Below are 72089 nucleotides of genomic sequence, written 5' to 3' on the forward strand. Positions count from 1 at the left end.
GAAGGCAAAAATCAAAGCTGAGAACGAGCTCGCAGTAGAAGCCGCCTTTGACGCCCTTGCGGAACTCTTTACAGAAGTCCCAATGGCACATCAAGCCCTTCCTCCTCCTGTTGGAGGTCCACTCCCAAGCTAGATCCGTCCTGGAAATATTGATGACAGGCCAACGAATGTAGTCTCGTTGCCAGTTTTTAAGGGAGAGTACAATGAAGACCCTGATCTTCATGTAGCAGAGTTTATGGTAGCATGTGTGGCTAACAATGCCAAAACCCCTGAGCATTGGTTAGCAATATTCCCCGCCACTTTCAAGGGCGTGGCGTTTCAGTGGTATGAGAGACAAGCAGCAGGAACTTTTGGCACATGGGACGACCTGAAGTTGGCCTTCCTCACTAAATTCATGCGTGAAGGTTTTGAAGAGCGGATGCGAGAGGAATTTATGAATTTAAGTCAGTCCTCTGGAGAAAGAGTAGAAGCTTATGTCTCACGAATGGAATCCATCCTAAAGAGATGGACTAACCATAATCTAGATGATGGCATTCAGAAGGGGGTGTTTCTCAAAGGATTACAACCAGAAGTCCGTAAGTTTGTAGAGCTGCAAAGACCAGCCACACTGCAAGCTGCAACAAAAGGTGCAAGACTGTACGATGAAGTGGAAGCTAGATTGGCGATGAATCCAGGAAGAGGAGTCCTACCTCCTTTGATGCCAGGAATGATGTACCCACCAAATGCAATCCCAGGGACAGTTCCCTACCCCTACCAATAGATGCCTCGAGTATCACAGTACAGTGCACCAAATCCATGGTGGGGCCACAATCAATGCCTCAAATGATGGTTCAACCACAACAAAAATGGTCCCAAACAATTCCGCTAATGCCAAATCAGCAGCAACAGTGGAACCCTACCAACTGGAGCCAACATCCAACAGTTCAAACATGAGCTCTGAATCAGAATCAGAACAGAGACCCCTCTGCACCAGCCCAACCTGTTTATGTAGTGATTACATAGACTACTTTGATGGATGTGATTACAGAGTAGCTACAGACACTGAAAGTGAATACCGCTGGCATATCCAACGTTGCAGGAGCAGGAAGAGATGTGATGCGGTCAAATACTTGGTGTGTAAGTGTCATCAAGCAGGCCATTTAGCCACTGAATGTACACGAAAACCAACCATTCTTGGAGCTTTCTATTCCTACTATTTGCGGAAGAACCATACAGAGGATATTTGCTCTCTGAAGGAGATGCATGATAGGAGAAGGAAGGAAGAAGACGCAAGATTCAACTTGCTGGAATCCAAAATGACAACATAGGATATTGGACCAAAGCCTAGAGAGTTTGGTCCTAATTTCGGTCCAAGAAGATTTCCCTCTCAAAGTTACAGAGAATGGTCAAAGATCAGAAGTGGAGTGTTATAGATGCGGAGAAAAGGGACACATTTCACCAAATTGTCCAAATCCCAGAAGGTCAGTGGATTACAAGCCCTTATGCAGTCAATGCAAAGGAGAAGGCCACACTGCAAAAGACTGTCCAAGCCCAGCCCAAGTAAAAAACAGTGCTACTGATAATCCGGCCAAGGCCCAAGAGCCTACCTCCAATTTAGTGGAATTGGAAGTTGCTGCTATCACGCGTGCAAAGAAGAAGGAACCACCTATCTAGAAAGAAAATAATCCTCCTGCCAAAACAGTGAAGTTCAATCTTCCACCAGAAGAATAGAATATAACAGAGCCTGACAGTGCCGTGCAGAGCACCATAGTGCCACAGAGAGTCACAGAGACAATTCTAGAGACAGGACCAGAGGTCCAGGAGATAGAAGAGGAGGAAGTGCCACAAGTGGCAGAAGAAGGCCCCATGATGCCCCTGTTGGAAGAACAAAGGAAAATGAAAATGGGTGTTGCCCCATTCCCTAACCGGTTAGAGAAGCCAGTGGATCCTATTAAGGAATACGATCTGGTCAGAGATCTAGATACCTTTAAACCAAACCTCACATTCCGACAATTATTGATGTTGTCTCCCAGTTGCCGAAAAAGGTTCAAAAGTATACTGACAAGAAGACGTGGCTTAAGGATTGCTCCCCAATCAGCAACAAAGTCCAACAAAGCTCCAGAGCCTGTAAAATAAGTGGACGTGGCTAACGCCTTCCTAGATCCGGGTAACCTAGAGACTGGCGTATGGATAGAAGGCTGCTTTATTGCAAATGCACTGATTGATGGTGGTTCATCAGTGAACATTATGACGGATGTGACAATGAAGGATCTAGGTCTACAAGGTGTGCAACCAACCCAATGGCTCATCAGATTGGCGGATCAGAGCATAATCAAGCCTTTGGGCATTCTCCCGTATGTGAAGACTACAGTGGCTGGAAAAGATTATTGGCTAACCTATCTGGTGGTGAGGCCAAACTCTTATGGTACATCCTACCCCCTATTACTGGGCAAACCATGGCTTTTTGAAGCCAGAGTAAGGATGGATTGGTTCAAAGGGACCTTGACCTTGGGAAGAGGACCCAATAAAGTAGTGCTGAAGCTATATGGTGCTCAAAAAGGATATGGATCCACCTCCTTGGAATTATCTTCTGACTCCCCTAATGAGGCTATAGATGGAACATCAGCAGATGAAGATGCTGTCAAACAGATCCTTCCCAAGAAAACAGTGGCACATTCCTTAACAGTGGATACTGTAAGCCAACTCCCAAAAGATGTAAAGTCCCTGTCAATGGGTGAATACTTCCTATCTGAACTAGGAACGATTTCCGAACTCACTTCTGACAGTGAGATAGAAGCATGGATGTACTGCTCTCCCTGTTACATGGCCATAGCAGAGCCAGAGACAGAGGTAGAAGATGAAACAGAGAACCCGTTCTTCTCTTACAGAGCTCCTACAGAGATAGAGACAGAGACAGAGACCGAAGAGGATGGAGATGATATTGAAGAAGAAGGTTATGAAAGTGAGACGGAAGAGTCTATCCAACCCGAAGAAGATACATATGAAGAAGAAGTTCCAGAAGCATCGGAAGCAGACGAGCTCATGCTGTGGGACAGAATGGCGATGGTACCATTTGGTCTGGTAAATGGATTTTCTCATATGCAAAATCTTTATAAGAAATGGTTAAAGAAGATCAAGCCGTCTTTCAGCAGTGGCTCTTGCCTCCCTCACCCACCTTTGGCAAGAAAAGATGATGCCAACAAACACTAGCCTTACGTTTCCAATAGGCATTAGAGGGTCTCTGTTATGTGATGTTCCTGGACGCATCATCAGAAGATGAGTCTTCAAGCCAAGAGGTAACTAATCATGAAACCAAACCTAAAACGGCTCTAATCCCATTTCAACATCTCAAGGAGCAACCTAAGTCTCCATCAAAAGAAGAAGCTGGTTCTAGTGGGACATCAGAAGAGGACACCACCCCCTTGAAGGAGTCGGATTTGTACCCAGAAGCCGTCCGTGGGATCTTCATCCGTGAAGTAGAAGGTGAAAGGCAGTTAACTTTTGTGGATGTAGATGGCACTGAATGCCATTTGAAGGTGGGTAGCAGCCTGCCAGAAGAGGAGTTGTAAACTTTGTACAACTTGTTGAAAGAGAATTTGGACGTGTTTGCATGGTCCTACAAATACCTAAAGGGGATTGATCCCACAATATGTTAGCATCATATTGACTTGGAGCCTGATGCCAAGCCAGTACGGCAACGACAGAGGCGAATGAACCTGAATTATTCCACATTGATGAAAGCAGAGCTGCTGAAGCTTCTGGAAGCCGAGTTCATCTATCGTGGTCTCACCCACCGTGGTTGTATCCAAGAAGAATGGCAAGCTTCGTATATGTGTGGATTTCCGCAAGTTGAATTCCAAGACGAAGAAGGATCACTTTCCTATCCCTTTCACAGACCAACTGTTGGACACAGTGGGGCAGGACATGAGCTTTATTCCCTTCTGGATGGATTCAACGGATATAACCAAGTGCAGATAGCAGAAGAAGACCAATCCAAAACAACCTTCACCACAGAATGGGGGACCTACGCTTATCGAGTGATGCCATTTGGGCTCTACAATGCCCCTGATACTTTCCAACAAGTCATGATGGCCGCATTCCAAAATCATCTACACGACTTTATTGAGGTATATTTGGATGATTTCTATGTCTATAGTTTGATCTGTGAACACTGGGGACATTTGGAACAATGCTTTGACCGATGCCGAGAGTATGGGATTTCCCTCAACCCCGACAAATGCATCTTTGGGGTCTCTTGTGGAGTTCTGTTGGGCCACATTGTCTCTGCACAAGGGATGTCAACAGACCCTGCAAAGATAAAAAAGATTACAGCTTTGATAGCACCCACTAACCTCAAATAGTTGAGGGGATTCCTAGGCCATGTGGGTTACTAGAAGGTTCATAGCTCATTTTGCAACAAAGGAAATCTCCTTGCACAAGCTTCTGAGGAAAGATGCAAAGTTTCTTTGGATGGAAGAATGTGACAAAGCCTTCAACACTCTGAAGTAGTGTCTGATTGAGGCACCCATTCTGCAACCTCCTGATTGGACGAAGGAGTTTCATGTACACACTGATGCATCAGTTGAAGGGCTCGGTGCTGTCCTATGTCAAAAGGGCCCCTCGAAATTAGATCAACCCATCTATTACGCAAGCCGAAAAGTCACTGATAGGGAGCGGAACTACATAGTGATAGAGTTGGAGTGCTTGGCAATGGTGTTTGCCCTAGAGAAGTTTCGCCACTACCTACTGTCTACCCACTTTAAATTTTATGTGGATCATGAGGCCCTGTCCTTCCTGATGAACAAAGCAGACGTGAAAGGACACATGATGAGATGGCTCCTTCTATTCTAGGAGCTTGACTTTGAGGTAATTACCAAACCTGGTCGTTTCCATGTTCTGGCTGATCATCTATCACGTATCCCATAGATTGCAAACGAGGAGCAGGATGATCCAGACCTCCCTGATGCTTCCCTATTCCTTGTAGAAACTATAACCCCCTGGCATGCAGACATCGCCAATTTGCTGGCAACCCAACAGTACCCTCCTAGCATTTCTACTCGAGAAAGGAAGAAGCTTACGTTAGAATCAACCCCCTACACCCTGTTAGGTGGTGCACTGTACAAGAAAGGCAAAGATGAAGTGCTCAGAAGATGTATTGCAGGAGATGAGATTGGGATTGTTCTAAAGGCTTGCTATGACGAGCCATGTGGAGGCCACTTTGCAGGAGAAGCCACAGCCAGGAAGGCTCTGCTAGCAGGATACTGGTGGCCGACCATTCATAAGGATGCCTATGATTACTGTAAAATATGTGATGCTTGTCAGCGAATGGGGAAACCCACCAAAACAAGTGCCATGACATTGCAACCTATCCTTCCTTTGAAGCCTTTCGAGAAGTGGGGCATCGACTTCATAGGCCCAATCGATCCTCCTACTAGAAGGAAGCAGAACAGATACATCCTCGTATGTATGGATTATGTCACAAAGTGGTGTGAAGTTAAAGCCCTAAAGCGGGACGATGGTAACAGCGTGGCCCTGTTCATGTATGAGAATATCATCACCTGTTTTGATAGTCCCCTAGAGCTGGTAAGTGACAGAGGCACTCATTTCATTAATAAAGTCATGGAAGAGTTGACAGAGCTGTATAAGATCCGCCATTGCAAGTCCACTCCTTATTACCCCAGAGCCAACGGCCAAGTCGAAGTCACCAATTGCATCCTCTGCTCGATTCTGACAAGAATAATTGCCGCACATCGTCGTGATTGGGACGATCGACTTATAGAGGCCCTCTGGGCGTACAGAACCTCCCATAAAGCAGCAACAGGACAGACAGCCTTCTAGTTGGTGTATGGTACAGAAGCTATTTTCCTTGTTGAACTGGAATTGCCCTCTTTGCGAGTGGCTATCAAAGAGCGTTTGGGGGACGATGATTCACTGCAATGCTGTCTCCTACACTTGGAATGTTTGGATGAGATCCGAAGGATGGCTCTATAGTGCATGAAGCCACACAAGCTCGATGTAAGGCTTACCATGACAGCTTCATTAAACACAAGGAGTTCAAAGAAGGTGATTTGGTCCTCTCCTATGATTCATGATTTGGCAAGTTTCCTGGCAAGCTCCAACAGCGGTGGATGGGCCCATATAAGGTACTTGCTGTCAACCCTAATGGCTCTGTCCAAGTGCAGACCGTTGATGCCTCTGATGATCCCTTCCTGATCAATCGATATTGCCTGAAAAAGTACTTCCCTCCTTGGGGATCTTGACAATCACGGTCACCAGATCCTTTCCCCCATTGGCGTGGCACTATAAATTTTATGATGCTACTTCTGATAGCTGTTCTTGAGCCACTCTTGATGAGGTGGACGTAACCCTCTGTCCCCTCAGCCCCACCTTCCAGCCCTTATCTCTTATCCTCTATTTTCCACCAGCGATGGTGGCGAGGTTGGTTCTGACATATGGTCTTTCTACCATTCCTTTCCTAATGAAAAAAAAAAAAGAAAAAACAAAAGAAAAAAAACTATCGGTCATGGGAGAAAAGGACTTAGGTCCCTGTCATGCCGCCCTATTCTTCGAGAAAAGGTGGAAACACCCTCGGGATTAGGAGAAAAAGAAAAGAGAAAAATAAAAGAAAAAAAACTGTTATGGGAGAAAAGGAAGCAATTCCCTGTCATAACAGGCCTTGTTCCAAGAATAGGTGTTTAACACCCTTGGGCAGGAAGCTGGCTGTGGAAAAGGTGGTAACACCCCGCAGTTCAGGATAACTGACTCACCAGCAGCACATTGTCCAGAAGAAATTTGAAGCCACCTCCCTTGGTGCGCTGTCTCTGCAACTTCATCAGTCTGTTTGCCCCCTTTCGCAGACGATATTTTCTACAACCAATTGAAGTACCAGATTTGATGGCTACCTCCCTGGGTGTGCCTCTTCAACAATAGACACAACGATCTTCATCGACAAACAATCGAGTGATGTGAGCTTTCATCCTAACCGGATGGGGAAGTGAGTATGGTTGCCCTCTGTAACTATCAACAGAGAGTGAGACAGAGGGTGAGGCGAGAGACCAGTCTTTTCCTTTTAAATCAAATGAGAGGTGAGCAGTGTGAATGGAGTTTTGCACGCATGGGATGGGCCTCTCAATGCACAAAGCATGATTTGTTTTTGTTCATTGCACCATAAGGCTCCCTGGCCTTCCTTCTCGCACCGTATGCCAACATAAGGCGGGATGCACAGTTGCACCATCAAATGCGCACAAGGCATACAACCTTTGCACAAGTGATCGTGAGGATTACATCAATGGGTTTTAGGACATGGTTGCCTCTATATCTATCAACAGAGCGTGAGATAGAGGGTGGGTTGAGTGTGATTGGAGTTTCTTCAATCAATTACCGAGAGGTGAGATTGAGGGACGTTATGACTCTTGGAGTCAGGTACGTTCCCATTTTCCTATACACCCACGGGGTGGGTCTCTGCCATCAACACATGACACGTCACCCTGTTCTGTACACTGCACTGTAAGGCTCCCTTGCCTTCCTGCTGGTACCTATGCCAGATGGGTTGGACGCACTAATGTACCATCAACTGTGCACCCTCGCTTACTCCCTCTACACCATCCCCCTTGTTGATTTCTAAACCGGGTATGAGATATGGGTTTCAATCATTATTCATCGAGTCATATTAGTCATGGGCCGAGTGATTGCTCTTTCATTCCATATGAGTGATTGTGAGTTGAGTGCAATATTCCTCATCATCGCCAAATTTCATGCGATTTCTTCAACCAGCTACCTCCCTGGGTGCTGCTGCATGGTCCCTGCCATGAAGGACGTGTGCTGGAGCGAACCTTGGTACCTCCTGCAGCAGCCGACAACGACACAAGACGTGCCATCGACAATCAATCTTGATTCTCGACAATATGGGCCAAGTTTTTCTAACCCTACACCCTGTTTCTTAGTGACGGTCATGTTTTAAGTGTGGGGACGTTCGTGGTTGGTCTGTTGTGTGGTCCTAGGTCCCTGTTGCTCAGTCAACCCTATCCGTTAAGGTTTTAAGTGTGGGGACGCATCCCTGCGCATCTACATTGCATACCCCTTTGCATATGCCTCAACCTGCTAATGCCTCTATCCCATGACTTGCTTTTATCCTGATGGGGTCTCTTCCCCACCCACCCGTTCATTTTTCACCCACCCTCGGGACTGTTCCCTTGCAGTTTTCCTTCATTCCCTGATTTTGCTGTCCTGCCATGTGCACGTACCCTACGTTCTGCAAAATGCACATCCAACCATATAGCCCTGTTCATACCTTTGCGTTGACCATTTTTCCTTTTTACCAACCTCTGTTCTGGTGCACGGTTCTCGAGTTATTAATTTTTGACGCATTTTACGCACATCCGCCGGTTTTCCACGTGAACGCGCTTTGCTTGCTTCAAAACCGTGATCTGACATCATAGCCTTGCCAATCACATTCTCCCTGACATTTTTCCTTTTTACTCCTTGTCCTTCCGATGTCCGGTTGATCCGTTTGCATCGGACTTCCACTTTGACTTGACAGTCCTATCCCACGTGCCTTCCCCCACCTTTTTCCTTTTTCCTCCACCCTCTTTCGACTTCTGGATTTTAAATTATTAATTTTTAAATGTGTTTTCGAGTGTCTTTTTGGTGTTTTTCACATGTGAACCCCTCCTACTTCCGCCGGAACTGCGTTCTACCATGACAACCCTGTGCCACCCTTCCTACAGATATTTTTTCTTTTTACTGCATGCCATTCCGGCAAGTGGTTCGTCCAATATTAATTTCAGATTTCATTTTCGGGTCTGTTTTTTGGGTTTTTCCCATGTGAACGCGTCTCATCTCAGTTGGAACCATGCTTTGACGTGATAGGATTGTCGGGCACATCTTTCTGCACATTTTTTCTTTTTTTCGCACTTTGTTCCGATGCACGGATCTTTCGATATTAATTTTCGTTTGCGTTTTTGCACTCGTTTTTTTGCATTTTTTGCATGAGAACGCCCTTTACCCCCCGGAACCCCCGTTGCACATTTCCCCTGTCTTCCCCCTGCCGTTTGGTATATTTTTTGTTTTTACGCCATTTCATTTTGACGATCGGATTGTGAGATATTAATTTTTCTTTATTTTCACGTGTTTCGTGCGACTCGTCTCGCGCGTGAACACTCGCATTTGTGGTTTTACGCGTCTTACCACGCCCGGTCGCGTAAGCGCACCCCGTCACGACATCCCGATGCCATTCCAATCCCGCCACGGCAAATTTTTTTACCTCGCCCCACACGGGACAGGGGCACGCCTTTCTTTTATTTTAATTTAATTAATTTAATTATTCATTTTTTTCATTATTTAATTCACTTTTCTCCCCCCATCCCCCATGGGCACCCTCCCCTATCCCCCCCACCTCCCTTTCTCTCTCCCCGACCCCCAACCACCTCCCTCCCTATCTCCCCCCATGCGTGCCCTTCTCCCTCCCTCTCCCTTCCTTCTCTCTCCATCTCCCTGCTTCCTCCTCCTCATCTCCTTTCTCCCCTTCCTCCTCATTTCTCCTTCCTCCCTCCTCTCCCCTCGCCTGGGCCTGCCGCTCCCTGCCACCCTTCCTTCACGCCATTCCGCCGCCCCCGCCCGCCCCTGGTTGCAGACGCCCTTGCCTTGGACGCCTACGCCACTCTTGGCCGCTGACGAGCGCCTTCTCCCCCTGCTGCCGGACGTTGTCGAAGCCGCCCGCTGCCACCTGTCGTTGTCCCCCTTGGTGCGGCCGCCTGCAGCGTTGCTGCCGCCGCGCTCGCCACCACCTCCCTTGGCGTTGCCCGCTGCCTCCGTTGCTGCCGCCGTGCCCGCCTGTGGCTTATGTCCTCGCCGCCTCCTGCCTTCGTCACCCGCCCGCTGCTCCTGGCCGTCGCTGACGCACCTGTCGCCTCCCGCTCCTCCTGCCTGGGCCTCCTTCCTGCCCGTTTCCCCCACCAGTCCCACCCTTTCCCCCCTCCAAGCCCCCAATCCCACCCCACACCCCAACCCCCCCACAGGCCCCCGTTTCCCCTAAATACCACCCCCACACCCAACCCCCTTCCAGGCCCCCGTTCCCCCCAGTCCCTCTTCCGTCCCATTCCCCCCCGTCGCGACCTCCAAACCGAACACACGAAGAAACATGCAGAACCCCGCCGAAACCCGCAACAACCTGCAGCAACCCTTCTCAGCCCCCTATCCCCCGAAACGGTGTGTGTGTGTGTGCGTGGTTGTGCACGTGGTTGTTCGTGTGCGGGTGCGGGAGTCCGTTAGTGGCTGTTCACGAGCGGGGACACACGTTAGCTTGTCCGTGCGGTGGTGTGCATCAGCCAGCTGTTCACACGCAGCTGACACGCAGTCCATTCTTTGGTATATTCCCGGATTTTTAATTTCCAAAATCGGAACACCTTAAACATACATTTAACAATTAATTTTTAATTAAAAATCAATTAAATTCAAAAAAATTACCAAAAAATCTTAAAAAAATTCTTAATATTTATGCAGTAAATTGAAATATTTTTCCAAACGGAAAATCTTAGAATTTTTTTTTCAAGAATTTTTAAAAGCAAAAATTCTTTCAAAAATACACACAAAATGAAACAAATTCATTAAAATGGGTAAAAATACTAATTTAATTGCAGACAAATTCTTGAAAATTTCATTAATTTTTTTGCTTATTTTTGAAATATTTTCTAACTTGAAAATGCTATGCTAATTTATTCTATTATTAGTTTATGGTAAAAATGCTTCATTAAATGCCTAAATTCATTAAAAATCCTCTTTAATTCCAAACACAAGCTGAAAAATCTAGAAAAATCCAGATACCTTGGTTCTTTTTGGATTGCTGACCTACATTTTGGGGATTGAGAAGTGCATATTCATTGCATACACATACACCCACTTCCATGTATTTTTTCTTTTATATTTTTTATTTTTTCCGCTACCCCAAAATTCATGCTTAATTTTTAACATGAATCCTAAAACACCACCATGGTACGCGTGCTTGCGCCAAACACACATTTTTTTAATTAAAATCAACCCGCCGTTCACTTAGCACGCGCTATGTGCACTTAAGAGGCACCTTAATATTTTTAATAAAAATGAACCAGTCGTCACAAAAGCACACGCTGGCAAAAAAGCGCTCCACATTACCTTAATTTTTAATAAATGAATTTGTATTTAGAGACCCAGTTTGGTATCGAAGTCCGGGATTCGGATTAATGCACCGCTCCAACTTAATAATTTTTAATTAAAATTTTAAGAAGGAACTGCCGTTTTCTTGTTAAGGTTTATCACTTAATTAAAAATTCACCCATTTCTTAATAAGTCATAAAATGAACCTTTCATTAAATTAATTCCCTCTCACTGCACTTATTTCCCATTTTTAATGAACTCGTTTCGTGGGATGGGTAAGTGAAGTCTTCGGAGTTGTCTCCATGGTCAAACCTGATTATCAAAGTTGTGGTCATGATATGTGTGGATTGTTGTTATGTTTTGGTTTAGTTTCTTTGATACGGTTAAGGGTACGGTGTGTAGTTTTTTCTCTTGATTGCCTGATATGGGGATTTGGGTGTTTGCATGTTGCATAGCATGAAGCTTTCGGTCGCATATGTGTAGAGGTCATGTCGAATTTTTTCTAGGCTGTGGTTTGCTTGGGGATAGTTGGTCGAGTCACGTTTTACCACCTTGGTTGATATCTTATCCTTGGTTTTTGTCTGTTGCTTTGTAGGCATTCTCTTTGTTTGTCTGTGTTTGTGGTGTGTGTGTGTAACCATCTGAATGGCACCCTCTCGTACTCCTCCCCCGATCCAGTATGTTCCTTTGGCTTTACATGATTATTCTTTGCTGCTGGATTTAGATGTTGTCGCTAAAGCGGGCTTGTCCAAGTTCGTGAGCCTTTCTTTCCCACTGGTTCCAGATGATCCTACCATTTGTGACGAGTTTTTAACCTCTTACAGTAAGAGGTCTGGTCCAGTCCGTGGCACTACTATTCTTCTAACACCGAAGAGTCTAGGCAAGGCTCTTGGTCTACCATATCGTGGGGAGTCTGTCCCTGCTGCCAGACAGTTGTTCACCAATGACGATATTTTGAAGCTGTTGCAGAAGCAGACTCAAGATGTTCTTGATCCGAAGAAGGTCATTACCATGTCAGGAGTCAGTGTTTCCATGATTTCCAATCCCCTATGGAAACAGCTATACCAATTTCTTCAGGACAGGTTCATGCCTGCAAAATCCCCATCTCATTATCTTTCCAAGGAGTTGTTTACAGCTTCACGAATGATTTTGAAAGGCATAACTATTGATTGGAGTACCTACCTCCTCTCCAAGATGGATCACCACTTTATCCGAGCTACTCGAGGAAATGCGACTAATGTTACATTTGGGTCATTCCTCTATGTCTTCTTGCTACATGCTGCCCCTGCAAAGGAAGTTCCTTTAATCCAATTAATCCTCCAGAAGTTCCTCCTCCGCCTCGTAATGAAGATGATGATGTGATAATTGAGGATGATGATTCTCCTCCTCCCCTTGTCATTTAGAGAAAATGCCTCAAGAGGGTGGCTGAGTCAGTGCCTATTTCTCCTCCAGTTCTAGTGACCATTCCTACCCAGTTTTGCAGCACCTTGCTTGCATTCCTTTAGACGCCAAATCTTTTTAGAAACCATAGAGACGGGATGCTAGAACTTACTATTCCTTCTGTTCACCACCTGGTAACAGGAGATGCTATTCCGTTCCTGTGCAAGGATATCCAGAGTTCTATTGAACTTTCGATGAGTGGTTGTATCCAGCAATTATATTCTTCATTTTATGATGAAGTTCAGCAGTCTAAGGAGGAACTGAATAAGACCAATACTGAGTTAGCCTTTGCTCAGGAGAAATTCTCTGACCTTTGTACGCAAATGGAGCAGCAGACTAAGCTCATGGATACTCAGAAAGCTGAAATCTCTAAGTTGAAAGCTGAGTTGGCAGAAGCTAGGTCTCAAGTGGTTGCTGTAACAGAGGAGAGGGATAAGTTACAAAAGGAGAGTCAAGAGATGAAGGAGGTGATGGCTGCCCAAGCAGAGAAGTTTAAATCCACCACAGCTATCTTAGACCAGAACAATGCTCAAATCCACCAACTCAAAGATCAGTTGGCTCACTCTCGGTCTAATACCCAGAGTCTTGTGCAACCAGTTTCTCTTTTATCCCCTGCAGACTTGGCAGCTCTTCAGAGACATGCTACATTATGCCCCTTATTTCAGGCCAAGGTGGAAAGATTGCAATCTTGCATGGATTTGTTATGGTCTTCTTTTGAGCAGTATCAAGAATATGTTCCACCAGATCATTCCTTTTTTGTCCATTATCAACAACAGAAGTTGGCCTTCTATATAAAACTTTCCACGATGGATTTACCTATTCCAGAGGATGGATGGAGTGGGGCCTGGTCATCTGATTTGCTGATAGAAGTAGTGAGAATGGTTTTTGAAGACTCTGTCACTCCAGATACGATGCTTCTGTCCTATATGTATTTGAGGGGTGATTTACTGATTCTAGATGATGAAGGTCTGGCTTGGTATGTTGGAGATGTGGTATTGCAAGCTTTTTTGTATGTCCGACATTTGGAATTGAGGATTGATGAGATGTTCCAGGGATATTCTTCAAAGGTGGCTGAGTGTCCTAAGTTTTCATGGCACACTATGGTTGATGGTATCATTTTGAATCACCGTTAGGTCAAAGCTTCAGCTCATGCTCAGAACATTAACCAACTGAGGGTGGATCTTTTAGCCTATCTCTCCAACCAACCCCCATTTGATACTTCTTTCTTTGAAGCCTATCATCCTAGATTAGGTCCGGTCCTTACCATGCCTAACTCATTATCAACAAATGGCTCATAGGTATGATGCTTATATTTCCCTTTTTCAATCTAACCCAAAGGTTAATTTACCCCTTCTTTTCCAACCTCAAGGATCTCCTCAAATTCCTATCTTTACTCATTGTTCTTTTATTGAAGATCGAGTTTTTCTACCTCCTAATCTTTGTCCTTCCCCATCCCCTGACATTCTATCAACTTTTCATGCTTATCTTTTAACGCCTTTCTTAACCGAATCTCCTCCATTTTCAGCAAATCCATCTTTAATCCATTCTTCATTTTATGATTTTGCCTATCCATTGCTTCATCCTCTTTCATTAGTCCCTCTTCCGTCTCTTAACACTTCTATTCCTAATCCTCCTCAATTGGTTAGTGGGTATCAAGGTTTTGATCAGAAGATTCTTCGAAGAAGAGGCTGGAGTTCAAATGATTCCGTTATTGAATCTCAAATCAATTGGCCATTGATCCCAGGAGAATGGATAAGTGCTAGTCAGGCTTATCAAAATTATCTGCATTTTGCTCAGCAATATTCTCAGTCTGTAGATCCTTCTGTGCGCTTAACTACTCATTTTACTTGGTACCTGGCGTATATGCATAGGCATTCTCATAATGATTCAAAACCTATTCCAAAGTTGTGCATGAATGTCAATGTAAGCATTGATTCCCAACAACTGGATGTCTTGTACTTTCATGCCCTCTGTTTGCCTAGCAGATACCTTGTCTTGTTGGAAAGGATGTGCTGCCTTTAAATTTTTCAGAATCCTCCCAAGAAATTTGCAGATGAATCCTTGTCCATGGATCATTTTCGAAATCACCAAGCTTTCAAAAGGGATCATCTTCATTGATACCTTTGCAATGTATGGTGGATGATTTTTAATGATAAATCTCTCTTTTTGGAGGAGTCATTCAGATGGTTGTGTTGTGTGTAGTGTTTGTGTTGTGGGTTAATTTATGTGATAAGATCGTGGTGGTTGCCTATTCGATTTGCTTTCGTGCGAGCTACATTTTGGAGAATTGCGGTGATGGTGTTGCTGGTTGGATAGTTGAAGATGCTGATGCAGAAGAAGAAACGTCTTATATCCTTTACAAGGTGTTGTGATTTCCAGTTTGATAAGAAGTGTTAATGTATAAAGGGTTTTCCTTTCGTTGTATTCTTTATATCAGATACAGGTTATAAGTCGGGGTCATGGTTGGATGGACTGTTTTTGAAGATTTATTGAAGATCAAAGTTGAGCTTTTGAATGACCTTGTATTCCCTTTTTCCTGGGTCACGAGGACGCTTCCTCATTAAGTGTGGGGATATGTTGAGTATTGAAATGACCTATTTTTTGGCCGATTTTTGTTGTTTTTGAGAGCTGAATGGTTGATTTTATGAGATGATTGATTGGTTTGGAAGTGGTTTGAGAGTGTTTTGGATAGGTTGGAATGGTTTTACTAAGCTCATGATGTTTATTAGTGGATATGTGAAGTTTTGTTGATGTTTTGATATGTTCTGTTTGGTCCTGATAGCTTCTGTTGAGCTTCTGTTTTGTTCTGTTTTCTCTTTGTATGGAAGGATGGAGTATTGATTGATAGGGTTTGAGATTGTTTGAAAGCTTATTGAATGATTTTTGATGGTTTGGAATGGTTTTGGTATGAGTTATGTGGTTCTGATGCTTTCTGTTGACCTTCTGTAACTCTCTGTTGAGCTTCTGTAGACCTTCTGTATGCTTCTGTATGTGTTCTGTTGGATGAGAGTGTAGCTTGGGAAAGTTTTCTAGCCTTGGAAAGAGGTGAATACAAGTGCAAAAGAGCTAAAATAAGTCAAAGAAGTAGTTGCTAAAGACTCAAGTAAAGACTGGAGTGAAGTGAAGTGGTGAGCTATGAAGAGTCACTATAGTGGCTCTGGTGCCTCTTCATATCAGGATTATTGAGGGTTATTATGAGAGTATTGTAGTGAGGATATGATGTACTATTGATGGAGAGAGAGAGAGAGTTAGAGATAGTCAATTCTATCAAAATAGTGTAATTGTATGTGAGAGATTGAGAGAGAGAACTATGAAGACATTGAAGATGGATAATATGTGATTGATTTCCATTCAAAGATGGTGTATTCCTTTGCTTTCTTTGTTCTATTGATGAATTTTGTGAAGATATTGAAGAATATGGTTGATTCTATCAAATCCGTGGGAGATCTACATGATGCTGCATAAAGATTTGTTGTGCATGGTGTTCTTTTCTTCATTGTGATCATATAAACCCTAATTTAAAAGCTTGTTGATGTTACAAGATAGATTTTCTTGCAAGAGAATTCCCTTTTCCTTGGTGTTCCTCTTGGGGCTCCATGATCACCCAGTCGTTTGGCAAGACCTACAAGGTGATTGCATTGCACCCCACAAGCACTTAGTGGGCCAAGCAGGAGAAAGTTTGCCACTAGGTGACCGGATGGATTGCAAACATGCAAGACAACCATAGTGTCCTCTTTGTGCTTCAATCTAGAGGTTAAACCCAAAAATTGGGTGGGCAGCTTGAAGCAGTAGCCAATCAATGGGCATATCCCGCCCCCTCTCAGGGAATGCAACACTGTGGGAGGACATAGCCCACCTAACAGGAAGCTAAGACACTTCCAACTTGAGCACAAATCTAGATCTTGCAAAGTTTAAACCATTTGTCTTATAAAACATCAAACCCACCCCAAGAGAAAAACAAACAAGTGGCAAGAGAAGACCCACAACCTAGTGGAGTAAAAAACTCAAGCACTTGTTTTGACAATCAAAGAGGGAATGTACGAGAAGATCATCCTAGAAAATAGAGAAGTTAGATTCCAGAAGATAGACTAAAAAAGGTTGAAAGCACAATCTAGAGGATCATCCCTGACAAAGATAGAGAACCACCTTGGATGATAACCCCGGTGGCAATGGTAGTTAGAAGACCAAGGGGAATCTCACAATAGTGGAAGGGAACATGCCAAGCACTTTGGCTATTCTAGACTCACTTGAAGTATCAGTCAAATGGGGTCTTGTCCAATATTACTATCCCACTACGTGACTTACTCAACTTAGTTCCGTCTTTCAAAAATCATCTTCTAAGGATGATTCAACCTGAACGCCGAGTACTATCGAAACCGAAAGTAGTAGTGATGATGGCCCAAGCCCTAAAGGACACAATGAAAAAAATTTAGCACTAGCTAGTGCTAGCAAGCCCCCTATCCAACCTGACCATCCCAATTGTTCTCATTCAGTGGAGAGATCAGATCATCTGAAACGTCTTGCTTGACAACAGATTAGGGATAAATATAATCACAATGGCCACTTTTCCAGGATTGATGACTTGGGAACCCGCCCCCTTTCTTGGTACAGATGGCCAATCAAAGAGAGTATGCCCTCTCGACATCATTAGGTCCATACTTCTAAAAATTGCCACCATACAGTTTCTGGTACCTTTAGTAGTGTTGTTGAACATGGAGCATGTGGGTGAAGATTACCGCTTGCCATGGAAGATCTTGGCTACACCAAACAAGAGTAGTCAAAATTATAATAAGGATAAACCAACTATCTAAAGAAACAAGTACAAGGTAACGGTTTGCTTGACTAATGTTACCCCACTTGCCTTGCATCACCAACCAACTATTGTTGTTAAAACAGTTAATATGGTCAAAGGATTAAGTGTGATGATGACGAAGAAGAGGACTTCCTGAAGGCTAACATTGACTTGCAATCCCAGTGTCTCATTAATGTTCTCCATATTAGTGAACAATACATGCAATCCCATAGCTTGTAGTTTGAAGCCTGGGAAGAGCGGGACCAGGATAGTAGTCCAGACAGTTCTGGAATGTAGAATTTAGACTACACCAAGCGGCAACACCATCAATAATCGGACTTCTAAGGCTAACATTAGTGAAATCTTGAGTCAAGAGCGTGAGTTTGAAGCATAGATACAGAAAGTCATAAGGGTCAAAGAGAATGAGCTACATATAGTGTATCTTAGCCCAAAAAAAACCAGTTTTAGTTCCCAATTGCAACTAGATTTCTAGCAACAACTCATCGGTTTGCTGATGGAATTCAAGGATGTGTTTGCATGGGAATATTCAGATATGAAGGGATTGGATCCCCTTTCTACTAGCTTCATACTTCCCTGAAACCGGATGCTGTCCTAATATGAATGCATCGCTACAGAATGAACTTCATATGGGCAAATTAGTCAAAGAGGAGTTGGATCGACTCCTGATGAGGGTAGGTCTCATCGCTTAGTAGATTGTGCGGATTGGATATCCTAGATCATCATTGTTCCCAAAAAGAATAAGAAGCTGCGAATATGTGTAGATTATGGGAAGCCGAGTGCAACAAAATCTCACATCCTTTCCCTATCCCTTGCATGGACACCATATTGAATGAAGTAGCTAGCCACAAGATATACACTTTCCTTGATGGTTTTAGCGGATACAATCAAGTGCCCCTTGGCCAAAAAGACCAAGCTAAGAAAGCTTTCATTAGTGCATGGGGAGTACATGTATACACAATAATGTGGTTTGGCCTTAATAATGCTCCAATATCCTTTCAAAGAGATATGGAGGATATCTTTGGGCCCTACCTCATGGATTTCATGAGGGTCTTCTTGGGTGATTTTAGTGTTTTTGAAAAAACCACATTCCACCTAATGCATCTTCGACTCTGCCTCACCAGACGTCATGAGGCAAGTTTAAGTTTGAATCCCCTCAAATGTGTAGTTGCTATTCACGGTGGTATTTTGCTAGGCCACATCAGTTCTCAAATTGGAGTTTGAGTACATAGTGGTGCATTGCTCTGGAATTCAACATGTCATTGCAAACTTTTTGTCCCAGATGGATTCCAAAGAATCACCAACAGGTATTGATGATGAATGCCCGGATGCACAACTCTTTGTTACAACAACATCAAATGACATAAAACTTGAGTTGCCAAACCCTCCATGGTCTTGGTATGAAGAGATGATAACTTTCCTAGAAATAGGTGTATCCCCACCCCATCTCGAGAAGGACCACCGAAAATGACTAGCTCTCTAGAGTTGATGTTTTGAGGTCATCATGGGAAAATTGTACTACTACACTCTCTTCGGATTGCTACAAAGAGTGGTCCTCTCGATAGAGTAGCTTGCTATCTTGGAGGAAGCACACCAAGGAGTTTTCGGTGATCACTTTGCTTTTGAGGTCACAATCCAAAAAATCTAGTAAGCTGGATTATGGTGGTCAATGATGCAGGGTCATGTTCGTAAGTGGATCCAACACTGTGATTCCTACCAATGAATCAACTTGAAGCTAGAGATTGCTTATCACTCCAACCAATCTTGCCCCTAGAACCTTTCTAGAAGTGAGGATCGGACTTATCCATATCTCCGGCAGCTACTACCTACATCTCCAACAAGTACATACTAACGTCAATAAATAGACTATTGCACCAAATGGGTAGAAGCTTGGGCTCTATTGGACAACACCACCAAGTTAGTAGTCAAATGCCTATTTTGGGATATCTTCACTAGGTATGGCATGTCGATCGAATAAGTCAGTGACCGAGGTACGTACTTTGTAAATAAGGTCATCAAAGAGCTCACATCATTCTTTCTAATTGCTCATAAAAAGTTGTCTCCTTACTATCTACAAGACAATGGTTTAGCAGAATCCACCAATAAATTTCTGTGCAAGTTTCCAACCAAATTGGTAGATCAACATCGGAAAGATTGGGATATCACGCTTTTTGTTACATTTTGGGCTTTTTGGACATCTTTCAAGGTTGTAACTAGCATGACTCCCTACAAGCTAGCCTTTGGATTGGAAGCCGTTACATTAATGGAATATGTACTACCCAGTTTTGGACTAGCAATATGAGATCAACTAATTTCAAAGAAATCCCTCCCATTTTGGATGGAAGCCATCACTTAGCTCAAATAAGATCGAATATGCAACACCTATATTCTATCAAAAGTTCAAGCTTGGTAGAAACACCAAGTCAGCTAACTATCCAAGAAGCCTTCTTCTCTTCCTGTTTCTTGGGTCCATATTCTTTGGGAGTGACTCTTTGTCAAGGCTGGACATGTTTCCCATGGGGCATCCATTGTCAAGGCCATGAATGTGATGTGTGGGTAGCATTTCCACCTGCTTTGGTTAACTTGCTCACCACCTTCTTCCCTCCCTACGACTAACACCCCCCAATCTCATTCAGAGATGGAAACCACTGTAGAGCCTCATGTCTCCAACCAAATTGAGGATCCCATTGAAGGTGAGGAAGGACAAGGACTCAAAGATGAGGTCTCGGCCACCATGAAAGACCAAGTCCTCAAAATCGAGGACCACTTGGAGAGCAACCACGACAAGTAGGCCACCTCCCATTAGGGGAGTTTTGAGGTCTCGAAAATGGCTTGTAAGCGATCCTAGAGAGAGAAAATATTTTAGAAAATAAAATCATTTTTTATTTTTAAAAACTTGTGTATTTTGCTAAGCAAATATATCAAAAATTGTTAATAAGGCATTGTTGTGATATTCTCGTGGTCACATCAAACCTAGAAATCTAGACCGCCATAAAGGTGACAAATATTGTCATAATGAAGATCTTACTCATCCTCATTAAAGTGAAAACTAATATTCAATTTGAATTTTGTTCGACGTTTGATTACTTCCCTCCATTCTCACTCTCTTCTTTCTTTCCTATTCTTACTAGTTTCTTCTTCATCTTCCTTCTTGTTTCTAATTCGCATACTTTTTCAATCCAATCTTCTAATCACATCCTTAGCTATGGATCAGTCATCCAATGAACTCTGTAGCTCTAGTAAAAGGCATCTCTATCATCTTCATATTGAGTTGGATATTGAGTATGAACCAATAAGGAAGAGAACAAAACCCATTACAATTACAGAGTCTATGAAACATATACTTAGGTTTGAAGGAAAGAAGAATCTTGATCTTTGGTTAGATGGCAGGCTATATCCCAATGACCCTAGCAAAAATAACACTCCACCTTTCTATAATAGCGCTTCATTGTTGAGGTTCATTGGTGATGGTTATAATGGGTTTCTAGGCTATACACTTAACTTGGTTGCAGAAAAGGATGTCCTCAAATTGGAGAACCATCTTTTATCAAAACATAACAACGAGTTATTGCAGAAGCTAGAAGGCTATCAACAGAGGATTCATTTGTTGGAGAAATGTATCAAATCTTATCATCGAAAGCAAACTATTTTAGGACTTCAAAATCGACAAAAGGCTCTTAGAAATATTGAGAGTCTCAGATGGGGAGGAGGTGGTTGTAGTAAAAGAATCCAAGAAGCAAGGTATATTTTTTTTCACTTGGAAAATATGAAATATGACTTTGTTTACAATTAATTGTATTGATTTGTGATGTTGATTTTGTTTAGGTCTCTTCTTCAACCGAATGCAAGTGAAAGAGATTCTTTGAAAGCATCTCACTTTTATTATCATCTTCTTCCTTCAATAGTTTCAAAAGATATTTTGGGATGCATATCATGAGTTTTCTCAAAGCGAGAGAGATCATCTATTCTCTATGGAATTAGAGACATTAGAAGATGTATCTTCTAGTGAGACTTCGTCAAGCGATGAATCAAAAGAAGGGTCTACTTCAGAGGACATCTATCAAATAACTTTGAATGAGCCAATAGAGCCTCAAGATCAAATAAGAGATGCAGATGTAATTGAGTTGGATCTTGATATGCCAAATGATCCATAGCCAATTAAATTAGGGTCCATGCTCAGTGTGAAAGAAAGAGAGGACTATGTGTCCCTTATCCAAGAGTTCTGCGACATTTTTGCCTGGAGTTATGATGAGCTGAGAGGTATTCCTCCCAGCATGACTGTTTATACCATTCCTTTAAAGGAAGGTAGCCATCCTATGCATCACAAAGTAAGCTGTATGCCTTTTGAGTTGAGGGACGAGCTATTCGAGGACTTGCAGAAGTTGCGACAAGTTGGTTTGATATTCCCTACTCACCACACTGAATGGTGTTCACTTGTTGTTATCAGGAAGAAAAATAATAAAATCTGGCTTTGTATAGAATTTAGAGAGCTTAATAAGTAGATAATTAAGGACTACTACCCGTTGCCCTTTATTGAACAGATATTGGACTAGTTATAGCAGGTAGGGAAGTATATTCATTTATGGATTGCTTTGCGGGATACAACAACCATATGGCAATTGCAAAATAAGATAAGATGAAAACAACTTTCATTACTGTTTTCGATACCTTTGCGTACCATGTGATGGCCTTTGGTTTATGCAATGCACCTGGTTCATGGCAATGGACAACACACAAGACCTTTGGTGACATCTCCCCAGAGGAGTTGAAAGTATTTATCGATGACCTAGGGGTAGCTATCACAAGAGAAAGGCAGTTGATTATTTTAAGGAAGTGTTTTGAGTGTTGTAGGCAATTTTGCATAGCTCTTAACCCATAGAAGTGTGTCTTTGGAGTGCCTTATGGGATATTGCTAGGCCATGTGGTCAGTTCAGTAGGGATCACAAGACTGACCCTAAAAAGATCAAGGCCATAGTCACCATGAATTTGCCACGCAGTCCGAAAGAAGTACATAGCTTTTTGTCATCAATAGGGTATTATCAAAGGTTCATAAATGCCATGGCAGAAAGAATGTTGCCACTAATGAATCTGTTATCTCGCAGTTGTCTATTTGTATGGAGCGACCCTTGTAAGTAGCTTTTGATGATGTGAAATAGGAGCTAGTGAAAGCACTAGTTTTAAAAGCACCTAAAAGGGGCAAAATATTCTACATATTTTCAACAGCCACCATGCATAGTATCAATTATTGTTTATCCCAAATTTGGGAGGAAAAATGGTACTATCCGATCACTTTTGCTAGTCAGAAGTTGGGCATATCAGAAATCAACTACAACCACATGGAGAAGTTGTGCCTTGCAATGGTATTTGCGACTAAAAAATTCAGGCACTACATCCTCTATGAGAAGGTAGTTTTCTATACGAAGGCGGAGGGGCTTAGATTGTTGATGAACAAGCTACAGCCACATCGGATCGTTTAGCAAAGTGGTTAATCGCTTTGCAAGAATTCAATTATGAGATTAGAAGCAAGCCACCGAAGCTGCAGGGCATTGTGGAATGCCTCGTGGATTTCGAGGAGACAAAAGAGACTTTAGTGGAAGAAAGTAATATCGAGAAAATGTTTAAAATTGATACGGCTTCGATCCCATCTTGGTATGTTGCTATCACACAATACCTATCAACAGGAGATACGTGAGCCAGTTTATCAAAATTAGAAAAGAGGAAAATTAGATAGTAGGCTTTGAAATTTTCATTGATCATAGGAACACTATATCGGCAGGGGGTTGATGATATCTATCACCGACGTGTGATGCTTGATGAGGTTCCATTTGTTTTGGAAGAGTGCCATGACTCTGCTTGTGGAGGGCATTTTGTTGGATGACTGACTGCCCAAAAAGCTTTAAGAGCTAGATATTGGTGGCCATCCATTTTCCAAGATGCATTCAAGTATGTCAAGAGATGCAATACTTATTAACGGCATGAGAGTAGAGATTATTGAAATAGTGTCCGAAAAGAAGCGAGATTGGGATAAGAAACTATATGTGGCAGTGTGGGTGTATAACGTGACATTTAAACGAGCCACTAACCACACTTCGTTTAAGCTAGTCTATGGGGAGGAGTGTGTTCTACCCCCTAGAGATTGACTTGCAAACTATAAGATTCACAATCAATCATACTTTGAGTGACAAGGATTCCCTCTTCGAGCGCTTTATGACTCTGGCCCACTTGGATGAGCTCAAATTGCAGAGTCTGTTGCACTAGGAAATGGCTAAGCATTGGATGAAGCAGCTGCATGATTTAAAAGCAAAGAAATATACCTTTAAGAAGTGACAATTACTTCTATATTATGATGCACGTAGAGAACTGTTTCTAGGAAAATTTGAGCCTGAATGGGAAGGTCCCTACTACAGGATTGTTAGAATAGGGAAAATTAAGTCCACTGCATTACTGGCTGATCTTGAGGGAGTAGAGTTTAAAAATAAGGTTAATCTTAATAAGATTAAACATTATTATCTCTAAATGCACTAACAAAATAAATACCTTGCAGGTCAATGCAAGGCTGATTAGGAACCTGCAAGAGATGGAAGAGGTTGATGGGCCGGCTTATTCCTTACTTGGAACACCCATACTTGGAGCAGCAATATCATCAAGGAAAGCTTATTTGGTGGAGTAAAGGATATAAAGTGATTGAGCAAGAGAACGGATCATTTGTCTAGGAAATCAAAGTCTTTTGTCATCATTGCTTACGAATTCTGACAAGCGTCCATGTTATATTCAACACAGAAGGTGGGATGGAGCCTTTAGTACATCCTCTGGATATGCTAAATTTTGACTATCATAATTACGAGTAGAGGTGACAATGGCTGACTGTGTTAACCCCTCGTGGATGTACTCATTAGAAGGTAGGATGGAGCCTTCAGTACATCATCTGGATATGCTAAATTTTGACTATCATAATTACGAGTAGAGGTGACAATGACTGACTGTCTTAAACCCTTGTGGACGTACTCATTGTACTTTGATGGAGTGTCCAGGGGTCCCAACAAGTAAGGGAGTATAGGGGTAACTATTAGAGATCCCTAATGTAGAGTCATGTGATGAAATTAGTTGTTTATCTCAGGGTTGGATTTACCAATAATATGGCAGAATACAAAGCTTTAATCATGGGCTTGAATATTGCTAAGAACGGCGGTATTCGTCAGTTGTTAGTAAAAGGGGATTCCCAATTGGTATTGAACTAACTAAGTAGGACTTCATTAGGGGAGTTTTGAGGTCTCGAAAATGCCCCGTAAGAGATCCTAGAGAGAGAAAACAATTTAAGAAATAAAATCATTTTATAGAATTTTTAGAAGGTTTATATTTTGATAAGTTAAAATATTAAAATTCGTTAATAAGTCATTGTCGTGATATTCTCGTGGTCACATTGAACCTAGAAATCTAGGTTGCCATAAAGTTGGCAAGGTTGTCATAATGAAGATTTTACCTCTCCTCATTAAAGTGAAAAGTAATATTCAATTTGAATTTTGGTGGATACTTGATTGTCTCCATCCATCGTTTCTCTCTTCTTTTTTTCTCCTCCTTAGTAGTCTCTTCTTTGTTTTCGTTCTTGCTTCTAATCATATCCTTAGTGATGGATCAATCACCCAATGATCTCTGTAACTCAGCTATGGATCAATCATCTGATGATCTCTGTAGCTCTCATAAAAGACATCTCTATCATCTTCATATTGAGTTGGACAGTGAGTATGAACCAATAAGAAAGAGAACAAAATCTATCACGGTTACAGAGTCTATGAAACATATACTGAGGTTTGAAGGAAATAAGAATATTGATCTTTGGTCAGATGGAAAGCTATATCCCAAAGATCCTAGCAGAAATAGCACTCCTCCTTTCTATAATAGCTAATCATTAATGAGGTTTATTGGTGATGGCTACAATGGATTTTTAGGTTATACACTTAATCTTGTTGCAGAAAAGGATATCCTTAGACTAGAGAACCATCTTTTGATGAAACACAATATAGAGTTGTTGCAGAAGCTAGAAGATTGTCAACAAAAAATTCATTCATTGGAAAAGCGTATCAAAGCTTATCAACGAAAGCAAACTTTATTAGGCCTTCAAAATCGACAAAGAGCTCTGAAAAATATTGAGAATCTCAAACGAGGAGGAGGAGGCCGTGGTAAAAGAATCCAAGCAGCAAGGTATATTTTTTTTCACTTGAAAAATCTTAAATATGGCTTTATTTAAACTACTTGCATTGATTTGTGATGTTAATTTTGCTTAGATCTCTTCTACAACCAAATGCAAGTGAAAGAGATTCTTTAAAAGCAGCTCAGTTTTATTATCATCTTCTTCCTTCAGTAGTTTCAAAGGATATTTTGGAGAAGAAGAAATTTAAAAAGGCAAAGAAACAATGCTTGGAGTCATTTGTAAAGGATCATTCTTTGGATTCTGAGTTAGTATAGAAGACACTGGATAGTATTGGTATCAGTCGAGATGCTTATATGCAACTTTTTCAGCTTTTACAATCAAATATGAAGCAAGGACAGGTACGCAATTGCATACTTCCGAAGCCATTTGTGGTTAGGACTATCAGACAGAGAGTTAATAACAAAGTGATGGAGATTCTAGGTGAGCCTTTTCATATCAAGGCTAGCTTCAAGGGCAAGAAAAAGGAGGTTACATTCAATGAATTTAACAATATTTTCCTTGACTTGCCCACCCTACAATGCTTAATGATTAAATTTTATGACTTATCAGTAGCAGAGGCATAGGGAGTGGCTAGATTTGTGATTAAACTTAATGAAAGTGAGATTTTGAAATGTAAAAAATTGGAGAGAATCTCTATCACCTGGATGAATAGAGCACTTTCGTCAGGTCATTGCAATCACTCAACATCATTTAGTGTTCAATTTGAATATAACATCTGGTGGCTAGGAGCATTTGAGGTAGATACTGAGAATTTTGATATACTATATTGGGTTTTTCATCAAACATCAATACCTAATGTTATTCAAAGGCAACAAGCAGGAGAAGAGCTATTTGTTGAAGGATTTGGGAACTACAGGATTGAGTGGCACATAGCTGGTGACCTAAAGACACTCAAATGTATGTATAATGTATCAAAGGGAGCTAACTCGAGATCTCCTTGCTTATACTGCATGTCACCAGCTGCAGAGTTAAACTCAAGCAATTGAAATAGAGCTCCCTCTAGGCACAATAAGGATCCACAGTTTAAACCAGTCTTGGACATTCATTTAGCGAATGCCCATATTTATACACTTCATGCATTTTGCAGGATAATTGAAAAGCTTGTTCATCTCTATATAGGATTTGCATGGAAGCTGAAGCCATTATCAACTAGAACAGATGCTATAACAAAGGTTGAAAAAGTTCTCTCTACAATTGGTTTGCATGGTGGGAATGTTGTTATTGAACCAGATCTTCAAAAGTCTAAGGATGGTAATTGTGTCCCAAAAAAACCATCTATTGGTGGAGTGAAGGCTAGAAGGTTTCTAGGCTTTCATGGGAGACTTGGCAAGATAAACTCGAGAAATGGTGGCTCAACTATTAAATTTAATCAATGGAAATCCCTACATAATGCCGTTAAGGATCACACTGATAATGGACAATCTCGAATAGAAAAGCTAATGTTTGGGGAACACTAGACAAAGTGTTTTTTTATTGTGATAAGCCTGAATGGAATGATGATGATCTCAAAGACTTTAAAAACCAATTGAACCTTTTCAAAAAGGCGATGACAGAAGCTTGGGGTGATCAACACTTTACTCACTATATGGTAAGAAGTTTGTATATGTTTGTTTCTTCATTGTCGAACTCATATAATGTTTTTTAATAACTTTCTTTATTTGTTGACTATGCAGCACATTCTATACAACCATGCTCCATACTTTATTAAACAATATGGATCTCTATCTATCTGGTCAACCCAAGGTATGGAAAAATCACATTATCAAGCAAGAATAAAATATTTCATTAGAGGTCTTTCAATGGTTCTATCGACAAATTTGGCATAAATTCAAGCTTAAAGATACAGCCACATCAAGCAATACATCATCTTTAGCAAGGACTATACAAATTATTACCCAAAGAAGAAAAGATAGATATTTAAATTCTTGTGCAAAGCAAAGATTTACAGAATGGTTACAAACCAAACAAAGAGTTGGGAAAAGATGGGTTTCAAGAAACCCTTAATCTTTGGCATCTTCTAGTCTGATTGTGTTGCAGAAGAGTCCTTAGTTTCAGGCACCTCAACAAGGCCTTCAGAGGAGTCCTTGGTTTCAGGTAGCTCGACAGGGCCTCTAGAGGAATCTTTTGTTTCATCCCATTCAATAAGACCTCTGTATTTCAAAAGCTCTTGTTTCCGATAGCCTGGAAGAAGCTTCAAATTCTTACTATCTCCTACATAAGAGAGCAAATAGGAGCCAAGAACTCCAAAATATCCAGCTCTAGATCCACTGTATCCAGGCATGAAGCCAAAAACTCTTATGGCTTCTTCCTTTTCCACTAAACTGATCTTGTCCAAACCTCTACTGAAAACTTGAGATCCAATTACCTTTGAGATAGCTCTCAAAGCCATCATTGGTAGACTTGGAGAGCTTGACAATCTACTATGATATATTACAATTGTTTGATTGTTTAATTTTCTAATATAATGGCCAAGGCTTTGATTTTTTCCAAGCTTCATTGGCCTAGAGCCCTTGTCCCTTCTAATAAAGTTGTCCATATCTTCAATCTCAATCTACAGAACAAACCACAACAGTACAAGATATAAGATATTTATCTATAATGCATAATAAAGTCTAATATAAACTCAATGGGTAACTTCGAATTATATTTCATACCTGAGGGTGTTCGTCTTCTCCAAGAAGACTATCATCATAAAGATTTATTGAACTCTTGGGCTTCTCATCTGATGGAGACTTCAATCCCTCTTCGTACCCTACATCTTCAATATGAAGTTTCTTCTGGACCTGCAAGAACTCTTCTTCTGTAGGTAGCCCCCCCTTTTCGTATTCTATGATTTGATTAAAACATGTATGTAAGGCTATAGAGCTATCTTGGAAATTCTCTCCCTCAACATCAAGACTTGCTAGTGGTTCTTGTTTATAACCTATAAAATTCATGTCATTTTTGCCCCAACCTGCAAGGATTGCTAAGCAATAATCTTCTCTAAGATAAAAAAGATGTTGAATATCGTTTAGCAACACATATCTCTTCTTGTTGATAAGATAAGTGGGAAATGTTGGAACACATGTAAGAGGACCTTCTTCATCAACCTGTGCACTTGGCTCGATCTCCTTTTCTTCCACCATTGTGATATTGTCACTCTTGAACAAACCTACATCAAAACCTTGGACAAGTTGATTCTCAACTTCTTCTTGGAACATCTCCTCCTTCTCTTCGACCTCCTTATCCATACTTGCAATATCCTCTGGCTTTCTCTGTTGGTCTATATCTGGAGAAGAATTTTCCATGTACTGAAGATACACAATAAATCCAACATCCTTGTGGATCAGAAGGTATTGGTGTTGATACCTGTGGAAAGGGCAACATGTTTCTTTCTTTCTGAATTCCTCATCAATGAGGTTGAACCTGCCTAGCAAAGTTGACCTGGATGTACTGGTGGCTCCCATGACATCACTATAATGAACAAATCCATTGACTTCCAAACCTTGCACATGTCTATCATAAAAACATATGTACTCCTTAAGTTTATCTTCAAGATCCTCCAATAACTCCTTCAAATCAAAAGGAACATTGAAAATTTCCCTAATGTAGCCAAACTTGGAAGAATTTCCAGTGGTGTGTAAGAAATCAAAGAGCCTATAATCAGATGTCTCAATTATCTCCTCCTCATCCATTCCTTCCAGAGATAGCTTTGTCTTTATCATCTTGACAGGAAAAGATTTATCCCTGAAAACAAAGCAGAATAGAACCAATATCCAATTAAACAAGATGGAACCATGGAAAGAGGCCCCAAAATTGCATTTTTCAAGACAAAAAAATCAAAAAAGGAGAAATTTTTTTAGTTGATCGGTGAAACGTGATACTTAGCAAAATATCACTAACAGGAACAATATTTCACGTTTCACTGGTCAAAAAATGCAAATCAAGAAGAGAAACATGAACTATAAATTAATTCTATGGAAACAGAGAAATTTATGATAAAATCCTTTCTGGAAAAGCTATGCTGCTTTTAAAAGATACAAAGCACATAACATCTATAATTATTCAAGTGTTATTAAAAATTCTTTCTATATCAATCAAATTTATTTAGTTAAAATACTTGTAATAAAAACATTTTGTTACCTATCAAAGATTGTTGAACTGCTCTCCACACAGGAAGCAATGACCTTGAAGGGAAGTCGAGACTAAATTTCGACAGAAAAGAAGACAATGTCGGAGAAATGGCTTTGAAATGCTTTTATATTGACCGTTAAGCATATGGTGATAGTTCCAACGAAAAAGTTTGTGTAATAATGGAAAAATACGTGCACACGTGTCTCACTTAACACACTGTATCAAACTCCTCAGAAGACGTGCACACTCTCTTTTTTCAAAAATATGTCACACGTGTGTTACATAACACTTTTCCAAGTAAAAAAAAAAATTCCGATAAGCGAGAATACGTCACACGTGTGTTATTAACACTTTGCCAAGAACGTTGAGTCCATACAAATTCACCGCCTTCGCCTTTCACCGCATTTCCAGCAAGCAGAAAACATTGCTACTCCGCCTTTACCTTTGGTGTTCCTTCCAATCTCCAAGCATTTCACTGCTTCCCCAACAAAGGAAACCTTCGAGCATATTCTAGTCATTAGGCTGAGATTGTGAAGAAGAAGCTAAAAAGAAGGTATGGTTTCTGCATCTTACTTTTCAATAACAGGCTCCATTCAATGCATTCTTTTGATACTTTTCCTTAATCCTTTATGTTATTATTAGCTTATCAGCACTACAAAATAATTTTTTCCACAGTGGGAGCACTCCTTAATATTGTGGAGATTTAAGGAAATCTTCAAACTTCTTAGATCTGTGGATATTTTATGTAATTTTAAAAGCTTTCCTTAGATCAAAGCTCTTTTTTCTTGGTTTTGTCGATTTCTATGCTATTCATGAGTTGTCCAGTGAAATGCGAAAATAACGTGCTTCAAGGAGGTCTCCTGTCTTAAATTCGCGTTTCACTGGACACAATGGACAACAAGTCCAGTGAAACGCGAAAAGAAGCAGCTGCAAGGAGGCGCCTTGCTTGACACTTGCGTTTCACTAGACAGGCTCGAGAAAAATTCAGCTGAAACGCGAAAACGACATACAGCATGGATACCTCTTGTCTGGGACTCGCGTTTCGCTGGACATGCTGGAGAAGAAGTAACATGTCTTTTTTTGGCAGATGGCTAGGACTAAAGCAATAGCAAGAAAGGAGAAGATTGATCCTAGGGATTTAGCATCAAAGATTCATGAGTCTTCAAAGCCTCAGAAGCTCTCTAGAAAGTCAAAGCCAAAGAGAAAGTTTTCTCAAAATGTCAGGTGCCTAAGGGAGATTACGAAAGCAGTAAAGGCTCTTGACAATGCAATTCCAAAGTTGTCTTTTCAGAGGCTTGTCAGGGAAATTTGTGACAGATATAGTTTGGATAGTTTCAGATGGACAAGAACATCTCTTAATTGTATACAAGAAGCCACAGATGATTTTTTAGTTGAGTTTTTTCAAGATGTCTATATTTGTGCTGCTCATGCTCATAGGCTCACACTCATGGACAAGGACATGGTAATTCTTAGGAGGCTAAGATATAGATTTTCAAAGGTCCTTGAGCCAATTCCCCTCACTGATGTGAAGACATTTAATATCCTTAATGTGCCCCCAGCTAGGAGAAAGAAAGATGATTCTGGTCTCAGGGTTGAGGATGTCACCCATGAGAAGGATACAAGGCAACATGAAAAAGAGGAGAAAGCTAAAGAGGAACAGGCAGATAAATGGAGAGAGTATAGGAGGCAAAGGGTTGAAGAAAGGGAAACAGAGCAACTAGAGTCCTTTGAAAATGAGCTAGCCACCCTTCTTGAAGCAGCTAATCCAAAAGGATTCAGTGTGTTTTGTTTCTTACCTGGTGACTTAGGCAAAAGAACTGAGGTTATCTCCCTTGATGCTGCATGTGTTCAGATTCTTAAGGATAAAAGAAGAGAAGTAAGTGACAGTATTATTCTTGTTGGCCTAAGGTATATCCATCCATAATTACTTATACTTTTTGATATTTTTTTAACAATAAGATTTTTCTTGTTTATACTCACTATTTCTATGCCTTTTCTAGGTGTATAATGCATGAGTTTCCTTTGGACATACAACAAAAAATTGAGGTTCTTGATCCATCTATCTCATTCTTTATAAGGAATGAGCTTGATACAAGTTTTATTGAGCACTGGCTCAATCTGATTGACTTCAATACTTTGGAGCTCCTTATAATTTCATATAATGAAAAGTAAGTGATTCAATATTCTATTAGAGTTTTTGAGATTTTATCCTACTAATTTGTTGAGATATGATTGCTTTTAGTTCTCATTGGAGCTTGATTGCAATAGACCTTGTGGATAAGCAATGTTTTTTAATCAACTCTATGAAAGGAAGCCATGGAAATGCTAAATTGTAAGTTATATTATCCAAGGGCTCCTTGATATTTCAATTCTTTTTTTTGTAAGTACTCTAAATTTCAACATATTTTATATATAGAGGTGCCAAAAGATTAATTGAAGAGCTAGAGAAAAGACCCCATATGGCATCTGATTTGCTTGCAACAATGCAATATAGACAAGTTGTGGTAAGTTATTCATTAAAATAATTGAAACATGAGTTTATTCTATGAACTACCATCCGTCCTCTTTATAGTTTTTCTTTGTGTTGGTGGTTGTAGTGTCCCCATCAGGATGATAGCCAGTCTTGTGGCTGGAGGGTGATTGCAACTGCTAGAAGAATGGTTAACTTTGTTTATCTTAATGATGATAAACATGTAAAGGTAATATGAAAGATGCTAAACTTTAAGATAGATATTAATTGCAAATAGTCCATTGATGATAAAAATATAGTCTATTGTAAGAACAATAATGAACTAAAAATCTTTTTTCTATAAATGTGTGATAGTTTTTGAAGGATTGCTATACATTTGAGCATGTTTGGTACGTTAGAGCAAAGCTCTTGAAGTATATAATGGTCAATTGTATACAACCAACAATAGAGATTAGTGGGGATTTGCACCATGAAGGAGATACGGTGCCTATAACCATGGAAGGCAAAGCCACAGCTTCAACACCTTCTATACCCAAGACATCAAAGAAAGGCAAAAGGACTCCTAGAAATGATAGTTCTCCAAAAAAGAAATAGCTTTGCCATATCGCCTTGTAAGCCTTCATATATAGAAATTTTCCCTTCAGCCCTTGTATATCTCATAGAGATGGCAGATAGATATCTGCTACAAAATTTGTACATATATTTTATATTGATAGTAAAGATATCTTTTCTTGAATGTCCTTGTAGTGTATATTATTTTCTCTCCTTTTCGATATCTGTAAAAAATAAATTACAAATGTTTGTTAGTTAGAAAGTGAGATCTTGATATACATCTAAGTAGATATAATATGATGTGAAAACTTACTCGTTTCTTGTCAAGTTGGAATACAAAGGAGCATGGTAGTTCAATGTCTTCATTTTGTAAATCCATCCTCACTTGATGTAGCACACATGATTTTCTGATATTTAAGATTGCAATAATATCCTCGTTGAACCAAATATCAAGATCCACTATAGGATCTTTGCTGAAATCATTAAGATTCTGGTCTAAAGCAACTAGACTACTACCAACAAAATGCCATCGACTACAGTAAAAGCTAAGGATATAATTTTGAGTAGCAATCATATACTTACAAGCTATAGAGTCTTGATCTATCTTACATATAATTTTTCCTTCTGTCCTTGTATCCTATCCTTCATCAACAAATTGTATGATATGATCATATGTTAGTCTCTTCACTGAAAGCATGGTTTTTGTTATTCTTATCTCCATATTAGAGAAGAAATCAATAAATATATTAATAGGCATAAATAAAGTAACTTTGCTTAGCCTACTTGAGATATTAGATTTTAGTGCTTTATGGATCTCAGAAAATATATTACATCTATAGCTCTCACTAGTAGCTGGACTTGGCAAAGGCCACTCAAAGCTTGAAAAATTTGGCAAAGGAAGGAGTTTTATTGATCCCCATTGGCAACGTCGCGTAGGAATAACATAAGAATGGTCATAAAAGAATATTCCATTCTCTGCAAGCTCTTTTCTGCCTCTATACATTTCTTCTCCAATTGAACCATGTATAACATCAATAACATCAATAATAGATTCCACTGGTTGCCATTCCTCAAGATTAGAGGGATAGACATCTACAAGACAAACAAATATTATAATGGAAAAACCTAAACCATGTTTAAGAAAGGAAAAACTTTAAGAATCAAATTCTTACATTTTGGTCTATGCATTGGAAGCTTTGAAGATCCAGGTTTCAAACACAACTCTCTATGCATGAACACATGTTGCACTAGTACCTCTTTGATGCTATTCTTATTTGCTCCAAGCTTAAAATCTCAGATTCTGCCCTTCCAAGCAGAGATAAACAAGCTCTCATGTCTTTGCCTTTTTCCACGTTTTGCTTGTTGCATGGTGATCCAACTACCTTTGCTAATGATAGTAGGAATCCATCTTCCATCAATTTGGAATGAGTTAAACACTAATATGGATGTGATTTGGGAGCTTGGACGCCTTGTTGAAGGTCAAATTTCTGTATCCATGGTAGAAGAGAGAGATACATGCACAAAGAGAGAGAGAGAGAGAGAGAGAGAGAGAGGACTAGGCTACCATAACGGAGGGAAAAACAATAGAGGAATAAAAGAAAGGAGGGAAAAAACTGAGCACCATGCTTTTCACCAATTTGAATTTTGATTACATCAATCATTATCATTAATCTAGAAACATCATTAAATAAAAGTAGCCGAGACTCTATGCCATTAATGCAAAAGATGTCATAATCACGAATATAAGAGATTAAAAATACATAATAAAAATACAAATTCGTAATATTATTATATTTAAATATTTTTATAAAATGATTTTTTAATTTTTTTAAAAATAAAAGTTTCGTTACAGAGGCTTTGCTCTTATTGGTCTAGAGCACTCTCTCTCCACATCCTAAAAGGCATTTTCGAGACCTCAAAACTCCCCTAATGACACAGTACAAAATCCCATTCTTTTTATGTATTATCGCACTACTATGACCCTGCTCGACGGGTTTGAGAGAGTCTCTCTTCAGCTGGTTCCACGTTATTGGAATTAGTTTGCGGACTCATTAGCAAACTTTGCTTATGAAGAAGACATTTTCTTCAACTGTGGTCCTGGTGCAAATATCTCTATTAATGATGAGATAGGACCCGATCGATTATGGGCGCTTTTATTAGAACATGCCCTATATGGCAGGCGATGGTTAGTATGGGTGATGGAAAGAGTGAATGAGACCCATTTGCCTTTGTTATCTTGGGCCCATAGGTTGGTGAGACAACACGTTTTACGTACACCTCTTGCTATTTATGTAGGAGGGATGGGCCACAATTTGATGCATTTAGCTTAGGGCAAGAGACCTATTTCCTCCTTGGGATGGAGCATCTTGTTGTATATTAATCAGATTTTATAAGGGGGGGTATGTACAAGCTATTTTGTTTGATCCCATTAGGCCAAGAGGGCCAGTTCTTGTTAAGTTTAAATGCTTTATTTCTTTTGGCCATGAGGGCTAGTTTTGTTGGGTGTGAAATGTGATATTTCCTTAGGCCAAGAGGGCAATATGTTTGTTTAGTGCATGTGCGTTTAATGCTTTTCTATTTTAGCGATTGTATCACACAAGTTGATGAAGTCACTGCAGGGAGCCTTTGCTGCGGAGGAGCTTTTTATGGCGATTCAAGGTGGTTTCGTCCCCTTTCCGAGTCTTTTTTCCTTCAGGAAGATAATGTTATATGTGTACGTAGGGGTTAATTTCTTTTCGTTTGTTGGGGACCGACAATCAAGGCATGAAGTCCTAGGGTTTGGTTAGGTATATTTGGGGGAGATTTGAGTAGTTTTCTATCTCATTTTAGGACATTGTTAGGCGATAAGGACCTATGATAGAGGGTAGTCCTAGTGACCCTATTCTGTTGACTTGCTAGGTAGCCGTTCTAGGAGTCCCTGCTCATGTGAGGTAGTTAGCGAAGCCTGCCAAAATATCAAGAGAAGAGCAAGTTCTGAATCTATCTAAAAATAAAAATTACAGAGATGTGCAAAAAGGGGTTCTAACCCCTCAATAAGAAAAAGGAAAAATTCCTACAAGCAGTTGCTTATTGCCTTGCTGCGGAGGCTTGGTAGGTTCATTGGAACGAGTTAGACCGATACCTTATCTTCCTAGGGGTAGCAGCTAGCTGAAAAGAAAAGAAAAGGAAGGTTGGAGTGAAAATAAAAGTGAGCGTTAGAAAAGGATTAAGTGTCGCCTCGCGAGTGCTTAGAAGGCTCTTGGGTACCGAGTCAGGACTTGAGGTTGATGGCTTGTTCTCCTTGGGTCACCCTATGCTCAGCTCCCTCCTTTTTACACGCCCCAATATAGAAACCTTGGAAGAAAACTGTGTTAAATGAAAATATTTATTGACTAGACTATAGGAGTCATTGCCTCTAGTAGGAGGTCCTGGTCAAGTTGTTCTAAGTTAGGTAGGTAGTTCAGACCACCACTTGGATGACCTCTTTGATGGTTTTTTAGCCAGTCCATGTTAGAGCAGTTTGTTAGAGACTCACTCTGAATTTCTGTTAGATTATGCTGGGCCTATCCCTGGTGGATTTCATGCCTTGATTTTGGTAGGGGGTAGGGTGAGAGCTATGGAATGGTTTGTTGTGTATTTTTTGTATCAACTTGATGCTCTTTATGGTTATGCATGTGCAGATTTGCTCATAGGATTTGACGGATTGAGTCGCCCTATCCCTTCGTCGCCAATGAGAGCTGGATTTTAGGAGCCACTTTTGAGCCTTGCTTGAAGCATTTGAGGTTGTTTTTGGAGCAGAAAGTACCAGGAAGTGCCAAAGACCAAATTTTCATGAAAAATTAAATGGTGGTAGATGGCCAAATTGGAGTTTTACTAGATGCGTTTCGACGTCAGGAATCCAATGCAAGCCTCGGTTCGTCGATCAGAGGTAATTTGACCCCCCATTTAATCTCCACAAGGTTTGACGTTCTAAAGTAGCTACTGGATGTGGGAGTCGAAAAGTGCATGATGGGGCCCAAGTTATAGATTTCGATGCTGCGGAGCCACCTGTCCAGACGGATCTTGAATCCGAGTCCATTGGAGGGGTGCAATGAAGAATCCATAGAAAATGATGATGCTGGAATGATGGAGGACGTAGATCGAGGCTGTGAGAGTGTGTCAGTGGCCTCCTATCTATGAGATATAAGCCTCGAAATCACATTTTCTATGTGTAAGTGAGCGGTTCTTTTGTTTTATGGAAAATGATTGAAGAGAGTGCTTGATTTTGTTTGTTCTTGATTTTCCATGTTACATTCTCTCTGAAATATAAAAGAAAACCAAAAGAATATGATGATATAATAATTTCTCGTAAAACATTCAAAATCCGCAAGTTGTGATTTTGATAAAAATAATGAAATTTGGGATTTTCCTTAAGTGTTTTGGGGTCATATGGGATAGGAATTGATATGAAAATGATGCTGAATATCCTTGATCAGTAAGAACTCATAATTCTGAAATATCTCAATTTTAATAAAAAATAAATGGAAAAAATAGAAAAAATAGTTTTTTGCCTAAAAAATTAGAAAAAAATACATTTTATGTTTGTGAGCATATAACAAGGTTGGAGCATGAGGATTAAGCCTTGTTTCTATGTTAGAATATGTTTTTATGGATTTTTACATGAAAAACTACATAAAAATGAACCCTACACCTACCCAACGAATGCAAAACCTAAACAGTAGGAGGGAAGAGGGTTTGTGAAAGTGGTTAGTTTCTAAAAATGATTCACATTCTAATCTATTTGGCTATGGATAACATATAGGCAGGATTATCATTTGAATTAAGGAGACTAGTAGCACGAAGAAATTTGGTGCTAGTCTCCATCAATGCCGCATATACGATAAGTTGGAAAATCATTAAAGGGTTATTTTTTCACTTCACCTAGCTAGTTCCTAATGATTAAAATTCTTGAGCACAATGGTCATACACATTTGCATTGAGCATGACATGGTATCAAACCTAGATGCATTGTAATTGCTTTCCAAGCGTTGACCTACGTGGAGTGTGAAAGGAAACCCGAGCTCTAGGGTAGACGAACGGTTTCTTGGGGGAAAAGCTTGGTAAGAAAATATCAAATCTCCTGGATTGTTCAAAATATATAAGAGTGAAGATTGTTTGTGTGTTCTTTATGTTAGAGTAGCACATCAAGGGGCCAATCCTCTCGGTGTAGGAGAGCTGCAGTGGGGCCATGGCATTTAGCCAGAGGGGTTGCCTCCTATGTTTGTGTTACGTGGTATATTATACCAAGATGTATGGGATCTCCCTCCTCTGAGGAGTAAGGAGGGCAATTGTTGCACTATGTTCTATTACAAACATGATATCTATAGTAGCAACTAGGGCAGTGTGTCCCTTAGACGCTCCTGGCCATACGCTCGTGGTTGTGAGGCCGTGTGGGGTTGTCTTGTGAGTATTATAGAGGCCCGGCTAGTGCCTATAGTCAGTGTTGGGCCCATTTTAGGTCATGACATGGAGTATTGACATACCAAAGATAATTGTGCAAACATTTTCACCAAAGATATTAGGAGTAGCTTGGAGTGACACTTACATCTCCTTGGTATTGGACCAAAGGAGTAGTTCACCTTTGGGGTGGATATTGAGAGGGGTATTGGACATCAATGCTCCACCCCTCTCATGCAACTACCTAGGCAATTGTTGCCTCTATCTTTGGGAGCCCCCCAATATGAGGAGAAGGCATTTATGAGTAGCACATCCACCTAGTAGGTCATGGTTTCAATATCACATGATGATGGCCATGACAAATTGATAGAGACAAATCATTGTGGGGGTTGGCACATTTCTAATCTATTTATATGCATCTATAGAGGACACTAGGTCCTTACTTGTAGGACTTGTCATAGTACAACTTTTCCCACTGGCCTTCTTGGAGGGGTGTGTCTGACTTGTCACTAATCAAATGACTCCATATCCTAGTGAGAAGCAAAAATCCTAGTGATAGGTTCTTATTGCTTATCACTAGGTTCTAGAGTCATTTGTGGAGTTTTGGGGGACTCATCCCCTTAGCCCAAAGTGTTATTATGCATGGTATTGCATAATTTATGGACCTACTAAATATATCTTTGGTGGTTAGTTTTGGATGCATGCTCCAAAAAGCATGCATGCAATGCCATGTTTAGCGTAACAATATGTGGCTAGCTTCTATTGCTAGAACCATGATTTTCTATATGCGTAGAGCTTACTTTGTGCTCTTTTCTATATGCTATCAAAGCTTCCTGACATAAGCATATGGCAAGGTAGCATTAGATATCTATTATTATCAACTATAAAATTTTCGGTTCTCCATATTCTTTGGTCACCACTTTCTTTTAAAATTTCTTGTACTTTCTTCTCGAGGGGTGCACCTTATAGAACATGTAAGATGCCACATGAGTTTAATAGAAATGGTATTTTATTTATTAAAATTTATAAGATTATACTTACAAAAGGGATTTTTAATTAAGATTTGAAGAAAATCCATAACTTTAGTAAAGTAAAAGGGATCATTTTATGACCTTACAATATGTAAATAAATGGTATTTCTTAATACCCTTTGAATGCATGTTATATAGATGATTTCTTATAGGTGTATCTCCCAACAATTTCTTGCATTCTTATTTTCAATAGTTAGATCCATTGCATCACTTTATTTTCTTAGAGATAGAGCCATTGTATCACTTTGTTTTGGCAATTATAAGTATCTTGATTTTTCTCTAATTTTTTGTGTGCTCTCTATTCTTTGCTTGGATTCTAGCTGCTACGTCATGTTATTTCTGCATGGTATCAAAGCTTTAAGGGGTTCTAAGGATTGAAGAGTACAAAAACTTCAACAATAAATAGGAGAATTGGCTCCATCAAGAGAAGTGGTATTGCTATATTGATGATTCAACCATTCAAGATTTCTCCACCAACCTTCACTAAAGGAAATCTAGATGGTTAAAACCTATACTTTGTGGAATGTAAAGTCACAACTATCATTGAATGTTGCTAAGGAATAAACATAAACCAATCCATACCCATAAAATCTAAGTATAGTAAGTCCTCCAAATGTTAACTTTTTACTTTTACTAGCTTGGGAAACAAAGGAATGCAAATACTTATAGTTACAAGCATTTTAATATTATTTTGGCATTGATATAGCATGCAAACAAGGTATCAAAGACGCCCGACATAGAGTCATTATAAAAATGGGAGTTTTATTTAGGCACTGCTTTTACTAATAATAAGGCATAATACAAGGTCTTAATCATTGATTTCTTGACATGGTGGTACCTACCATTTATTAGTGAAAGGCGACTTGTAGTTAGTGAACAATCAATTGAATGGGACTTATAGTGTGAGAGGGATCCCATTCTACGAATCTATCATCATGAAACTTTGGATATACTTGAGATGCTTGAGATAGTAATTTGTCAATTGGTTCCTCAATGGTGGTATTGCTTTGTAGATTTGTTAGCAAATTATGCCTTTGTTGAGGTCGTATTTCTCAATTGTGGTCCTAAGGGATTTTTAGAATTTCATGAACTTATTAGCCCAAGACTACTATGGGGAGTGCATACTAAGATGTCTTGTTATGGACATCTATGGTTAGTATGGGTGATGAGTCGGGTTGCAAAATAATTGACCATCTTCCTATTCTTTCATGGGAACATAGGATCATTAAACGATATATTTGTAGGACACTCCTTGCTATTTATGTAGGGGGCCTAGCTAATAATCTAATGCATTTAGTATAGAGCCTAAGTGGTCCATCCCTTGGTTTTGTGCTGTCTTTCATTCTGATTTTTGAGAGGGATAGGGGTTTATTTTCAGCCATGGGATGTTGAATAGTGTACTTTATGGTTTTGTTTTCATTAGTTCAAGAGGGCTGGTTTCTTTTGCAATGTATTGGATGATTTTGTTAGGCCAAGAAGGCCACGTATTTATTCGGTGCAGGTGCCATTAATGTTTTCTTGTTTTAGTACTATAACGGATAGATTCAATGGAGTACTTGGAGTGAGCCTCTTGCTGCGCAAAAGCTTATTGTGGCCAAGTCCAAGTGATGTCCTTCCTTTATGAGTTCTTTTCCTTTGTGCTATATATGTATATATGTATGTGGAATTTTCTTAATTTAAGGACTAGCACTCAAGGCATTAAGTTTCAAAGTTTGTGTTATTTGTGTCTGGGGAGGTTTGAGCAGTCGTCTACCTTCTGTGAAGACATTGTCAGGCATTTAAAGAGCTGTTTTTGAGAGTAGTCCTAGTGACCCTATCTTGCTAGTCTACTAGGTAGGTATTTCTAGGAGCTTCTATTAGTTGTGAGGTAGATAGAAGAGCCTTCCAAATAAAAGAAAGAGAAGAAACAATGAATATATATGAAAACTATAGTATACAAAGGTGTGTAAAAAGGGGTTCTAATCCTTGAACAAAAGAAAAAGGAAAGAAAAGAAGGAAAAATGCTAAGAGTAGATATGCATTGCCTTGTGAAGGCTTGGTAGGCTTGTCTTCTTAGGGTTGACGTCTAGCTGAAAAAATAAATAAGGATGGCTAGAGAAAAAATAAAAGTGAGTGAAAAAAGAGGATTTAATATCACTTGCAAGAGCTTGGTAGGTTCTTGGATATTGAGACAAGTCTTCGGACACCATCAGGCCGTTCTATTAGATCTACTTCAGTGCACTTTGATGCTTCAGTTTCCAGCAGACGAGATCGACACTCTAGACTTGGTCCAGATGGAGAGAGTGGTTCAGAGGGATGCTACGGAGACCTGGATGCAGTGAGCCCATGGTCAGCTCGGGATACAGGTGCTACTTCTCGCTGTCGTTGTTGTGTAGATACTGACGCAGTGTCTCTATCTCGTCATTCTGCTGGAGTTGTGTCACCCGTAGGATTTATCACACATGTGGGGATGTCTACTCTAGTTACTCCACAGCTTTTGCTCAGCCGTCCGAAGGTGGCATCCCTATGGGTGCTACTCCGAGAGATACTACCCCCGTAGGTACATTAGATGTACAGGGGTCTCCTCGATATGCCCAGGAGTGTAGTCATAGGTGGGAGAGGACATATCTTAGGTATACCCCAAAGGGGTATGGATACCTTATAGATGATAGGATAGGAGACATCATCATGAATGATGAGGGGAGGAGGGTGATGGCTTGTATGAGAGAGTTGTACCAACAAGTTTTTCAGCACAAAGTCTTGGATCATTGGAAGAACATACCAGAGGGGAGCAAGGATACATAGTAGCATCCTTGCATGAGGAGTTTCTAGTACCAACCGCAGGAGATAGGTTTTCCACAGGCTGGATGATGGAGTGCATACGTGTGTACATGTCACATAGACAATCAGACGCACACAAGGCACTTAAGAGTGGGGCTTCAAAGCCCGAGTGGCTAGATGCGGATGATTGGTACTGACTCAGGGAGGAGGCTATAGATTCTCCAGGACGTTGGAGACAGCAGCGCGAGGCGGTGAGGGCATGACTGGAGACCGGAGTGGTCCATCATCTTGGGAGTGGCGGCCACAGGACATATGTGGAGGACTTTGTAAGTTTTTCTTTTGTTCTGCTTGCTTATTTTTTTGCAATATCCCTTGTACTCAGAAATCTTGTTTCTAACAGTTGTATTTTGTTTTCTTTATAGCACTCCATTACAAACCGCGATCCCACCGGCCTAGAGACTCGATATGTAGAGAGGCACAGTCTCACTGCATTGATCAGAGATAATTTTAGGTGATATTGCATAAGTGCTCATGTCTCTCCCTCTCTCTTTGTCTCTCTATGTTTCCTCTTTTTTATTGTTTTTTTAGTACGCCTTCATGTAAATACTAAATCTTGCTATTCTCTTTTGCAGAGATGAATTTGGGCAAGATTAGATAGGTGCTCATTTCTTTCTATCTCCCACGTACTCACACACTCTCTTTCTTCCTCTCTACGTTTTCCTTTTTTTACTATATTTACAATAGGGTTTGATGCTAGTTCTAACTTAAGGATCAATTGTTGTAGGAGTACTTAACACAAGTGTCAAGATTGTGGGAGAGAAGGAAGGAGTCTCACTTGTAGCTTTCTTGCTTGCACAATGGGGGAATACACAAAGGATGGAGGCTGAAAACAGTTTTCCTCTTCTTGGTTGTGTAAGCCAAAAAGAAATCTCTTACAAAGAAATAGAAGAACCCTATATATGGGTCTCAAACCAAAGACAACTAATTAAGGTGGCATACTAACTGAGCCACGAACTGGAGTAGATAAGGATAGTTGTCATCTAGCTATTATTCATGGGCGGTGTACCAACCGCATCTACAACTGACAAGTCGGTGACATAAATGCACAACGGTCACCCTGGCATATCACGAGTGGAGCTCGATATCTCAACACTCCCCCTCGAGCTCAATCCCAATTCATGCACACCAAGCAGGTCTCTGAACTTGTGCAGCTTCTCTGCACCCAATGCCTTCGTAAATATGTCAGCTACCTGATCCTCTGTGCTGACATAAACTAGATCAATAAGACCTAGTAAAACCCTCTCCCGCACATAGTGATAATGCACCTCAATGTGCTTTGTTCTAGCATGATAGATTGGGTTATTTGCCAAGTGTATACTGCTCATGTTGTCACAACAAATGACAATTGGCCCATCTGTAGGCTGATGCATATCATAAAGTAGCTTATGCAACCAAGCTACCTCACATGTAGCCATTGCTGCACCCCTGTACTCAGTCTCTGTGCTCGACAAGGCAACTGTAGGCTGTTTCTTGCTGCTCCAAGTGACTGCAGCACTCCCAAAAGAGAACACATATCCACTGGTAGATCGTCTATTAGAAATACTACCAGCCCAATCAGCATCAGTGTATCCATGCAACTGTATTTGAACCCCAGTCTCATAAAGTAGTCCATACTGCAATGTGGACTTCACATACCTGAGTATGCGTCTAGCCGCATCTAAATGCGGTTTCCTTGGAGTCTGCATAAACTGACTTACCAATCCAATAGCATAGCTCAAATCTGGCCTGGTAATAGTCATATAAATTAAACTTCCTACTATGCGTATGTACATAGTAGGGTCTTCCAAAAGCTCACCTGCATCTGCGCTCAGCTTCACATTCTGTTCCAAAGGAACTGAAATAGGCTTACAGCTTGTCATCCCATATTTGGGCAGCATGTCCAATCCATATTGCCTCTGCAAGAGCTGTATCCCACTTGGTGATCTAATCACCTCAATGCCCAAGAAATAACGCAGCTCTCCCAAATCCTTCATCTCAAACTTCTGCTTCAATAGCATTTTCACATGAAGGATATCTTCATCACTGTCACCTGTCATAATCAAATCATCAACATAAATGACAAGTAGCATAATACCTTTCTCTGTTTTTCTCACATAAAGTGAGAAGTCTGCCTTTAAAATCTGAAAGCCAATAGTGACAAGATATTGACCTATCTTGTCAGACCATGCTCTAGGTGCTTGCTTCAAGCCATACAATGCTTTCTTCAACTTGCAAACAAACTCAGGATGAACAGCATGCACATAACCTGGTGGCTGCTCCATATATACCTCTTCTTGCAAATCACCATGCAAGAAGGCATTCTTTACATCCATCTGATGTAAAGACCATTCCTTTTATGCAGCCATAGCAATGACTGCTCTTACGGTTGCCATCCTTGCAACCGGACTGAATGTTTCTTCATAATCAATGCCATATGTTTGTGCATACCCCTTGACTACTAATCTCGGCTTGTATCTGTTCACAGAACCATCTGCATTGTGCTTCACCTTATAAACCCACTTACAACCAATTGCATTCTTACCTTTAGGCAAAGGTACCAATTCCCATGTAGCATTTGCTTCCAAGGCATCCATTTCTTCATCCATGGCTTTCTCCCATTTTTATTTTTCCATGGCTTGCTCAAAAGAAGTGGGTTTTGGTTCCTGTATCACTTTGACCATATATACATAGTGAATGGCTGTAAATCCATCATATTTCAGCCTATCCACAGGATACCTAGCTCTGGTAGACTTGCGCAAAGTAGGTTCACTCCCAAGTGCTCTCAAAACATCCCTGGTCTTCCTTACTCCAGGTGTAACAATAGAAGGAATACCCAACTCATCATCAATGCTCTGTTCTGAGCCACTGGATTCACCAACCACATAAGAGTGACCTGCATTCACATCAAACATGGGTTGATCTACCTTCTCTTTTCCTTTTCATGAAACCTGCATACCACTATCTGCATTGTTTTGAGGAGATTCTCCTGATCTCAATCTGCCTGTCCATGGCGAAGAATATGAACCACTGCTAGAGGACACTCCAGTTCCACTAATATTTTGTGACTGTTGTTGTGAATTCTGTGCAGCATTACCATTTTGTGCATCTACATCATCAGTCACATTTACTGGTTTATACCAGCTACTCATCTCATAAAAAACAACATCTCTGCTCACTGTAAACTTACGAGTAGAAGGGTTATAGCATCTATACCCTTTCTGCTGCAGAGAGTAACCAATAAAGATGTACTTCTCAGCTTTTGGATCCAACTTGGATCTCAACTCATCTGGCACATGAACATAGGCAATGCAACCAAAAAATTTTAAATGAGAAATATCTGGTTTCCTACCAGTATACCTCTCCTTTGGAGTCATCCCATGTATTGCTGTAGTGGGAGTCCTGTTCATTATGTAGACTGCTGTAGCAACTGCCTCAGCCCAATAAAAATCTGGCAGGTCTTTTTCATTGAGCATGGCACGAGATACCTCTCCAATATGCCGTTTTTCCTTTCTGCAATTCCATTTTGTTGTGGGGTATGACTGCATGAATATTGCTGCTTTATGCCATGCTCTTGCAGGAACCTTGCAAACTCATTTGAGAGGTACTCTCCCCCTCCATCTGACCTTAGGCATTTTATTTGCAGGCATGTTTCTTTTTCAACCATAGCTTTAAGAGTTTTGAAATTCCCAAAAACTTCACTTTTCTTTTTCATAAAATACACCCAAACTTTTCTGCTATAGTCATCAATAAAAGTGACAAAATAATGACAGCCTCCAAGAGATGCAGCTTTAGTAGTCCACACATCAGAGTGGATTAATTCCAATGGCTTCTTACTCTCTTGAACATGTCTAGGAAATGGTTTCCTTGCCTGTTTTCCAAACTGACAGGCTTCACATACCTTATGCATTTCTGCAACCTTGAATTTAGGCAATCCTGCAACAATATTTTGGGCCTACATTGATTTAAGTCGCTGTATATTAACATGACCAATGCGTTTATGCCAAATATCAATATCTGCAACTACACCGGTCCCATGTGCAAACATTGCTGCACTCAATTCAGGCATGTCTGCATCCAACGTAAACATTCTGCCCTTCTTCTTTCCTTTTGCTATCAAGCAACCTTTATTTTTCATATCCTCAACAAAGCATCCATGAGGATTAAATCTGACCTGCAAGCCCTGCTCAACCATTTGACCAACAGAAACCAGATTCTTGGTGATATTCGGGACATGAAATACATCGTATAGGTATTTCTTTTTCCCATCCTGCATAGACAAAGGAAATTTTCCAATCTGCACAATAGGATGTGCAATATCATCGCCAGTTTCCACAAATCCTGGTTTTTCCATTTTCCTTGCATCCTCCATCCATTCTGCATGACTTGTCATGTGGTTTGATGCACCTGAGTCAACATACCACACATCGTTGCTTTCTTCTGCACTTGTCACAGAATTGTTCATGTGCTGCACCATAAACAAATGCTCATTTCTGTCATCACCCTGTCTACTAGAAGATGCATAATTCCCTTGTTGCAATTTCCCATTCATGATGTCATTCTGCTTTTTATAGCAGTCTTTAGCTATATGACCCATTTTACTACAGTAGTAGCATTCAACATTGCTGTTTGCATTTTGGCCTCTTTGCCATCCACCACGACCTCTTTGGCTCCCCTTACCTCTAGAGTTACCACGTTCTCCTCCATAGGACTAGTTTTCTTGAGTTTGCTGCATATTCTGATTTCTACTACAGCCTTCAAATCGGCCTGCTCTACCTCTTCCAACATTTGAGTAGAAGACAGCTTCTTTTGAAGTTCCTCTTGAAGAAGATGCACCACCATTTCTCTGCTCCTCAGAAATTAGAAGAGCAATCAACTCCTCAAAATCAGGAAATCTTTCACGGATGGAAATGGATGTTCGGAACTATGCCTAATCCTTTCCTAGACCATTCGAGGTCACAGAAACTAAATCATCATCTTCCACTGGCGACCCAATGGAAGCAAGTGCATCTGCAATCTTCTTCACCTTCATGTGGTAGTCATTGATGCTCATATTTTCTCTTTGCACATTATGCAACTCTTGCTTGAGCTGCATTTTCCTGGCTTGCATATTTGTGCTATACATTTTTGACAAAGTATCCCATGCCTCCTTTGGCGTACTTGCATCCTGAATATGCACAATCATAGAGTCTGAAATACTGATAGACAGCTAGTACATAACTTTCTTGGCTCTCTCATGCCATGCTTTGAATGCCTGCATTTGCTGTTGATTGGGAACATAAGGAAGAACTGGTTCTTCTTCATTTCTTGCAACAAATTCCCAATATCCTTTTCCCATAAGGAAATTCGTCATTCTAAACTTCCATGCTTGGAAGTTGTTCTTGTATAGCTTTTCAGTTACAATTTGTGAAAGAGAATCAGATGCCATTACAGAATACTACAAAAAATTCTGTCACTGCAGAGAATATAGCTTCAGCCTCACAAGGGCAAATCTGCAAAACTAACGAAAGTGGTATTTAACCACACAGTCACTTCCTAGTGACGATTTTGCATCAACAAGCAACAAGGATGATTCTGTAACTCCCAATGTCTCTGCGCACAGGCATACGATGCAATTTCTACAGTAACTTTTCACTGACCTGTAGAACAGTGGCTGCACAGAATAAAACTGGGCCTTTTCTTGAGTGCATGCAGAAAACTTCCACCTCCAAAACAGGCCTCGAAATGGCCTCAAATAAAAAAAACAGGGTCGCCAAGGGCTTAGGCCCTTTTCCCGCAGCATATACTGCCCTCTTGCTTCACCGCGAAGGGCGTCTCAACTTGAGACAATGCACTCTTGCAATTTTCGGCTGTGCTACCTGCAAAGATCTACTTCCAAAACAGAAAATGAAAGCAACACTGCTCCTCTTACCAGAACACCGCGAGCTTGGCTTGCTTTCTTGAGCTCCTTACCACGAACAAGGCTCTGATACCATGTCAAGATTGTGGGAGAGAAGGAAGGAGTCTCACTCGTAGCTTTCTTGCTTGCACAATGGGGGAATACACAAAGGGTGGAGGCTGAAAACAGTTTTCCTCTTCTTAGTTGTGTAAGCCAAAAAGAAGTCTCTTACAAAGAAATAGAAGAACCCTATATATGGGTCTCAAACCAAGGACAACTAACTAAGGTGGCATACTAACTGAGCCACGAACTAGAGTAGATAAGGATAGTCGTCATCTAGCTATTATTCATGGGCGGTGTACCAACCGCATCTACAACTGACAAGTCGGTGACATAAATGCACAACGGTCACCCTGGCATATCACGAGTGGAGCTCGATATCTCAACAACAAGGTAGAGCAAAGATTCTATAGCTTGATTCAGGGTAAATTTGTCATATTTTTTGGTGCCAAAATTTATTCATTTGATTAAAGAATTTTATGTTTGATGGGATTGATGTTTTCTTTTGTCCATCATTTGCAATGGGTTTTGATAAGCAATGATTCAATCTTATCTTCAGTAGATCAGCTTATAGGTAAATTGGTCGTATTTTGTGTTGCTTCTATTCATGTAGTTCATGCATGTATTTTTTTGTACATATAGATATTGTACAAGGTTTAGGTGAAGCACATAATTCTTGATCGACTATTTTGCTATGGTGAGTGATTCCTTTATGCTGGATGATGTGGATATGTTGGAAGTTGATGGTTCAAAAATCCTCTGCTTTATTGGTCTTGTGTATCCATTCGGATCTCTATGGCAATTGGTAATGGTCCATGAAACTCTTGTATAATATCATCCATATAGCACACAATGTATTGAGTCATAGGATATCTTAGGTGTTAATTCAATGTGCTTATTAAGATTTGCATGCCATGTTGCTGCTATCCTTGTAACAACTACTTTGTAATACCCACGTTTCATACAATGTATTGAGTCAAGTCAAACTCCTATTCATTATAATGAAATTTATTTTGGCAAAATTCTCTTAGTATTCTTGGGCTATTCTTTCCATTATATTTCATGTAAATGGTATGATTAAAGTGATGCCTTGAAATTGAATCTATACTTTGTGTCCACATGCATTTTGATATCAATGTTTGTGTATATTTACAAAAGTGTAAACATCTCTTAATGCCATGTTGATTTGTATGGCATATTGATGATTACTAGATAGACTTAAAATGCTTAATACATACTTCTTTACATCTAGTGCCTAGGTTATTATGCCTGAGAGAAGAACAATCATTCTCTTGATAGAAGTACGTAATAGAAAAGATGAAGAGAATTGGATCACTGACACATATCATTTCTTGACTTGGGTACATATGCATCCAAGTATGAAGGGAGATTTCAGGGTGAAAGCATCTGCAATTGCAAATGTATCAAAGCACTGGAAGGGTAAAATTTTAGCTCTCAGATAAAGGAATGTTGATTCTCACCTTGTAATGGAGGCATTGGTACAACATGTATTCATGCAAAAACAAATACATATTGTGCCCACTGTGCCTTTTCAATGAAATATTGCAAACAATAAGTATTTGCAACTCATTGAGAATGATAAATTTCATGATATCTATGTAACTATTTGTCTCGTATTTACAGAAGTATATCCTTTGGATTGTTGTGAGCGGCAAAATGTCGAGAGTTTCACAGGTTATTTTAAGTGTTACCACCTCAAAATTGGTAGATTGCTCTTTGAGAGGCATATAACTAAGCAACTCGTAGAGGAACTTGTTTTTTTCTATGACTCCAAGTACATATTGCCCAAGGTGAGTTGTGAATATGGAACCCTTGAGTATAGAATAGCCATTATGTAGTAGTGACATTTTGCACATGTGTAGCACAAAAATTTCAGCAGACATATTGAATTCTATGAAGACAAGTACTAGCTCAAAGAATGTACATCTAAGGTGGTTTATACCAATTGCAAATTTTGCACATATATTCAAGGAATGTAAGGGTTTGAGATGTACCAAAAGCACGTATGTCATAAAAAGTGCATCGGAGGATTATGTAACAAGGATTCTAGGAAAAACTTGGACTTCAGAAATGACTCATAGTCCTGACATAGTGGAGTGTCAAGTCACAACAAGGGACATGACTTTTAGGTAAAATTTTTCTCTCTTAGTTGACTATTATCTTACTTTGGGATGGATCAAATAACTTTCCTTTCCAATTATAGGTACTTTGTCACATGATAGACTTTATGCCTAGTGTTCAAGTATTGTAGATGGAGGATACTCAAGGGTGAATGGTTGTGTCTTGATCAAGACACGTATGAAAGTGGAGTTGTGGATGTTATTGTCATTTGTGAGGGCCACGAGTCTCAAGTGTTGGAAATGGAGGATGGTTGGCCCTTGAGTATAATGCGCCAGGAAATTACTATGTTAATGCTGAATCCACTTGCTAGCTTCTATTTTAAATTAGATGGTAGGAAAATTCGAAGTCGAGCTGAGGATACTGTTACCAGTGGAAAGTGTGTGGCTCCACATATTTTAGAAATTGTAGAGTCTCCCTAAAAATCCCAACACCACAACTTGTAATATTCAACACTTGTAAATTTTTAGATTTTTTAATTCAATAGAATATTGTCACTTGCAAACTTGTAATATTTAAAAATTATGGTGTTTTTGCAAAATCATACACTTGTTATACACTTTTCACATCGACATATTTACATATGCATGTGAACTTTACAAAGATGTTAAGTAAAGCCATAACTAAATATCATATGTGAATATATCTTAATGGTTTAAAACTCAAGGTTTTTAAGGTAGAACTAGTTTACTTCTTGTTTCCTTGTTTCATTTCATACTTTCTCTTTTTATCTCTTTACATCTATCACATCCCTCCTACCTACTACGATGGATGCTTGCGCACACTTTGACGAGTTGATCCACGAGACTGTCTTTACCAGCCAAGGTGACAAGATATTTCACATTTTCTCTAAGAACTTCAATTTTGAAAGCATGCTCTCATTGCTGGATCTCCCCCTTCAGGTTTTGGAAGACTTTGTGAGCATCATTCCTACTTGCACATACTCCATCGAGGGATCCGAGCACGACTTGGGTGCCTTTGGAACAACTCATGGTATTTCAAGCAAGGAAGAATGACCAAAAAAGTGGTGAATAGGTGTCTGGCCCACGTGGATCCTTCGCACAGAGTATGCACTATTCCCATGGGCAATACACTAGGTACAACACCTTTGGATCTTGTGGAGTGTGATTGCGCATTGGCAATTTACTTTCTTGTATTGGTTACACCCCTAGAGGAGGAGATTGATGAAGATACAACTCCACATGTTGTTGGTATCATGTACATCGATGAAGAGCTGATTGAAGAGCTCATAAATATTGAAGAGGAACATTGGGTGGTGGCAGAGCAAGGGTTGGCTCTCATGGTGCCATCTTCTTCAAAATAGCCACAAGTCGACAAACCCAACCTTGCCTCCTTGACATCCATTGAAGTAGATGGTGTGCAGTACTTGCTTCTATCGGATGTACTACAATACTTGGAAATGAAGGAAGAAGAGTTATTTTCCATCCTAGTCAGGGACTCGATAGAAGACCTGATCGATTATGATTACGTGGATGTGCATCCAACGATGGCAGAGATTGGAATATATGATAGCACAAGCTTAGATACAGTGAGTGCCATCATAGTAGCATAGGAGCAGATTACCTCGGTTGAAGAAGATTACCTTGTGTCAGCGGATTCTCGAGGAAGTTACCATATGTATATCCTCTACATCACGTGCATTCAAGGCCTGTTTATAAACATCATTATTTGTGAATTTTTTTGAATAAAACATAACCCTTTTCTATTCAATCTATAAGTAACCCATATATATTACACTATTTTGTATGTAAAAAATGTATAAAAACTGTATTTTCAAAATACCTTATTTTGAACCCACGTGATGCACACATATATTCATGAGTAACTTACCCAAGGTCAGATTATGCTGAATTTGAAGCACTATAGCATGATCCGTTTGGACCAAGGCCCTAGCTTTCTAGTAAGGAGTTTGTAGATCCCTCTGCCCAAAGAGGTGCCTTGCTGACACACAAGGAAATGAAGATACAAGATGATCTGGAGATGGTGAGATTTCTAACTACCATATATTTATATGTAATGAAACTTGATCATAGGGTGCATCGGGTCCCCCGAAGTCCATCAGTGAAATCTTGGCAAAAATGATGCATGTAGCTGCCCTATTCAAAGTCTTGCATTGGCAAGAAAGTGGCCCTAGATGCTAGACTTTGAATAGAACACCTGCATACATCATTTTTGGCCAAGATTTCATCGGTGGACTCCAAGGGACACTCAATGCACCCTATTGTCAAGTTTCATCACTTTCTGATAACTCTAGGTTGTTGCTAATTATATTGTTTGATTTGACTTTGTCATTTAGGACATACTATATATAGATGAGTTTTCATCAAGGCAAGGAGGAGCTCAGCATGTGAATCGATGGAAGGATTCAGCTTTGAATGAGTACATTGGCAACCTTGTTTTGCAGACTTAGTGGTCTTCCATAAGAAGTGCTCACCACGAGGGCAAGAAACAATCATGAAAATAATTCGAGCTTTGACCAAGTTTTCCATGAATAATTTGAGATTTGACCAACCTTTAGCTTTTTCATCGGGGAGGCCAGTCATAAATATATGTATGTATCATGTGTATTTTCAGAATGCCATTTTTACACACTTTTTATATACAGATGGGTCCAATATAAAGGGATTACTTACAAATTGAATAGAAAAGGGTTATGTTTTATTAAGGAAAAATTCATAGATAAAGATATTTATAAATAGGCCTTGAATGCACATGATATAGAGTGTATACATATAGTGAATTGCCCGGGTAGTCAAGCAGTCAAAGCTTCTTTACTTGTTTGACCAAACGTTGTCATCGTGTTGGGGGTTGAAGGTCTACCACCGGGGTTTAGAGTAGAGGAGGAGTGTGGGATTCAAGGTTTGGAGAAGGAGAAAAGATTGGGATTTGATAAGATTTGGGTTTTAGAAATGAAGAAGATATCAAGTTTTTTCTGTTTATTTAGCATACATGAATGTAATGAAATACTTTGCCTTGATCACATCAAATGCATATGGGAATAATAAGCCATTACATTAGGGATAATCTGAGATTTAATCCAAATGCATATTTCAAATGCAAGCTCAAACGGTTTTCATTTCATGAACATGGATGGATAACAACTCCAAGAAACAAGTATTTTGATGGTAGACTCAAGTACATTCAAGGCATAGATCAAAAGCTCATGAAATGCATTGATAAAGCATAAATTTAACTTCAGTCCTGTTTTAAAACATTAAATTTCAGCCCATAATCAAGCTCCAAAAGTGTACATAATCTCAAGAATAAGCTCCTCTAATCATTCACAAGTAAAGCCCTGATGTTAAGAGGTCAATTTCCTCTATTACAACCACATAGATCACTTGTTTGCTCATCAAAATGGACAAGAACAGTGGGCTGCCCTGTTTATGACTGGTTTTTTCAGTCCAAAACAGCCCATACATCTTCAAAATCCTCCCCTTTGCTTGCCCCAAAGTCACTCAAGTACTTGGGTACAAGACAGGCTTCATTAGACTATGAATAAGGTAAAAGAATGAGAGAAGACGTACATAAGAGCAGGCTGAATCCTTTTTCTCAAGCTTTCCCCCTTTTATGGACTGTCAAACCATTCATTTGCGTCATAGCAAATGGACGGGTAAGAAGAGCTCTCACCTTCCTTGTTTGTATCTTCTTCTTTACCTCTAGTTAGCCTTGAGTTTGCATGCTCTGGAGCATGCACCATAGCCCATAGCTCCTTATCCATTTGCCACAGGTATGTGGGCCCGTTTTTTGCGCCAAAAAATGCGAGATGCATCCTGCTCAGCTCCCACTTAACATTTTGTCCACTTAGGTCACTTACAAGTCATTTTAGTCCATTATTTCAGGTCCCACATGAACCTAGTGGACTTTTGGCACTTTTCTTGATTTCTAACCAGATTTTCCTCTTGAACCAATGTGACTTAGCCTGCAAACTGTCAATTACTTCCAGCTGATCAAGTTGTGGGTTCCCATAGACTTAATTTTTTATCAATATACACGATACAATAGAAAATTGTATGACAAATACAAAAGAACTTATGCAACTAAGTGATATCTAAGTTGGTTGTTGGGTAACAATGACTGAGTTATGTATAAAAATTCCTCATATAAATCTTGGTAAAGTTCTTCTGTGTTCATAAGAATTCCATGTTTTATATTATGAACAATAAACTTTCTGACGTGTGGTGGAGCAATGTGTGTGCTTGCTATATTAGATGACTTATCTAAAGTGTCAGATTCACTTTTCCTAGAGAAAGAGTTGAAGGGGGAGCATGTCATTTTTGAAGCAAAGAAGGAACTTTTATTTTCATCGGAAGATGGCTCCTCCTCTTCAACCATCGATGAAAAAGCCAAGGAAGGAATGAGAGTTCTTATTGGCTATCGGCTTATTGTATCTGCCATCACTATCAACCACCCATCGCATGTATTTTTCTTGATAAATATAATATATTTTACTTTTTTCCTATAAATAAATATTTATTGAATAAATGTGTGGTTCATGTAAGTGTGACGATAATGTGTGGTACATGAATGATGCATTCACATATGTTAACATAATCCAATTTAATTATGTCATCTGGCACTTACGATTGTGCATAGCCAATAACATAGCTCGTATCTATACATATACATATTACTACTTTTGATGCGCAAATACATTAAACAAAAATTAAGAGTCGTGCGTTTCAAGAAACAAAACAAAATAACCTTACTCAATTAATTGAAATCAGTACGTATCGCATGAGATATTACATACATACATACATACATACATACATACATACATATATACATACATACATACACACACACACACACACACACACACAAACACACATACGTGTGTGTGTGTGTGTGATAGAGTATATAAAATATTTTGGCCTTCCAAGATGCTATGGTGCTATAACACTCATTACAAAATTTTGCATCATTAATCTCATAACCTATGGAGGAGTCCCCTTGTTGTGTCGAAGCTAAATGATAAAGTTCATGTCTTTATCTGTGATTGTAATGTGCTTTGCATGGATGGCTGCTAGCTGTGTATCATCGAGCATGTTGATGAGAAACCCCTCTGTAGAGCCATTTGTAAGACCTCCATAGCTATAATAGTCCACTTTCCTACTGATGGGCCATTGCACACTCGCACCCAAAATCTTCTCATCCCTTTCAGCTCCAAGTCTAGCATAACTTCTTGAACAACCTTATGAAAAGATATTTTTGGACAGATGAGAAGCTCATATTTGCATTGGATTTTCATTATCTCTCGAAGAGCGACAGTGCCCGGTTTCCATCTCCTCTTCTTCTATGGTGCTCATTGTGCTCTATGGGGATCACTTGCTGTTGCACTAGAGGAGGCTTCACCTTGTGCTCCAAGTAGCGAAACTTGGCATGAGGCCCTCCACTAACCAAAACAACAACATGCTTGCTTGGTGCGTGCCGTGTAAGCTCGAGGAGGGCAAGATGAGAAGAGACAAAGGTTGGGGGTGTGATAATGGAGGAAGCAAAGAAAGCAAGATGTGAAAATGAGAAGAAGAATAAACTTTTAACCTATTTAAACCCCAAAATTGGGTTAATGCAACTTCATACACATTGTCCATCGTGTGATCGTAAATCCATAACCTTTTATTAGAATGCGATAAAACTTCACATGCACACTCATTAGGTGGCCAATAGTCTTTTTTTTTTGGAAAAAAAAAATGCATGTAGACCCTTAGTCCAAGGAAAGTGACTCCAGATGCCAGACTTCGGACTAGGGGTCTATATGTATTTTAAAATTTTTTTTTGACCCTTGGCCACCTAACAAGTGCACATGTGAAGTTTTGTCACATTCTGATATAGTTTAGTATTTTAAAAATTATCCCACACCAAAATTATGGATAGATTGATTATCGAGAAATCAACATTGTGAGACTACTAGCCCTTAGAAACTACATACCACATAGACTATACAGAGGTATTAGGAGTAAAGTCTGCAACAAGAAATGGAAAATTTTCATATGTTTTTTCTATTGAAATTGATAGTGCTAGCAAAAACTGTAAGTAAGAGTTGAAAATACAGCGAAGATAAACAATCAAAGTTAAGAGCGAAGGACAAGAGTAAAAATTTAATTCATATTTTAAGGGCATGTAAAACAATTTTGCACTGGGACATAGTTATATGTCCAATGCATGAGGAGAACACTATGCCAAAAAAGATAACATTACAAATTTTGTTCATTCCACTGCTTGAAGATTTCTTACAAGTTGGATGTCCTTGGGAGTTACAGGGATGCGTTTTGTATGTATTGCACAACGCTGAGCATCAGTCATCAAGTCAACTAAAAAGGCCTCTACAGCACACTGTAGAGCATGAAGACATTCTTGTGTGAAGTGATCAGACCTTGTGCCACCTCCTATTTTCTGTGTGGTAGAGGTCTTGCACAATCTCGTGAACAAGTCTCGAGAAGCTCGCCTTCGAAATGATAAGATCAAAAGAGCGTTGATACCTCCTGATTTCTCTTAGGACCATTGTACGTGGCTTCCACTTGTGTTTCTTGTGGGGATGCTAAGGAGGACCCTTGTGAGGGCGTCTTGAGGAAGTTGGGTTAGGTTGAGAATGGAGTGCATCTGAGCTAGTAGATTCTCCAAGGGGTTGAACATGATGTGGGGTTCTGAGCAAAATCTTATTTGCAACTACCTTAAGCTTAGCCATCTTTTCTGTATAAGAGATGTGAGAACTCGATGAATAAGATAGATAGTGAAACCTTATTTTATATAACCCTAAACTGTAAGACTCATTCACATAGATGCACACATTCTCTTTCTCTCTTAAATAATGAATTGCATTCATACACTGAACACATTGCTCATCTTACTATCTTAGCTCTTTTGGAACCCATTTGCTGCCTTCTCGAAGCCTTGTTTCTATCCACTTGGCATGGTTTTCTTTGGCACTTGAGACTTTATAACACACTCTTTTAGTGACACGACATGATTCCATCATGACTGCAGTCGATTCATCAACATTTTCGTTTCCTCTCTTTTGTGAGAGTTTAGCTTCATCGGCTACTATAATCCTATACCACCAAGATAGCAATTAGATCATTGGATTGCTTCCATTCACCCCTCCACCATGATTGGTTTTTCTTTGATATGTACCACATGCTATCCAATGTGATATCACACATGAGTAAAACTATGCTCAATAGTTTATACACTTCATATAATAAAATATTGACTTAGTGTGCACCATGTAATGTGTGATAGAGCTTTTGTCCCATGCTTCTACCATGTTTTCGTAGAAGCTATGCACAACAATTATAAATTCTTGCTTATCTTCATTGTTAAACACCATCTTGCAAAGTAAGGGAGCCAATTTGTTAAGAATAATCTAAACCTTAGCTTTGGCTAACCTTGTTTTTCCTCCATTACTTTGATCAGGAACTGCAAAATGCAACTTTTTCCACCCATCGTAGTCCTACGGCCTATGAACCATGACATTCCCTTCCTCATTGATGGGTGCTGAGAGAAACTTCCTAGCCTTTGCTCCTCCAAAGCAAGGATTTTTTGGTAAGTTACTAGATTTTCTTGATCTCTTATTGTCTTTTTCAATCGTCACTTAATGCTTGTGTAGCCCAATTTTTGATAGCACTCGCTCCATATTCCTACATATTACAATGGCTTCTTTTTTTGGTTACATCCTATAAGCAAAGCAAATGTATCACATACAAGTTTCTCCATGATTCTGATAAAAACATGCAATGAACAAATGTGAATATGATCCAATGGAATGTTGAATATGGGCTTCCAAGTGAGATCTTCTCTATTGTGCATCAGTGCAACACTTGTCACCCTTTGCCAGTTCTTCTTTCCATCCTTTTCTTCCACCCTCTCTGTCAAGCAATATAGGCATGATTCTTTGTATTTGCACGATTGGAGGTTCCACACATACATTTTAAAGTTTTTAAGTCTCCTACAAGATGCCATTCAACCAAGTATTGACCATACCCTTCAACCGAGAGTATCTCACCATGTTCTTGATTATCGATGATGTTTGGAATGCTTGTGTGTATAAAGAATAGCTATGACACCTCAAATGTTTCCATGACAACTTCAAATGTAGTGAGCCACCACACATGGCACTCAAATTGAACATTAAAGTTCCCTGGGTTGTTCTTGTTGAATTGTAAAGCTCTATTCATCAAACTTACACTAACTGTTTGAAGCTTTACTCCTTTGAAGACCTCTTTTTCATCCAATTTTATAACAAAGGGAAATTTACAATTACATTCCTCAAGAGACATATTGTAGTACATTACCATCTCCGATTGCACCTTGTATGAATCTAAATAGTAATTGTTGAGTTCGGTGAACTTCACCTTATATGCATTTTTTATCCCAACCTTTAGTGTTTCCATGCATTGAACATGCATGGGATCTCCTATAAGCTCCAAAACCTTTTCATTAAGTTGCCTTCGGGCCTCTATTAACTTTGAAGGTTAAGGAAGAGGCATGATTCTATTTCTCTTTAGCACATGACCAAACCCAGTCTTCATACCTTTGAATATCTTTGAGTAAGTCGCTATATGATAATACCGGCCCTGTCACAAATGGATTGTGCATACATAGCTGAGAACTCATTTGATACATCTTTTGATGTGCACTTAATCACCTTTTCCTTCACAATCCCTTAAACTTAGGATTGCTCAAAGCATTTTCCAATGTACTTGCCTTCAACAATCTACTAATACATGATTCAACCTCACCCTCACCTAGGTTCTCATTTTGAGCTATGTTGCATGCTTTGATACATCGCTTCCACTGGCCACTATTCACAATTAACTCGTTGATTGGCTTCTTCTTTCGTTTGTGCTCCTGTTTTAGCTTGTTGTTGATCTTTCTCACGTAGTCCAATTGTGCCTTTGCCTCCTTATATGAGATACCAATGTCATGGATAGTGTCTTTCATTGAAATAATTTGGTTGTTTTGTTGAATTATAGTGTCATTCAGTTGTATGACTTGTGCTATGAGCTATTGTATATGAAGTTGATGTGCAACGATCACATCATGACAAATTTTTATGGTTGCTTGGCAAGTTGTTGTAATGTGCCCGCCTATCGATTGTCCAAGCACATTTTAGCGGTTGATTGAGAGATGAATCTAAGAGTTGCTTCCTGACACTCCCATGGAATATTTTGGGGCTTGTTGCCTAGGGTTTCTGAGTCCGCCTCGGAACAGAACGTTCTTGGCCAAAACCCACTAGGATCGACTTGAAATCTGGGTTCCTAAGGGTCAAGGTCTTCTGACAGTATTCTAGCGTCAGGTTTTTGGACATCCTACTTTATGTAGAGATACCCAATTCGAAGCAGATTCATATCGCACTTGGTTCAATGAGAATGGAAAATGAGAGGGGATGCACTGATCAACCTCTCTGCTCGTAGGGTATAGTCTCATTTTGGTCTCCTAAAACGGCATGAATCGGGTTCTAACTTAACAATACCTAAAGTCGAATGACGGTAAAACCTTGTGAAAAGCCTCCTAGTTCTCTAAGACCACTCTACCGTAGGCGAGGCCCATCAAGGTTCTGGCCACCCACTTCCCTTGATAGCTTTAGTTTTCTAATTAGGTCCTAACACAATTATGTGTGACATTCAAAATCGGCTTCCTTAATTAGGACTTTTAGGGAGTGGGGCTCATTTACGTAATTTATGGCACATACACGAATACAGTGCAAGCAATCTTTTTTATAAACAAGTTTCTTAACTTATTTTCTAGTTAATCTTTGTCTCTTGCACCTATACATGAGAAATTATGCATCCCTTTTGTCCAATAGAAGTACCCAGTCCAAATCACATGGCACCATAATTTCCATCCAGCATCTAGAATAGGATCTTCCAATGCCCTAGACGTTGGGCTCACGGCAGTCTACAACTCTGTTTCGGACTAGGAAATGGGTATCCAGAGCTCCACTGACTCCAAGTGACCTAGGAGTGAGACACAACTTCCGTTGTTATGGGATTCTTTGTCCATGGTCTAAACATAAAAGTTTTATCTTCTACTTATATCAAGTCACTTGTGATCTAGACATGCTACATAGAGACTTACCTAGTGCAATAAACCGTAAAAACTTAAGTCCACCAGCATATGGCATGGTGCAATAAAGATGGGGGTTCTTTGCCTTAAAATACAATAAATTTATCATGGATCCTTAACAAGATGAATGATTTTGGTTACTTACTTTTAACTTTCCTTGCATTGCTTACATGAAATTGCTACAAGTTCTGTAAGTCATGGAACATTATACAAGAAGAAGAAAAAGGGACATGAGCAGTTGACTTGGTAGTTTCCTTAGGTTACATTTTCCAAGAGCCAATGATGTGATTGTGTACTTATGATATTCAAAAGTTTTAAGTGTATTCACAAGCCAAGACACAAGGAAGATGGAGTTATCTAAGTTGACTATGCATAGGACATTGTATATGTATTGTACCTTGCTTATGTGACTAATAAAATAGTCAAGAAGAGATCAAGGGGGCATCTTGCTCTATGCCACATTTTTTGGGAAGATCTCAGAACTAAACAAGGCGCATCCTAGATGGGGAGAAAAGTTCTCCTTCACTGCCACAACAAAGGGAGAGAAAGCCATGCAACCACAAGCAGCTATAGATGACTCCACTTAACATGCAAGTGCTATTCCTCGCATGCACTGAAAAAAATGAAAGGCCACTCTTGGCTGAGTAAAATAGGGTAAATATGTATAAAAAAAGGGCAGCAGCCCATTCAGGGATCAAGGGGATGCTCAAGGAAGAAGAAAGAAGGAAGCTTTGAACATTGTTTGTGTCTATATCTATGGAGAAGAAACTCTCTCCTTTGAATTGAGCCTCTCAATCCACTTCTTGATCTTCATTATCAAGACTTGTGGCCTGAACTGATAGGCCCAAGAATGCCATTTAATGGATTGAATTTTTGTTTTACAAAGCATCTCTTGCTTGGTTCAAGAGGTACTTGCATTTGTGAAGAAAAAGAGAAGGGCATTGTCTACCTCTTGATGTAGACTCTCTGGTTTATCAAGAAGGGATCTTGGGAAACATAAAAGCTCTAATTTGGACTGTTATAAGCAGCCCATTACTCTCTTTGTGGGCTGAATCTTTGTTTTGCAAAGCACCTCTTATACGGTTCAAGAGGTACATGAATTTGTGCAGATGAAGAGAAGGACAATGCCCTATGAACCTACCGCTTGATGTAAATCCTCTTCTCTATCAAGAAGAGATCTCTGGGAGACATTAAACTCTGCTTGTGGACTGTCATAATCAGGCCATCACATTCTTTGGGCTGATTCTTATCTTATTAATGTTCCATTTTCTACTCTCATGGATTTTGAAGAGAACATGCTCTACTCTCACTTGTAATTGGTGCAAATTAACACTCTTGCCTTGAAAAGGGCATTGAAGATACTCTTTGGTAGATATTTGTCATGGGTTGAAGCTTTATTTGTGAACCACTTCCTTGATCTTGGTAGAATAGGGGCTGTTCTTGGTTCATATGAATGACTACAAGATTTACTCTTTGTAAGTAAGTTTCAAAGACACCATTTGACACTGTTAAGAGAAACTTTTGATCTCTTCTTCTCAATCTAAACCAAGATTTTCATGGGTTGACATTTGTAAACACAGATTCTACTTCATCTCCAAACATTGCAAGTACAAACACATATTCTACTTCATCCCATTAGCCCAAAGGGTTGTTATGCATGATATTTCATAATTTATGGACCTACTAAATATGTCTTTGGTGGTTAGTTTTGGATGCATGCTTGAAAAAGCATGCATGCAATGCTATGTTTAGCATAACAATATGTGGCTAGCTTCTATTGCTAGAACCATGATTTTCTATATGCTTAGAGCTTACTCTCTACTCTTTTCTATAAAGCTTCCTGACATAAGCATATGGCAAGGTAGCATTAGATATCTATTATTATCAACTATAAATTTTTTGATTCTCCATATTCTTTGGTCACCACTTTCTTTTACAATTTCTTGTACTTTCTTCTCGAGGGGTGCACCTTATAGAACATGTAAGATGCCACATGAGTTTAATAGAAAGGGTATTTTATTTATTAAAATTTATAAGATTATACTTACAAAAGGGATTTTTAATTAAGATTTGAAGAAAATCCATAACTTTAGTAAAGTAAAAGGGATCATTTTATGACCTTACAATATGCAAAGAAAGGGTATTTCTTAATACCCTTTGAATGCATGTTATATAGATGATTTCTTATAGGTATATCTCCCAATAATTTCTTGCATTCTTATTTTCAATAGTTAGATCCATCGCATCACTTTATTTTCTTAGAGATAGAGCCATTGTATCACTTTGTTTTGGCAATTATAAGTACCTTGATTTTTCTCTAATTTTTTGTGTGCTCTCTATTCTTTGCTTGGATTCTAGCTGCTACATCATGTTAATTCTGCATGGTATCAAAGCTTCGAGGGGTTCTAAGGATTGAAGAGTACAAAAAATTCAACAATAAATAGGAGAATTGGCTCCATCAAGAGAAGTGGTATTGCTATATTGATGATTCAACCATTCAAGATTTCTCCACCAACCTTCACTAAAGGAAATCTAGATGGTTAAAACCTATACTTTGTGGAATGTAAAGTCACAACTATCCTTGAATGTTGCTAGGGAATAACCATAAACCGATCCATATCCATAAAATCTAAGTATAGTAAGTCCTCCAAATGTTAACTTATTACTTTTACTAGCTTGGGAAACAAAGGAATGCAAATACTCATAGTTACAAGCATTTTAACATTATTTTGGCATTGATATAGCATGCAAACAAGGTATCAAAGGCTTGGAGTATACTAGAAGAGCTAATATGACATTGAAAATGAAAAAAGAATCCAAAAACTAGAGAATATTCTAGTAGCAAAGAAGTTTGATGAAGGAGAGGCAACATAAATATTCATTACTAAAATCAAGACTTTGTAGAACTAGATGCCTTTTTTCTAGGAGAGCTAAAATAGGATGTCCGTAGATATATCCACCAAATTTTAACGGACTAATGAGACAAATGGGGGAGGAGTTGAGGTTCAATGACCTAGAAGAAATGATAAATGAAGACGCTACATTCTCTATGTATGCAAAAGGAAAATGTGGATTCTCCACCAAAAGTGACGGTGATAAAAAGAAGATGGCAAGAAGAAGTTGCAAGGAAAGAGCTTCTACTATAAGAAGAAAGAACATATAATTGTAAAACGAGAGTATATGAAAATAATGTACCCTAAAAAGAAATGGGAAGGAGATAACTAATACAACTAAAGTAGATTTGGAGTTATTCATGGCCACACTAAGGTGGATTTTTTGTGAGCGTGCTAACACCTAGCAAGCCACACCTAATATGGGAAGATAAACTAAGGACCTCAGTGCTTCGTTGATTTCCTTAGGCAAAAGAAAAACTCCCCAAGTAAGACTAATCTAGTAGCATAAATTATCCATACGTAATTACAACCTCAAGAACATTCATACTAGGTAATGTCCTACTCAAGAAGTCTTTGAGTAGGAAGAGACTTTTACTTCTCTATCCTTAGGTCCATTTTTAAACCTTATGCTTTGTTCTCCAATATTTTTCACCCTACATTTAGGCAATACTTTGTAGTTGCTAGAGTTCACTCGTTTTATGTTACTTAAGATTAGCTCCCTTTCTGTTTCACGAATTCCTTTCATATCTTAGTTCCTTGTAGTTGGTCTTTCATGCCTTAAGTCCTTATAGTTGGTCTTTTTAAGTATCTCAATCTAAAATTTACACTTGCTTTGTTCCCCCTAATACAAATAGTTTCTTCTCTTGCTAGGATTCTTATTTTCATTCTTGGATCCCTAAGAGGAGGAACACCAAGAAAAATGGAGAATATAATATAATAAAATCTATATTGTCACACCAACAAGCATGTTCTTCATAAACAATTGTCGCACAGATTTAACATAATAAACCTTAAACACATTTTTCGTATTCTTCATATCTATCTCACGTATGCTCTTTCTCAATAGTACATTGGAATTACCAAGAATAATCATCAATAGCCCTCTCTTGGTCATGGATACCGCTCCCAAAAGGTATGCCTTATATGAAGAGTCACCAGAACCACTACAGTATCCCTTGAGAGCTCACTATTGTCACTGTCAATGTAGTCTTCACTTCAAGTCTTATTCATGTACTTATTCTACTCCTTCAAGCTATTTTGAGCTTGTATTCTTCCTCTTACAAGATTGCAAAATATTTTCCAAGCTAAATATCCATCTATTAGAACAAATACAGAAGCAAATAGAGGCTTTTAGAATAGAGACAGAGGCTCTACAAAACATGATAGAGGGTCAACAGAAGGCATAAAAATCATAGAGTTCAAACCAAAACCACTTCAAACTATCCAAAACCATTCAACACACTCTCAAACATACCTCAAAAGACTCATTCACAATCCCAACCTCACAAACAAAAGAATTTAGATCAAAATAGAGGCAAAATAGACCTTATCAAAACCAAATAGACACATTATAGAACCTATCAGGATATCATATCTGAGAATCAAATAAACACTATAGAACATATAAGGACATCATATCTCAAAATACACACAAAACAAACCTTATGAGAACCAAACAGGCACATTATAGAGCCTCTTAGGACATCATATTTCAACCAAAAACCATCATGAGCTTCTCAAACATAATCAACCCATCCTAACACATTCCAAAATACTTCCAACATATCTAAAATCAATCAATAAATCTTCAAAATCAACCATTCAGCTCACAAAAATAACAAAAATTAGCTTTAAAAAAAGTCAATTCAACTCTTAATATATCTCCACACTTAACCAAGAAGGGTCCTTGCGACCCTAAAACAAGGAATAATATGAAGCCTAAAAACTAGCTCAACACCACTTTCTTGAACATTGATCAATTAGCCTTCACAGACAAACTTTGACCCCATCAATCTTTAAAATAACTTGGATCTATCAAACAGATTGACAAAACGAAAACCCTTAAAGCATAAACCAATCCTTAGTTTTCAAAAGAGAACCAAACAAATTAGTAAAGGATATAAGAGGTTATTTCAATCCTTTGCAAGTTTTCAAAACTTTAGCCAAATCCATAAATCAACATCTTCAAATCCTTTCCTGCTTTCTTGAACCATAGCTCCAAATAAACAAAAATCAAACACACCCACACATGCACTCACACATAACACATACAGAAACAAGAGAAAATGAAAAAGAGAGATTTCATTAAAACTCAATCCATCAAGTACATCTACAGGGAAATCATTAATGAAGATGTTCCCTTCTAAAGGCCTCTGATGATTTTGGAACCTATCCATAGAAAGAGATTAATTTACAAATATCTTGGGAGGATTTTGAAAAAATTGCAAACAACACATCCTCTCCACAAGGACAAGATATCTGCTTGGAAGACAAAGGGCATGAAAGTACAAGATATCTAATTGACGGGGATCAATATCCACATTGGCATTCAAGTATAACTTGGGGATAAGCTTTTGATCATTATGAGAGTATTGATGCATGTACGGTACATACCAAGCAAAATGAGTAGTCAATATAACTAAAGGATTGGTAGATTGATGATGGATCTGAGAAAATTGTAAATAATTATGATAAGCTTGGATAGGAGTTTGCCAATCCCCTGGAATTACAAGCTAGTTAATCTGAGGTCCTATCATGAATGAGTCTGGCTTCATCCTCTTCATCATTGTATATGCAAATCAAAACTAGAGTGGCTACTAACCAACTGAGGGGGCTAGGAATAAAAGAAGTAGATGGAGAAAGTGGAACAAGTATTAAGGGATGAAGTGATGGATAAGAAAAATCATAAAAAGAAGAAAATATTAAAGTTGGAGATTTGGGTAAATTTACTAAATCAAATAGGAAAGGATTTAGAAAATAGACCGAAAAAGTGGGAAGGAGTGTGATAAATGGTATAGAACAAGAGGCATAGAAGAGAAAACATGATCGGCAATAAATGGGAAATGAGTAAAAATATGAATTTGAGGAGTATCTTATGGTTGAAAAAGAAGAGGGGAAATGATATGAGGAGTTATTTTAAGTATGGATAGATAAGAATCCAATTTGTGAGCTAACTATTGCTAATAAGTAAGGGAAGACACTGATGGACCTAGAGCAGAGCGGCGATTATAAGCTTCAAAGAAGGAGGTATCAAAAGAGAATTGATTCGAAATATTGGCTAAAAGATCTTCCCTTAGTCGATTAGTAGCTTGTAATCATGCAGGAGCTTTCAATTGTCTCTGATTGAGTACTATAGACTCAATCATGGAATGCCAAGACACCTCAACATGCATCCACTTTAGAAGGATAGGCTTGAAAATTTCATCCATCTGCAACTCCAAGTGTCTAACATAAAGAACAACTTGCAAGATCACACCCCCCACATACCAAGACATATCCTCATAATCAAGAATAAGGAGATCACCTCTAAGATACATGTAAGATATTAGCATTGTGTTTGGTACGAGTGAATCCACAAAAAACATTCTTGTAACTTTTGCTAAAAGATCTGAAGACCAATCACCACCCCATCCATCCTCTGGAGGAGGCAAATCCATAGTAGACAGGTAGACAACTTTATGTAAAAAGCTAGCTTTTGTTGTTGATAGTGTACAAAGAAGGAATGATATGGCACATGATATATTCTAAAAAATGCTCAAAATAAGACCACAGAAGATCCATTCTAGATTGAAGTCTTTCCACTTTAGCTTGGAACAAAGGATATAAAGTGGCTTGATGTTGAAGAGATCCCAAGTTCGTGATGTCAAAGAGGGTATTAATGGTATCCTGGGACTTGAAGGAATGGAGTGTAGCTGAGCCAACTATTCTTTTAATTCTTCAATATCGGTATTTTGATGCTCAATAGTAAATTGATTGATTGTAACTCCATTGTTTGGGGGATAGCAATTAAAGGTTTGAGCTCTTGGGTCTCTTAAAAAAGATGATCCGTATCCTCATTGATAGTAGCTACTTGAGCTTTTGCTTCAGTCAAGTGAGTTTGCAAAGATGAAATTTTTGCCTTATGGGCTTCAATCAACTTAGTCTATGGCTCCATCTGCTTGAAGAGATAAGAAGGAGTTCCTTTAGAGGAGGCAAGCTTATTGGTTACCTTATGTAACTCCTCCTTGGAGTGTTGCATCTCACCATGAAAAGAAGAATACACTTGCTAAACACAAGCTATAGCTGATATCTCTATAGAACTCTGGATATCCTTATAGAGGAAAGGAACAATGTCTCTTAAAACAAGGTGACGTAGAGAAGGAATTGGTATGTCCAAACTACCATCTTTGTGTGCCTTGAATAAATTTGGAGTTGTGAGGCATGGAGGAAGGGTACTACTCTATGTATCAGGAATCGATAACTTCGGAGGAACAAAAGTAAGAACTATTTCTGCTACTTGCTTTAAGCACTTCCTTTGAACGACCACAAGAGGAGGGGGAACCACTAGAGGCTTATTTGGAGGTGGTGGAATTTCTTTCGTAGGGGTAGAGTATGTCAGGAAAACATACAAATAAGAGCCATATGTGACTTTAGTCACATTACCCCTAGTCACCCTAATAAAATGTTGATCCATTTTAGCTAGGAGATAGTAACTCCATTCAATGGTTATGCCCTTGAACACCATTCTAGAAGTAGTGAACAATTCCTTGGACATATAATTGATGGAGTATTGGCGGGCATAAACCTACTCTAAAGGAACTGAAATAGTTGTTTCCAAAATGGATTAGATATCATGGAGACATAGACCTTAGATGTGGTAATAACCCATTTGGCATCCAATAATTCTTTGATTTGTCTCTATAAGAGCTTCAGAATATTAGCATTGGAAAAGAGTTGATGGGCTGCTGGAAAGGATTTCCCATGATAAGGAAGAGACAAAGCTTTTCCCAAACCTCAAGGTGTTGTATATTAGAACAATGGTACCTCGAGCAGAGCCATACTGCTTATTGTATTAGGTCAAAAAATTCATCACATAGAGTGGGATCATTAGGAATAAGTGGTAATGAGAGAGCCACAAACTAGGAGAGTTACCCCTTAGTAATAAGGTCTGATATTGCCACAATTGAGAATAATCCCGACTAACCAACAGAATATACTAGACTGGAGGAGGAGTTCAGGGTGCCATTTTGATAGAAAAACAAAACATATATCACAAATAGACACAAGGGAGGCCTACAAAATAATAAAACAAAAAGAAACAAATAAGATCTTAATAGAGGATTAGTTTGTTCACAACAGGGAAGACCACCCCAAGCAAACCACATCTATATCAAGCAAGAAAATAAAAAGAAATAAACATATCATATCTCAAACCACATCAACGTGACTAACAAAGTAAAAGAAATATCACAAACTACACCACTTTTGACACAACTGAATCGAGACTAGACTAAAACCTGGTGTCAACTTGGACTGAGGAATCAAGTGAGTCTTCCTCATTCCATGTATCTTGCTCATTGATTAGAGGAGAGAAGTGCAATGAGGATGGATTTAGATTTAATGAAAGGTGGATTTTATCAATTATTATCAATGGGTAATTTTTAATTATTAGACGATTAACCTTAAAAGAAAATCGTGGCCCATTTTATCCTTTAAGATTAATTATGATGTTTTATTGTGCATTATATGAACTTAGAATTTGATCTCGACTCCATGGGTCTCTAAATGCATATTCATTTTTTACAAATTTATTGTGTGTGTAGTGCTTTGTTACCAACGTGTGCAAAAGAGATTGGTTTATTTTATTATCAATTAAAAATTGTGCATCTTTAGCGCATGAAGCAGGTGTAATGTGAACGAGGATTGATTTTATTTTATTTAAAGTGTTATGTGTTAAGTGTGGATGCATGTGGAAAAAGTGATCAAAAAGTTCTTCTTAACCATTAAATGTGGTTGGGGTACTATAAAAATATTTTTTAAAAAGACTACATGTAGGGTGTGTGAATGCATCATCCTAAATCTGAATGGGCACATGAAAATCGACCAGGTGAAGAGAAAACTAGCCTCGAAGTAATCCAAAAGATAATCCCACCAAGTTGAAATGTACAACATGAGGAAAAAAGTAAAAAAAATACTACATGTATTTTTAAATATTTTTTACATTTACTTTAAATTTTAGAGATATTTTTTAAAACTTTTATTTGATTTTTATTGGATTATTGGATTTTATTTGACTACAAATAGTAATCAAGAGATGAAAAATGGATTATGGAAAGTTGTTGGATTTTGTCAAAAATTTATGAGATTTTTTAGTTATTTTTTTGAATTGTTAGGGTTTTTAAATAGATTTTTTAATTTTTAAAAATGTTTAATTTGTAAGTTTTAACTAAAATTTAAAATAAAAACTATCAATAAAATGTTAAAAATTTCCAAGAAATTTTCCAATTTTACTTGAGTTTTTATATGTTTTTGGCATTTTTAATAATTTAAAATGGCAAAAAATGTGTGTATCGAAATCCATGACATTAGTAGCAGCACCTTGGCATGGCTAATACCCTACGCACATTCTTGTATACTTGAACGATAGTGGAAGAAAGACACGTGCATCGACCACAAACCCTGCGCGGGAGCAAAGGCCACAAGCATGGACTAACAAGGGAGGGGTATGGCAGGTAAAAAAGGGGTTGGAAAAATTGCCGATGGCAAGACGCGGGTGGAAGAAAATGGGGGATTCGATAGGGTGTGTGGTGGGAATGGGGCGGACAAAAGGGACTGGTAAGGGGGTGGGAGTGAGGGAATGGGGGCTTACTAGCAGGAGAGGATGGATGGGCACGGGCATGTAATTGGGGGGGGCACAAAAGGGGGTTAGCAAGGTGAGCGGGCAAGGGGCAAGGAGGTGGGGGGACCAATAGGATGGGCGGGGTGGGAGGGGGGGGGGGAGGTTGGGCGAGGGAATAGATGGGTGAGGGGTGTAAAATGGGTGTGGAGGGAAGGTGCCAAATGGGGTGGGTAGCAGCAAGAAAGGTAGTTGGAAGGGGTGGGTGACGAGTCGTCCAAGGGCACAAATGACAAGGCAGAGCCAACATGATGGTAGGAGGGAGGAGATGACGCAGCGGCGGCGATAGCATTGATGAGGCGATGACAACTGTGGTGGGTAGCGGGGTGGTGGCAGTAATGGAGGCGGGGAGATCGAGAGAAGATATCAGGGCAGAGCAAAGTCGACAAGGGCCTAGGGGGCGACGACCGAGAAAAGTAGGCGGCTTGGGGGGAAGAGGGTGGGTGGGAGTGGGAAGAAGGAGAAGATTAGAAGGGGAAGGGAGAAGGGAAGAAGAAGAGGGGAGAAGGAGAAGGAGAAGCAGGGGAGGGAGAGGGAGGAGAGAGAAGGATGAAGGGAGGGGAAATATGGCAAGGAGAGAGAGGGAGGGGGAGGAGAGAGAAGAAAGAGAAATGACAAAAGAAACGAGAGAGAGAGAGAGAGAGAGAGAGAGAGAGAGAGAGAGAGAGAGAGAGAGAGAGAGAGAGAGAGAGAGAGGAGAGGTGGAGGGAATGAGCGGGTAGTTAGGGAGGCATGGTTATGGTGGTGGGTTTGTTTCAAATAAATTAGAAAATATTTAGTTTTGTTCTGCTTTTTCATTAAGTAATTAAGAAAAACAAGCTAGGATGGTCGGTCCTCTCTGTCTTGCGCGTTGTGCATGGGACAAAGTAAAAAATGTGTGGTGTCAAGAGCAGATGGGGCAGAGAGGAGCATGGATGGGGTGGATGTGACATGTTAGACTCAAGGGCATGCATCTTGAGGTGAAAAATAGGCGTTCATAGGGATACACATAGGTAACATAATTAAAAATACAAAAAGTTTAATTCGGGAAAAGTTGGGCATCAGATGAATGTGCAAAAAAAAGGAATAATGGGCAAGGCAATAGGGGGGATGGATGGGACCACTCGAGCAACATGTCCAATGGCCAAGACGAATGTATACATGAAGGAAACATAAAAAATACACTAAAAAATGGGATCATAAATCAATAACGAAAAATCCACTGGCCCAAAACAAATGAATGTAGCAAAAATGAAAAATGGTCGGGGGGAGAAGACATGCATGGCTATCAAGTCCAAACACAATTTCAAGGAGAAAACAGGGTGTTCATGTGGAAAAAAATGATAAAAACACACACAAAAATTGAAACAAAAATTAAATTTAGACTAATGATTAGGCAAAACAAGGGAAAACAAAAAGAAAAAATATCAAGGGAATAGAATTTGATAGTGCTATCATGTTAGAATGCAATTTTGGTGGAAGAAGAGCATGTTCAAATGGAAAAAGGTCAAAACTACGTAAAAACACACACTTAAAAATTGATAATACAAAATATGTGGGTTGAAATGAGGGGGAGAAAAAATAAAAAATATCCAATTTGGCTAGGGCCTTGAGGTTATCCAAGTATGATGCCATTTCGATGAGAAAAGAGCATATTCACATGAAAAAATAGCAAAAATCACGTAAGAATAAACTTGCAAACACACAAAAATAAATAACGGCCAATCTGTTCACTAGACAGATAGGCAGTAAAAAGAAAAAGTGGCCAGGAAGAGGGAAAGATCAGGGCTATCATTTTAAACTATAGTTGCAGCATGACGAAGATGCATTCGCATGGAGACACGTCCAATTCATGTAATTTTTTAAAAAAATTAATAACTGATGAATTATTGCTTAAAACAAAGGGTAGTAAAAAGAAAAAGTGTCAAGTGTGAAGGACAAAGAAAGAGGTATGTAAGGTCAAATTTCAATTTAAGGAAACATAAGATATGTTCACATAGAAGATCAACAAAATAATAAAAAAGGCAAAAGGGCAAGGAAAGAACATAGGAATGGGGTAGAATAGGATGGATGGGTGAGGAAGGGACCTTAACAAGGCATAAATAAAACATGATAACGGGCATGCCAAAGTGATACATGTGGGATAGAGCCCATTGCCAAAACATGGTCTACAGAAGACCCAGATACAACAAGAGGATAGAGGCTACCAGCCTTGGCGCCTCTAGCAAGCA

The sequence above is a fragment of the Lygodium microphyllum genome, chromosome 3 (assembly GCF_053477565.2).
Source record: "Lygodium microphyllum isolate KBCC chromosome 3, Lygodium_microphyllum_v1.1.10, whole genome shotgun sequence".
NCBI classification, from domain to species: Eukaryota; Viridiplantae; Streptophyta; class Polypodiopsida; order Schizaeales; family Lygodiaceae; genus Lygodium; species Lygodium microphyllum.